General features: G+C 36.2%; 1 protein-coding gene across 1 annotated transcript; it reads left to right on the top strand.

Moving 5' to 3' along the window:
- Positions 1–18,045: 18,045 nt before the first annotated feature.
- On the top strand, positions 18,046–61,725 carry LOC308640081 (zinc finger protein 836-like; the record flags this gene model as incomplete). The annotated part of the gene is made up of 5 exons (XM_081312123.1): positions 18,046–18,212; positions 44,228–44,354; positions 50,369–50,447; positions 53,449–53,818; positions 61,645–61,725. Exons 1-5 carry the CDS (start codon positions 18,153–18,155, stop codon positions 61,723–61,725), a joined length of 717 nt encoding a protein of 238 aa, XP_081168249.1. The 5' UTR covers positions 18,046–18,152.
- Positions 61,726–72,089: the final 10,364 nt, after the last annotated feature.

The raw sequence follows: 72,089 nt of genomic DNA, 5'->3' as shown, positions 1-72,089 counted from the left end.
CATATTCTATTATCCCATGCTGCAATATGGAAGGAGCGAGGCCTACTTACCACCAAAGGTAATGCAATCACTAATTCGGCTCTTAACCAATCTGATAGAGGCCTCCCACTTACCCACCCAGTTGGGAGTTGTCCATTGTAGGTCCCATCAGAAGGACGGCTCTCTTATCACTGAGGGCAACGCCAAAGCTGACCAGGCTGCACGAGTGGCTGCTACCACTTCCAATTATGGCCCCCCTGGGGGACATATAATGGCCACTTTAGACAGCTCATCTGAAGCCCCTACTTCTCCCAGTAAGAACAAGGATCTTTCGAGTTCCTTCATACTCTATTCCATTCCAACTCTCAGTCTTTGACCCTCTTTTTACAGAGCTTCTTTTCCCTCACCCCCTCTGACAAAGCTATGCTACAGAATATAGCCTCTAATTGTCAGATCCGTCAGCGGACCAACCCTCATACTCCTTTAAGGCCTAAACCTTTCCCCTCCCACCAAGCTCGGGGACACACTCCTGCTGCTGACTGGCAGGTAGACTTCACCAACATGCCCACAGTACAGCACACTAAATACCTCCTTGTCTTTGTGGACACCTTCTCTGGTTGGGTTGAGGCATTTCCCACTTCCAATAAAAAGGCTTCCACTGTAGCTTCAATCTTACTGACAGACATCATCCCTAGGTTTGGTATGCCCACTTCATTACAATCTGACAATGGTCCTGAGTTTATTTCTAAGATCACACAAAAGGTCTCTCAAGCCCTCTCCTTCAAGTGGCATTTCCACTGTCCATATCGCCCCCAGGCTTCAGGAAAAGTGGAAAGGGTAAATCGGACTCTAAAGGAAGTCCTTACCAAATTGACAATGGAATTAAACTTAGACTGGGTCAAACTCCTTCCCTTGGCTTTGCTTCGAATCAGAGCTCTCCCTAAGAAACCATCTTTACTGTCTCCCTTTGAGATAATCTATGGAAGGCCTCTTATACCCCCTGGGTTGGTCATTTCACAAGGACCTCTCACCTGAGATTTGTCTTTTTCCTCTCTTGTTTCATCTCCGCTTGGAACTGTGGAAATATCAAGACTGGCTTCTTCCGGACCCAGTCTCCTCTCCAAACACTCCCCCCTTAACACCTGGAAGTCTAGTCTATTATAATACCCCAGAGGAGAAAGGGCCTCTTACCCCAAAATGGGAAGGCCCCTATCCTGTCATTCTCTGTACCCCCACCGCTGCCAAACTCTCCTTACCAGACAACCCTCTCACTCCCTGGATTCACATTTCTAGGTTGAAGCCATATCACCAAGAGGCCCCACCTGCTGACGACAGGACCACCCCAGAGGAACTCCAAGAATCACCTCCTGAACCTCCCCTTTACTCCTGCTCTCCACACCCATCTCACCCCTTTAAGTTGCGGCTCACACGGTGTTCCCCACAGCCCAATTCCTCTTAAAGAAGGCACAATGAGCTTTCCCAACACCTCAGTCTTCTCTCTCTGCTTGTTTTTTTTTGTGCTCTGCTTCTTTTCTGTGCTCTGTTGGGACCGGTCTTTACCCTCCTCTCCTACCATGTATCTATTCACTCTTCGGGAACGTTACTCAGAACATGGCATGCTGAAGGTCCGCGAAGTGGATGCAACTACTTGCTTCATCTACAACTGCACCTCTATTTCCCTAAAATTGTCACCTTCCAGGACCTTCATCCCTGGTAGCTGGAACTGGCCTTTCATTTGCTTCCTTTTTGATCAAACCAAAGGCTATTGCCATTGGTGGCCTGAGATATATAATGGGTGCCCCTATTGGTCATGCAGGTTCCATGATGAACGTGGTAGCTATTCTTACCACTCACTTGGTTACCCTGTAGGATGGACTTCTAGTTACCTAAAATGGCATAAAGGCTTTTCATCTGATAACCATGGATGGTATACTTTAGATATACCTGACCCCAAGGCCAAACGTTGGGACTATGTTGAGTTTGCTGTCTATGCTCGGACAACCTCAGCCAGACCCACAGGGTGGATGACTGTTGGCCGCACCCTGATTACCTGAATGGTTGCCTTAGGTGGCGTAGTCGAGCACATCAAGGAGTCAGAATCAAAACTTCAAGATCTTATCCATAGCCCATCCAAAGAGGATTCAGAGCCTTCAACTCCCTCAGGCCTCTCTCCCACATGGCTCAATTTGCTACACCAAACTCTTTGATTATTAAACTCCACCCCTCTTTCTGTGCCTACTTCTCAGTGCTTTCTCTGTGCTTCACTTAGCTGTCCACTTCTAGCAGCGGTCCCATTAGCAGCAGGAAATATTTCAGCAAAAACCTACAATTTCTCTATTAAAGGACAACCCCTACATGTGACACATATCCCACTATGGGAAAGTTATTCCACCAATACTTCATTTCCTTTCATCTGTTTCCACCTGCCAACAATGAATCCTTTACCCATTTGTTCCTTGAGCTATAGCACCCCATCGAGCCCTGTGTTTATGCAACCTGGACATTTCCTCTGGTGTAACGGGTCTTTAAGTACCTCAACAATCAATGTCTCTGGCACCTGTTTCTTGGTTACTGTAGTTCCTCAACTGTCTTTATATACTCCCACCGAATTCCAACAGTTGGCCCTGCCTTCCCGCACCCATAGGGCAGTCTTTCTGCCGGTTCTGGTAGGCCTCACTTTAACAACCTCAGTGGCGAGTCTCGGACTCTCTGGTGGAGCTCTAGGTCATGCTCTATGGGCATCCAATGACCTGCAACAAAAACTGCAGGAAGCACTCGATACCACTGCTGAGTCTCTGGGCTCCTTGCAGCGGCAGGCTACTTCATTGGCACAAGTGGCTTTACAGAACCGAAGAGCGATTGATCTTCTCACTGCAGAAAAAGGGGGTACATGCCTGTTCCTCAGAGAGGAATGTTGCTACTATGTTAATGAGTCTGGGCTAATAGAAAAAAATGTTGTTAAATTGCAGGAATTATCAACCCAATTGCTCAAACCCACCTCCTCTAATCCCATAACGGGGTTCTTCCAATCCTCTCTTGCCACATACTTACTACCTATCTTGGGCCCCTTATTGGGATGCACCTTTTCTGTGCTCTCTTGCCCTGCATAATGAAGTTCCTTCAAACTCAATTGCAGAAAATTTCTAATCAAACTTTCAACCAGCTTCTGCTTAGGCACTACCAGCCTCTGATGACCGATGAACCCCCAACATCTCCAAGAGAACAGTTCACTCAGTGCTGAGGCTCCCTACCAGGCACGATGGAATGCAACGGACATCAGACAGCGGGAGACAATGAGCCCAAAGAACCTCTTAATCTGCCATCCTGGATTCATGAGTCTTTATGTCCTTTTAAGCCTCCTCATGGCCCTTGGCCTCTTCTCTGTCAGTCCCCCAACATGAAACTTCTGCCAAAAATTGATCTTTGCTTTAATCTTCATCTTCATTTTGTTTTTATTCGCTCTGATCTTCTTCAGGTGCTGGTGACGCCATGTCCAGGCAACGCTTCCAGTATTTCCTAGAGTCTCTGTTACAGGACCAGTGGCTGATACCAACAATCTCCTCCATCCAGGACTGGTTCGATGCCATCAACGACTTGTAGCTTCAGGGAACTTTCATAGACTTCACCCCTACAGAAGTAGCTGTCTATAGCCACTGGGTTTTATTTCTGGCTGCCATGATATCCCCAGACCTGCCCCCCAAACATTCCTCCACTTCCCTTTGTAGGCCCTACGGAGCCCCCACCCAGCAGGAAGCAGCCGGATCTGACTAACGACGCCCCAATTCCTAAGAAAACAAAAAGGGAGGAATGTTGGGAAAAGTATAAATGGCAGCCATACCCCAGAGAAAAAACCCCAACATGGCGCCTAAGGACTTCTTCTTCCTACCTTCTTCTCTGCAGTGGCGTGAAAAGTTCCCGCCCTTGTGAATTCTCCCGCCGGCGCCAATTTCAAATCTCGCTGGCGGGGAACCTTAGCCCCAATGAGAGCTAATTCCTGGGCATGGGAGCTGATATCTGGAAGAACTTGCCAATAAACGGGCGGCCTGCCATTTATCTAAGCCCTACCATCTCCCCTGTAGTTCTATATAAGCACACAGCTTTTGCAATAAAATTGGAATTCTCCCAGCGAAGTGTCTTTGCGTGGGGAATTCTTTCAATACCCTTATAATCCCAGCTACTCTGAGGCAGGAGGGTCACATATTCAAGGCTAGGCTAGGTAACTCAGTGAGATCCTGTATCAAAATAAAAAGGACTGAGGGTGTGGCATTAGCCTAGCCACATTAAAGCATTAGCTTAGCATGTGTGAAGCCCTGGGTTCTATCGCTTTTCACAACCACCCACCCCCCTCACATTTTTGTATAGGATTTTGCACCTGTGTTCATGAGGTGTACCCCAACCTCTTGTAATGTCATTGTCTGGCTTTGATAGCAGGTTAATGCTGGCCTCAGAATAAGTTAGGAAGTATTTCCTCCTATTCAGTTTTCTTATAGAATTTGTATAATTTTTTTTCCCTACATGTTTGTTGGAATTTTCCAGTGAAGCTATCTGGATCTGAAAAAAAAAAAAAATTAAGAGAAGATTTTCAAGCTACAAATTTTCTTAAATATAAACCTGTGACTATTCAATTCAGGTTTTTATTGTAGGTGAGTTTTGTGGTATCTTTCTAGAAAATTTGTTCTCTTCATTTAGGTTGATGGATTTATTGACATATATCCGTTTCATCTCTACAAACTATGGTGATATCATCTTTTCTTTCCTGATTTTAGTAATATGTATATTATCTCTTTTTTTCTCTCATTAGCCCAACTGGAGGTTTCCACTTTTTTTCTGTCTTCTCAAAGAAACAGTGGTTGTTTTTTGTTTTTTGGGTTTTTTTTTTTTTTGGTTTTTTTTTTGGGGGGGGGCTTGGGATCAAGACAGGGCCTTACACATGGTAAGCACACACTGTACTATTGAGTTATACCCCAACCCAAGAACCAGCATTTAATTAGTTTATTTTTCTCTATTTTCTGTTGTTTATTTATTGATCTTTCTGCTCTTTCTTCATTACTTTTCTTCCTCATTTGCTCTCTACATGTGATTCAAATATTTCTTTTGCCATATTTTAAATTTTTATACATAAAATATGGTTCTTTGAAGATTGTGATTTAAATTGTTTCCTCCGTGAGACATAACGATATTGAGGCACAGAGAAGTGTGCTGTAGCTCAGTGGTAGAGTGCTTTCCTCACACATATGAGGCACTAGGTTTGATCCTTAGCACCACATAAAAATGAATAAATAAAGCTTAAAAATAAATAAATAAAGATTAAAAAAAGAGGAACTAGGAGAAACTAATGTCTGAGATACCTTACTTTGTTGAAATCTGTGGAAAAATTTCTGAGAGCAAATCCTGTTACTTTTTTTGTTGCTTTCTTTTGCTTTTTTGCAGTGGCAGGGATTAAACTCAGGGATGCTCTGCCACTGAACTACATCCCCAGCCCTTTTTATTTTGGGGCAGGGTCTCAGTTGCTGAAGTTGGCCTTGAACTTATGATTCTACTGCCTCTGTCTCCCGAGCAGCTGGGATTATAGGCTTGCACCTTTGTGCCCAGTTTTCTGGTGTTAGTTTTTTTTTTTTTTTTTTTTTTTTTTGATGGACATAATACCTTTAATTTATTTATTTTTATGTGGTGCTGCGGATCTACACGAGAAGAACATGACTCTCTGAGGACTGGAAGGTAAATAAAATTTGTGATTTCAAAGTGGTTTCCTGGAATTAGTGAAGATAGTAATTAAACCAGTAATGAAAAGGTGGCATAGCACATTTGAAAGGAACCCTCTTTTATGATTTTTAGCTCCAGAATATGATGTCAATTAGATACTGCCTTTGTCTTATTGAGAGATTTGCATCTCTATGCAACTTTATTTCTGGCAAGGGTGACACTGATGTAGCTCAGTTGTAGACTAGCTTTGTTTTCAACATGTAGTAATATAAATAAATAGGCCCAACATGTTGACCTCATGCTTTGTTTTCCAAGAAAATTCTCACTTCACTGGATAGGATATGTTGCATTCCTTAACAAACTGTAATCTGCTGAAGAAATGCAGTTTCAAAATAATGTTTATAAGAGCAACTTAAGTTACCCTGAAGTGAAGAGTTTTGTGACCCTGTTATAGACCAGATTCTGGAACTTAGAGAAATAAAGATAATTCTTACTAACCATAAAATCTGTGAGAGTTTATGCTTAAGAATTCAATTAGAAATGGTGAACATGAACCTAATTAACCTAAAGTTGTCATGGCAGAGGATACTTGAGAGTTTGATGTTATCCTGCTGTCCGTCCATAGTCAAGAAATGTACCTGGTCAGGACTCTTTGGGATCTTGTTTTAGATCTTCAAAAAAAACTGAAGTTCATGAGAGCCATGCTATTATCTTTTCAGAGAGAACACACTTTCTTCTGTCAGAGTGTCACCCTGTTCTTCCTTCACATCAATTCTAATAAAGTCATAGCCTGCCACTCTGATTGATAAGTTTGGAAAGTTATGTCTTGATTGAAAAAAAAAAGTTTGCATTTGAAGGGAGTCGTCTTCATTCTACCTCAATTTTTCAGAGTGTCCCAGCCCTGTATCACTAAAAGATCCTTGCCATCTGAAGGGCTATCAGAGACTCCCTGGAGTGTCTTCACTTCATAGTTTATACTGCTCTCTAGAGGGAGAGACCCAGGGAATGATATTCACTAGAAACTCCAAAAGAATTTAGACATGGTTGCACTTCAAACCTTTTGTTAAGCAGTTATGAAACCCACAAGTTGGACAATATAAGAGGTTAGAATGAGGACATATCACACAAAAAAAAATCTTAAAGGAGAAATTTCAAATCAGATATTGTGATAAGGTGTCTGTACCTGGGAAGACAGAGAGCAGAGAAAAATTGTTCTTATTTTTCAAACAGTCAAGTTACACTTGCCTGCTTTTCTCTCATGTGAACTGCTCACAATGAGAAACCAAAATCTTTAATCTGACATCCAGTTCTTGGAGAAAAATTAGAAATACTGCATTCATTTGAAATGTAAAATAGAAAAAAAAAAAACACTTGACAAGACAAAGAGGAAATGCTGGCATTAAATATATGTACAGAGCCACGTGCAATGGTGCACTTCTGTAATCCCAGAATCTTGGAAGGCTGAAGCAGGAGGATCATGAGTTCAATTTTAGCTTCAGCAAAGATGAGGTGTTAAGTAACTCAGTGAGAATCTTTCTCTAAATAAAATACAAAACCGGGCTGGGGATTTGGCTCAGGGGTCCAGTGAGTGAATACATTTTAGAATGACTTGTTATCCAATGACAGATAACTAATCCACTCACTATTGACTGGATGCCATGATTCAATCACAAGATACCAACTAGTTTCTATGTGGAAAATAGCTGGTATCTTATAGACAGTGTGGTGAAGATGTTCCTACACCTCCTGTCTGACAGGGTCACAGTGTGGGGGATTCTGTGGCATGGCTGCACCACCTGGAACCCAGAACCATGGGGAATGTTTTGTTTATGATACTCATGAGATAGATAATAGGGCATACAACTATCAATAATAAAAGTACATGTTGCCTGAGATTGCAGAAAAATTTCCAGAATGAGATTAAGGATACAAATAAGATATGTCCTGAGATGTATTTTAGTATCTTTGACAATACAAACAATAGTGTTTTTTCTTAAGAAATTCACAGAGAAAAGATTGCAAATCAAGGTTCCTGAGAAAAGCTTAACAATTTACACTAAGCCCCTCATTCTAAAGCCACAACCTGTGCAACATACATTCCCTTTACTAACAGAGCCTTCTTTCCCTACACAGGAATTCATGATGAAAATAGGAAACACATAGTCAATACTAATAGCAAATGAGTTGAAGTGCAGAGCCTGCTCTTTAATTAAAAATTATAAAGATAGAAGAATTCATAATTTGATGAAGGATCAAAGAAACTCTTTTATAAAGCAGTTAAATAGGTCATGTGAAAAAAGAAAATTACTTTGGAAAAACAAAATAATGTAAAATTTTATATAGATATATTTTAGAGTCAGTTCAGAGGAGTAGGCTTTTAAGTAATAGGCTTTCACTGTTTTAAGTGTGTATTATTAGGACTTTAGTTTAGAAGCAAAAAAAGCTTACCAATAATCATACGTGTGCTTTAAAGTTAAAACTTAATAGGTCATGATACAGGTAGTCAAGTTGCATAGTCTAGTACTTAGTGATTGAAGTGAAAATGTAAAAGCTTAATCATGATTGGCAAAGGTAACAGGAACATATTTTAAACAATGTGTTCAATATCTTATGAAGTTAATATGTGTCAGAAAAGATTGCAACTCTTGAAAATTATGTAAATGAAAAAAGTTTTGGGCTTTGATGCTATTTTAACTACATGAATAAATACCTTTAAAAAAGGTATAAAGGGGGCTAGGGATGTGGCTCAAGCGGTAGTGCGCTCGCCTGGTGTGCGTGCGGCCCGGGTTCGGTCCTCAGCAAGACATACCAACAAAGATGTTGTGTCCGCTGAGAACTAAAAAATAAATATTAAAAAAAATAAAAAAGGTGTAAAAATAAAGGCCCCTCTATGGGCATCATATCCTTCTGAAGGCTGCTTGTAATTTGCTACCTGTCATCCTGTCTCCTCTTTTGCTGAGGCCAAATATCCTTCAGTACCCAATGCCATTCATACTTCAGGACCCCTGGATTCCTGCTGGGGCTGGATCCTGGCAATAATAATTAAATTTTTCTTCATTTAAATTTGAAGTTGACTCTGTTGATGGGCTGTATTGAATTATAGAAAAAAAATGTATATATAGACATAATGCCTGTGATTTGTGCTAATATTCTCATAGTACCCCATACCAAAGAAAAAACAGACATCATAATTCTATTTTTATGCTCAAGGCAAAAATTCAAATAATTTATTTTTTAATTCCTTATACTCTAGGTTCTGAAATACTGAGAGATCTAGAGACCTGGCACCATTCACCTCTTGTTTATTTTATTAAACTAGAAACTTTAAAATTTTATTTTTGCCCCATTTTTTTGTAGGGGGAGTAGGGACAATGCTGCCTCAGGGAATTACTTATGAGTTGAAGTCTCAAGCTCTTTTCTCATAAGGCCGGAGAACATAATTATTAAATAAAATTTTAAAGTAATTGTGATATTTAATTTTTATATAAATGCACTTCGGTCTGGGCTAGATCTAAATATTGGGAGGAAACTCTGCCATGAGATAATTTTATCCTGAGGCACTTAATGCAATTCACAGCAAAAAAATAAATAAATAAAAATAAAAAATAAAAAAAATAAAAATATTCGAAGGCTGTGGAGCAGTCCTGTAATATTGTAATATCAGTTACTTTAAAAGCCATCAGAGGAGAATTTGTGACCCTTCCCCAGGACTCTATCTATGTTTCTATCAATTCATCAATCCATTCATCTGTGGTCCTGGGACTCTGTAGTGAATAATACCCATGGGTCTGATCTCCAGTATTTTTTTTTTCTACTGGCAATTGAACTCAGGGGCACATGACCACTGAGACCACATTCACAGCCCTATTTCTATTTTATTTAAACACATCATCTGAGTGAGGTTCTCAGTGCCTTGCCATTGCTGAAGCTGGCTTTGAACTCACTGTCCTCCTGCCTCAGCCTCTCCAGTTGCTTGGATTATAGGCATGCACCCCCTCATGTGGTAGATCCCCAGTGTTTGAGAAACAAAAACAGAGCAGACAAAAACCTGTCTTTGTGTCCTTATGTGATTCTGATCTGGATGAAATTTACTATTACTCAAACAGTAGGCCTACTGAATTAGACAGGCAGTAAGTGTAGATAGGTAAATCGAGGCAGGTTGAATCTACAAAGCCAATTTTGAGGAATCTGGGAAGTTGGAGACTGTCCCCTGAGGGATATTATCAAGAACCTGCCCCTGCTCCAACCTGTTGCCAAGGTAACCTGTCCCAGGAATTTCCCCTCTCTACAGAGAGCTATAAGATTGTTAATGTGTCCTTGTACTCCTTCCTGCCCTTCCCACTTAAACCCACCTATTTTGCAAATTTAGGCTATTCCACCAAGCATTTTTGGGCCTAGACATGTCCTCAGGAAGGAAAAAGATGGAGGGAAAGGCAGGAGAACAAAAGAAGCCTAGGACATACAAAAAGGGCAGAACACCTTGCTTCTTGTGATACCCTGATACCAGCTATGTCCCCCTTCTCCCTTGTGGGAGAAGTCTATGTTACCATTTTCTAAATAAACCCTGCTTTGTATGCTTGCCTCGACATTCTTCTCTAATATTCAAACTTCAACATGTGGAAAAATAAGACTTGTCACCAGTAACCAATGGTGTCACTACCAGGATCAATTTTGGAGGAAGTTCCTGAAGCCCTTTCCAATCTGTCTCTTGGGTGAGAACTGTCCAATCAAGACACAGCCAGTGATGAGGGGAGGGACTTCCACAGTCTTCTATTCCTTTTGTTTTTGGAGCCTGCCATTCATTGAATCCATTTCTCTGCTTCCAGGTTTCTGTGCTACACTGGAACTGAAAAAAATATAAGGGTAACACTAAGCATCCTGAAATCCAGAAAATGGTAAGTGTGTGTTCTTATTTTGAGACTCAGTAGGGAGGCTCTTTGATGCCAGTGGGATTGGCAATGGTGGCTGGAAACTCCTCATAATTGTCTCCAGAGTCTGGTGGCTAGAGGGTCTCTCTTTGGCAGCTTAGCCTTTAGTTTTCTCTGACTAGTATAGGGGAGCTTAGATCAATATTTTAGACCTCAAGTCTTTTGTTCCATAATTCTATGGTGTTTTCAGGGCCTTCCTGAATTCCTATGTGGGCATCTGTGTGCATTAGCTCAGCATGTCCCCAGAATGTGTGGTGAAGACTGGGATAATCATCAGAAGAGGACCCCAACTTCATTAGTTGTGTTCTTGTGTGAGAGAAGCTGTGGCTTTTTTAGGGACTCCTATTCTTGTTCTTCCTATGTTTTTATTTTTGTTGTTTATATGTTTGTTTATTTTAGATCATGAGTTATTCCCATGGGTATTTATCTACTGACCCACATTCTCAACCTTTTTCTATATATTTATGTAGAGACAAAGTCTCACTGAGTTTCTTAGAACCTCACTAAGTTGCTCAAACTGATTTTGAACTCAACATCCTCATTCTTCCTGAGCTTTCTAAATGTAGACTAAGAAGTATCTCAACTCCAGAATGGTTATCTGATAGTTTAGCTATTTATAGGTCTGAGATTAAATCCCAAATTTCCAGCTGGCTTCACATTCTCAAAGGCAGGGTTCTTGCTCAACTTGATTGAGAAAAATAAAATAAAATAGATAGTAAAATTACAAGGCAGCTGTATAATGGGCAACTTATTTATCCACACCTAAAGGTTAATGGATAGATATGTTAATGAGCACCATTAAAGCCTATTCAAATTAAAAAAAAAAAAAAAACACTTGAGACTCACTAATGGGAATACCTTCAAGCAAATTATTTTTCCTTGGGGTGAACCCAGTTGGAAGTCACTGGAAGGAGGTTAGGATACATTAAGGACAAACTTGAGGTAGTTGGTAATAAAAATACCTTTTTCAATACTCATTTTAAATAGATATTAACCAATGCTCTGCCAAAAACCATATTTAAACTTTGAAACTGACACACACAAAAAAAATGGGTTCTTCTGCTATCATGCCTTCTCCCACATTTTGAGAGTTGTATTTTTTCTTGCTTAAATAAATCCTATTCTTTTTACTATTACCTTCCCTGAGTGTGCATAGATTTTATTCTTCAAAACTTGTGAGACAAGATGCCAGAGAAATTTGGTTAAATGGGAAATTTAGTTTCATCTCAAAACTTCAGTTTTAACATAATTATGTTTTCCCATGTTTTATTTTAAAGGCATGCTTTATTTGTATTTTTTTTTCTCCAAGAACTGGATGGCAGTTTTAAAAAAATTTGCTTTATCCTTTTGAGATTTTCACATAAGAAAAAAGCAGGAAAAAATTAGATGACATTAAAAATAATGAATTTTTTCTTAATAAAAAAATATAGTCAATGTGTCCCAGTCACCTGGGGCAAAATTGTGACATATGCAGTCAAGGAGAAAAATGAAAAATGTCCAATTGCTTCTCCCCATTTTAATGCTTTATTCACTCAAATTGCTCAATGCAATTATACTCTATAGGTTCTTACTCAAGAAAATAACAATCCTGAATGCTAGGCACTGTAATAGAGATAATCCATTCATAACAAAAAAAAATAAAAGTTGATTAATTTACCGCTAAGAAGTCTACATTAATTTTAGACACTTCAAAAGTAACTTAAATATGACAGGCTAGTGACAGACATTCCCTCTGTGTACTAAGTTTAAATGTCAAAACAAAATTCTTAAGCCTTAGGCTTTTAGTCCAGCAGATACACACTCACTCAGACCATGGTGACCAGGTCCAGAACCAAGGGAGGCTTCTCCTGGCTTCGAGTGGACAACAAGTTGAGGAGAGAACCTATGGAGAAGTTGTGGCTTTCACCAAAGTTCAGATGAAGTGGTACAGTTTGAGGGATGAGAAAATCATGCAGAGGATCAGAAGAAAAATGACAAGTGATGGGATGTCAGGTCCTCATCAGGCTCTTCAGCTTGAGTGCATGCTGGTTTCTGCTGGCTAAATCCCTGCTCATTAGCTCTATTATTTATACTAAATTTGGGGGCTTTTAACCTCTCTTTCAATTCTTCTTAGCTATCATGGGATTTCTCCATGGCATCATTTACCCTGGGGTCAGAAACTTCTGGTCTTGTGGTCTCCTCTGATTTTCTTGTCTTTCTCTCTTATCAGGCAAGTATAGCCTGCCAGATATTTCACTCTGTTTATCACTTTAAGGGGAAGTAACTTTTTTTAGGCCATACTGGATGATTCTGTGGGTGTGCCTGGTACCACTGCATGTTTCAAACCGGAGTTTTAAAAATGGAGTTGTTTAAGCTCAGGGCTAAGGTCATCTTCACAGTCCCAATTAAAGACTTTTTAAAAATGTAATGGGACCTTAATTGAGGTTTTTCCCTCCATATATGTAAGACCACTATATTAAAATGACCTGTAGAAGCATTCCAAACATTTCCAGGAAACATCTTTGTCCTAGTGTGGAGGAAAATAAAGATGGGACTGGACTTGATTTAAACTATAAGGAAGTTTAATCACAAAGGCTAGAGTACATAGTGAATCTGAAAATCAAAAGCCATGTGAGAAACCTGGTACATTTAAAAAATTAGTTATCAATGGACTTTTATTTTACTTATTGATATGTGGATCTGAGGATCCAACCCAGTGCCTCACCCATGCTAGGCAAGCATTCTGTTACTCCAGCCCTAATCTGATACATTTTTAATAACCTGTTTTACATAGACATTAACCAGTAGCCTTAATCCTTTTTTCAATATCTGTTTGGATTGAATTAGTAACCCAGAAATCAGTGAAGCAAAGAATCTAATTTTATGTCCAACTGTGGTTTCAGATATCACAGTGTCTGAGTTAAGATTCCCCTTTGAAGAACTTAACTGTGTTGTGTTCTGATTCCAATCTCCCATATTTGCCCAGTCCTTAGTTTTAGCACAGTCTGACATAAGGTGTCCACAGATATCAATGTCTCTTAGCCTATTTAGAAAATATCATTATCTGAGTCTTGTCTTCAACTCTAAGTGTGTAGCATCTAAGGGGAGTAGTTTGATGCTGTGAAGCTGGACAAAATCTTTTGATATTTCTTTCATCTAAAAGGATGTTTTTTAGGGGGTGCATACCAGGAATTAAACTCAGAGGCACTCCACGACTTAGGCTCATCCCCAGCCCTATTTTACATTTTCTTTGGAAAGAGTTGCTTAGTGCCTTACCATTGGTGAGGCTGCTTTGAACTCTCCATCCTCTGCCTCAAACTCCCAAGCCCCTGGGACTAGAGGCATTTCCCACCATGCCTGACTGGCATTACATTTTTTTATTAGATACAGTGAATAAAGCTACAATAAAAATGGAATTGCAGTTATTTCTTTGAGAAAAGTTTTCCAATTCATTTAGATGTATGCCCAGAAATATTATTACTGGATTGTATGGCACTTTTTAGCCAGATTTATTATTACTATTTTTAGTTATTGAGTCACTATAGAATAACCCATGGGCACTTTTTCACTGTGCTATACACCAACCTGTACCCCTTTTTTGAGACAGCATCTCACTCATTTGGTTACAACCTTGCCAAATTGCTGAGACTGGTCTTGAACTTGAGATTCTCCCTTCTTATACTCCTGAGTCACTGGAGCATAGGCATGTGCAGCCTTGCTTTGTTACCCAAAATTATTATTAGTGGATCATATGTCATTTTTATCTTGAGCTTTGGAAGAACCTTAACACTTTTTTCAAGAAATATATTTATTAATTTTTAAATTTTCACTTATATTTTTACATGTATATGTACACTGGCATAATTTTAATCTTTCAGAAATTGTTCACCTTACTTGGTTTGGCACTCGGAGATAAACCCAGGAGTGCTAACCACAGACCCACATCCCCAGTCTTTTTTATGTTTTATTTTGGGACAATATATAGAAAACAGGAGCCACTTCAGTGAAACAAAAATGTGTCTGATCCCAAGAAAGCAATTTTTTTCAAACTATAGCATTTATTTCATTTTGAATGTTCCTCCTCTTTTCACCTATTTTTCTTGTTTCAACAGCATGGATGAACATATCTGTAGCCTTATGCTATCATATAACTACATATTATCAGGATCAGAAACACAGTATTTTATATAGGCTTTGCTACTGTTTGAGGAGTATCATATATATTAAATAAACACTTTATATAAAAAATAATAGCAATTTATATTCTTTCTCTAATTCAAGAGAAATTGTTTCTTGTCCTCATCAATACTGTGTAATTTTATTTTTGGCATCAGATGTTAGCTTGCATTTTTATAATTTGTTTAGATGTTAAGAAGTTTTAATTTTTGAACATTTCTCTTACCATAAGTGTCATTTTTTTATTAAATATTCTTAACTTTTATGTGAGCTCATGAGTTCTCCCACTTCTCTTTATACCTTTTCTTAAAATTATGTTATTATTATTTGTGGCTGGACATAATACCCTTATGTTATTTATTTATTGTTATGTGGTGTTGAGGATGGAACCAAGGACCTCCATGTGCCAGGTGAGTGATCTGCTACTGATCCAGAACTCCAGCCCATCTTTGTACTACTTAATGAAAAAAGTTTATTTCTTAATGTTGCCCAATTTATAATTTTTTTAACATATTTATGTAACTTTTTGAAAATAAATAACTGCTCTGTTTTGTAGTTCTTGAGATTTAAACCAAAGTTGCCATTACACTCATCAACATCCCCAGGCATTTTTAAAAAAATCTTATATAGAGACAGGTTGTTTGCAAGTGGCCCAGCTAACCTTGAAATTTTAACCTTTCTGCCTTAGTCTTCCAAATAGATGGCATTAGAGGCAAGTAGTATGACATTTTCCATATAAATCCCTTTTATTTATGCTGGGGATTGAATGCAGGGGTAACTGACAAATGAATCACATTCCCAGGATTATTTTATATATTATGTAGTGACAGGGTCTCACTGAGCTTTTTAGTGACTCTTTCTATTGTGGCTGGCATTGAACTCACAATCCTCCTGCCTCAGTCTTCAGAGTTTTGGGATTGCAGGCATGTGCCACCACACCTAGCATAAATTCCTTGTTATAGTAACTTTTGACAGATATATATGTGTTATTGAATCTAGGGGTGGTATACCCTTAAGCCACAGCCATATACCCAGGCCATTCAATATTTTATTTTGAGACAGAATCTTCCTCATGGTGGTCATGGCCTTCCTGTGTTGACAAGCCTTTCTTTGAACTTTTGGTTCTTAAGCCTCTACCTCCCAAGTCATTGAGATTATTTCTGTAATACCATCCACAGCTCTATTTTATTTTTATATTGAAGTATAAAATACTCCTGAAAATGAGTTTCTTCTGGTATTAAGAAAGTATATAATATTGTTTTCCCAAAAAATAATTTCTTGTCCCAATGATTTTTTTGGAAAGAATGTCATATTTCTATTTCTGCAAAGCACTGCAAAGTTTCTCTAAATTTCAAGTTTCTTGTTGTTTGTTTTGTTTTGTTTCATTTTCTTTTTCTTAATAAAGGTTCTGTGTTACTTACACACATCTATTTATTTATATTATTATGAGGTATCTAATTATTTCTATAAGTTCATATTGTACAACAATGTGGGGTAAAATCCATCTGTTGTTCAGTGATGTACTTCAAGTAAATATAATATGTAACCTGAACATTTGGCAATACAAAATTCTAGATGTCAGTATTCACTATAACATATAAAAAATAAATAATATAAATTTAAAAAAAAAGTTAAAAATGTTTAGAGTTCATTTCTTGCAATGTATACCTATTATTAAATGAGGCATATTTGGTACAGGTACATATATATTACTATTATATACAATTAATATTTTATTGCTACATCTCAAATTAATCATATCTATTTCAATTTAATTTGTCTTCTGGAAGCACCCATACATGACACTCTATGCAGATGTACATTTTATTCATTTTCCTGAATTTTAGTTCTTTTATTTTAACTAGTGAAGTCTGTAGATTTTCTTTTTATCCTCAGCTTTAGGTGCATCCCACTATATAAAGTTTTAATGTTGTGTAATTGACCTCTAATATTCTGTAAAATTTACTCCCAACTCTGAGCACTCTGGACTATAGATGTCTGAATGAAAAAAAATCTCAAAATTATTCATGCAAAAAGCAGGAAATGGATGTAATATTTTGAACAACCAACAATAAAAAAAAGAATCTAGCAAATAAAAATAAGTAAATAAATAAATAAATAAATAAAAATAAATTAAAATAAGCAGGAAATGGATGGATCAGAATGTAAGACTGGTGGATGCTAAGTATGTAGATGACATTATTTTTTTTTTAGAGTATTGGTGGAGAAGCTGGGCTCAGCTCCAGATTTCTGACCTAGCACTTAAGAGGCCCTGTGTTTGATCATCAGCACCACATAAAAATAAATAAATAAAGTAAAGATATTTTGTTCAACTAAAACTGAAAATAAACACATTAAAAATTGTAGAATATATGGGGGTAGGGAGAAAAAGATCAATGAAAAAAGAACTTGAGCAGCAGAAGGGTTCAGATGCAACAAGTCTACAATGGCATCATGAGGTTAGAGGGGTAGTGTTTTTGGAAGCAGAAATAAAATTTGGGAAGAAAGAAAAAGGTAACTGTTGCACTATTCTCAAGTGAGAGAGCCAGTTGAGTGGGTTCTGTTTTTAACTCTTCCCATCTATAGGTGGAATTGACAGTTCATGAGGTATGCCTCAGTAAGTAGTAGAACACCATATTGAAGTACCTTTACACTTTTTCAAGGCTACAAGCTCTCTTTTGCAATTGCAGTCACATTACATCTTTGTAGTTTTTAGTTATTCATTCATTCATTCAATTATTTATTTGTTTCTTCATTTACTCACTTTTTCTTGTCATTACTAGTGATTATATAATGGCATAAATATCTCAAATGGTAACTTCTCTAATATTTGTTTGTGTGTTTATGTATATACTTATTATTTGAACAATTTCCCCCTTGCCAAGCCTGATTTATATTACATCTTAATCTTGTTTTATAAATACTTGATAAAAACATTATTTTAAACAGCTTAAGGATCTATCTCCTGAGCATAATTCCAATCACAAACTAAAGTGGGCATCTGGGTCAATTAAAAGATGTGTCAAATCTTTTCTTTGTTCCTATTTATAACTTAAAATAGGACTCCTCTCTCACTTGTATATGTTTGAGAACATACTAATTTCTGAATGCAGCATTTAATATAGATGAGTTTTCATCAACAAACCCACTATTGTTTTTAAATTGTTTAAATCCTCGACCCTGAACGTTTCACTGATTGCCCCCCACCTCTCTCTCTCTCTCTCTCTCTCTCTCTCTCTCTCTCTCTCTCTCTCTCTCTCTCTTTCATATTACAGATTGAACCCAGGAATGCTTTTCTGCTAAGAAACATCCTCAGCCCTTTATAAAATATTTTATATAGAAAAAGGGTTTTGTAGAGTTTCTTAGAGCCTCACTAAGTTGCTGAGGATGGCTGGCTTTGAACTTGTGATCTTTCACCCACAACCTCAGAAGACTCCAGAATTACAGGCATGCACCACTGCATATAGCTTTTGATACTCTCTTTAAAATAATCAGTCACAACTCTAATAATTGAAATTGCATTTACATCACTCTTTTCTAATGCAGTAATATATTACCATCTAAAATATTTTTTGAAACAAATTTATTAGATGACTACTATTTTATTCCCAGAGTTTATTCTGTTACCTCTTTAGGATTGATAAATGGTCTTCTTTCTCTTCTTTCTTCTTCTTAGATATGTGTGGTATCTTGTTTTCAAATTCATCTATGATAAGTGTGTTGAAAATTATGATTCTAAACCTATCATGAATCCCAACATTTCCAAGAGTATTGAGAGCAGAAATAGAACAATATTCATAACTAATGAATCACTTTCAGTGGAAGCATAGTACCAGTGTCCAACATGGAATGTAATCAAGATGCTTCAGTGGTAAGGTGGTGTCAGAACACTACCCTAGGGATTTGGGGACCTCTAAAGCACCATGTCCATATCAGAATCTTTTAGTCACCTTTTAAATACAGTTATTGCTGCTTGCATAAAAAATAAAACACTATATATAAGAAAGGTGAATGAGAATTAAATCCTCTGAAGGCACCAAGGTTGAACTTTAATTCTAGTGGATAATTAGTAAAATAAGAAAGACCTTGCAATAGCCCCATCTTTCCCAACTACATGGAATAGAACATTTAGGTGTACTGAACTGAAGTGACAAAAATGCATTTCATGGAGATGGTATCAAAGAAATTTTAATGGCAGAATCCTGGAAATGTTAGATAAAAATATACACATACATATACAGTTACACAGAGAAAAAAGATAAATGATAAGCTCATAAATGCAAGGGTAAGTTCAGTGTACATGAGTTGTATGTACAAGGTAATTATAACAGCATGAGTTGTATGTACAAGGTAATGATAACACCTAAAAGATGAAGAAAGTAGTAATTGAGGTGATACAGAACTCTATAATTGTAAGGAATAATAATAAAAATTTAATAAAAATAGATACTGTTATATCACTTTGGTTATGCCTCTTTCCTCTGCTGTTCATCTGAATTTGATTCTCTCAAATAAGCTTAGGTGGGTAATGTGCTTTCTGAATTTGTTGTTGTTGTTGTTGTTGTTGTTGTTTTCAGGATTTTGTCAGATAAGTCTTGTAATTCCCAGTCGTGAACTCACTTTTGTTGCTTTTTTACAACTTATTCTGATCTGCAGAGGCACAAACCCACTTCACTCATTTTGTTCAATGAACTGACTTTTCTTCTATCTTTGCAAACAATGTTTGGAATAGTCAGTCTATAGGAGGGTCTTCCATATCATATAATATGGTTCTCAGACCCTGTGGGAATTGAGGGTAGTTTTCTGCTGTTTTACTATCATCTTCCCTGTGAGAAGGCTTATCTATCTTCTGTATTCCACAAACTCAGAAAGAAGTATTTTTGGTCACAAGCTAAAGAACACTAGAAGCTATAAGATTTGAGAAAATGCAAGAAATAATTTTCTCTGAGACTTTTATAGGAAGTATGGCTATTTCATCTATTTGATAAAAATTTATATAATCACAATCATTCACACTGTGAAAGTCTTGTATTTAAATAATCCATAATTGTAAAAAATAATTTCTGGTTATTTCATTCCAATAAGTGACTTAATTTTTTAGCCATATTAAAAATCAGAAATTACTGAAAATTAAATCTATGTATTCAAATTTCCACCATAATAATGTGATCAGAATTAAGTAGGAATTAAGAGAACATTGAATAAAGTTGCTATAAAACATGATTGAAACTTCCCTGCCTTTTCTGAGTGTAAGAAACAGGATGATAAAGCAACATTAAATTTCTGAATAGTATGTAAGTTTATTTGTGATTCATTTTTCAGTACTAGTTTCCAGTGCTGAGGATATAGCTCAGTTGGTAGAGTGCTTGCCTTGCATGCCTAAGGACCTGGGTTCAATCCCTAGCAAACATGAGAGAGAGAGAGAGAGAGAGAGAAAGAAATACCTGTTTCTTTGTGATGTAACTTATTGGTGTTCTTTGCTAAACCATTCTCTTCATGTTAGATACTCACATGTTCTCTTTGCTTTTAGTTACTTCTGATAACTTCTGCTTTAACTATTATTTTCTTATGAACCTAATAGTGATTCATTTTATTATTTGGAACTAAAAAAAGCTGATTTTCACAAAAGAAGGTTTTCTACTGTTATATATAGATATATTCTGATCATTCTAGTTTTATATTTTGGAGATTGGCTGTTTTATTTTCAGCTGTTTAACCTACTCAATTTAAACTTGGTCAATTTGTTGACTAGTTCCCTATCATTTGTTTCATCAAGTGAATGTAGTTTGATCAATTTTATGATCCCATTCTCTACTTTTCTACCTCATTGATATTGGTTTCTTCAAAGTTTCCCATCAAAGTCTCTGATTGGTGGTGGGGATAACTAGAAACTGAACTCAGGGCTACTGGAGTACTGAGCCTCATACCCAGACCTATTTTGTATTTGATTCAGTGGCAGGGCCTCACAAATTTGCTTAGTGCCTTGTTGCTGAGGATAGCTTTGAAGTTGAAATCCTCCATCCTCAGTCTCCAGAGCTACTGGGATTCTAGGCTTAAGCCACCTTACCCAGCTAGATCTTGCATGTTTTAATTTGATGTCATTTAAAACTTGCAAATACAACTATGTTGCACTTACAGAAATATATTTCCATTCATTATTCAACTATTATTGTGGTAGCAAATTTTTTTTGGTGGGTAATGTTTCTCTATAATTTTTCTGTTGCACTTACAAAATTAAATATATATCATGTTAATGTCATGTTATTGACAGTGTTTTACAACATTTAATATTTTTTTAGCTATGTAGTAACCAAAAATAAATAAGCTCGTATTTCTCCAATCTTATATGACCCCAATGTAGCTAGTTTCAGACACACTTTTTATTGTTTGTACTCAAATTTGTCATTGTATGATGAGTAGGCCAATGAAAAAATTTAGTTTCATTCAAAAATAAATATTTAATTGTATTTATTCAGGTTATCATCACATCTGATAAGCCTATAAAGAAAATAGTAGTGTGACTACTTCATAGGTGATTGTGAGTTGTTTTAGTAATTAATATGTTACCACAATGTGTCCATTAGAAACAGCTCATAATTTACTCAGTGTACATTCATTAAAATATAATATTTTGAGATACCTTTAGCATAACAGCATGAAGATATTCATGAAAACTTAGCCCAGCAGAACTAGTGAACAGGAGAAAATTTTCAACTATTTATAATTACTGGTCCAGAAAAGTAGCTCAAGAAAATAGACAATTAGAGGTACAAAAAAAAGTATAAAAGGCAATAGAAATACACATTTTCTACTTTCTTAATGGATATTGAAAGCAATGTATAAAACTGCATATTTAGAATATATGTCCCTAGTTCCTCAAAAACCCTAACCTGAAAAATAAAAACAAAAACAAAAAAAAACCTCTCACTATGTAGTAAGCATTATTAGTATTCTTCTTTATATTGTTTGACACATATTTTGAGGTTTCTAAAGAAAAACATGTAAAAATAGAGAGTGTCTTCAGATTGAAGTGTTTAACATTTTTTTTTCATCACCCACACACATACATTTGGCTTGGTACAAAAATCCTTGTTTAATTCTACTAATTTGCATGTTTTTTTTTTTTCAGAGTGCAACCAAAAGTTTCAGGATGTGTATCTTCTAGTCTAGCATGTACTTAGTGCCACATTAGTTATTCACCAATGGAAATCAGTCCTCAAAAGGCACTGATTAATTAATTAATTAATTTTTAATTTTACTGTGGAATTGACTTAAGTAAATGTATGGCTCTTTATTTTATTCTTTTTATTTTTGTCCTTATTTGTACTGGGGATAAAATCTAGCAGTTCTCTATAATTGAGCAAAATCATCTCTGCCTTAGTTGCCCAATTAGTTTTGTACTTTCATTAGTATCAGGAATTAAACCCAGAGGAACTTAACCACTGTGTTACTTGAAATTTTTTTTTTTTTTTGCTTAAATTTCTGAGGTTGCCTTTAGCCTTGAGAATTACCTGATTTTCCTTCTGAGCTACTGGTATTACAGAAGTTCACCATCATAAGAAGGAGTCTTGTACTTATTTGGTTGGCCTCACCATCACAACTTACTAAAATTATAGATGTACACCATCATGCCTGGTGCTTGCTGAGCAAGTTTGAGGTACTAGGTTCAATTCTAAGCATCACATATACATAAGTAAATAAAAATTAAAAGTCCATCCACAACAAGATACATACTTCACATTTGTTTTTTATTGTATTACTAAATTAATATTTGGTTATTAAACCCATACTATTATAATTAGGCTTTATGAAACTGGATAATGAACTAAAAATAATGTATATGTCCTGGTCTCAGGAGATTACAGTTCATCAGTTATTTACAATATATATCATGTTCCTTTGATTGGCAACTGTTAGTTATCTCCTTCAAGTAGAAATTAAAGTAGAGACTATAAAACTTGTAGGCCAGATTTGTTTCACCGAAGTGCTAATTTTGTAATTTAAAGAAGTATTAGATAATTAATTAATTTTTAGTAAATTTCAGGTATTAGTTATTTTAGGGGTTTTGGTGATTGACCCCATGGACACTTTACCAATGAGTTACAGCCTGAGTATTTTCAATTTTAAGATAGGGTCTCTCTATGTTGCATAGGACCTCAGTAAGTTGTTGAAGTTGGACTCCAAGTTGCAATCCTCCTGACTCAACCTTCATCATTTCTGTGATTACAGTAGTGTTCCACTGCCCCCTACAGTTATTAGATTTTAAGAGAGCACAATTGGAAATAGAATGACCTTGCTTAGTTGGCTTTGTATTTGTAATCCTCTGGCCTCAGCCTCCAAAATTGCCAGTTTTACCAATGTATGATAAATTGTGTAATTTGCATCTTTGTGAATTATTCATATAACTCATGTGTAAATAACATGTCAGGAAACTTTATGCTCAGGATCTTATTTCTCAGGTTTCATTTTGTCTTTTAGTAAATGCCTTGTGACTCCTTTTTCATAAATCTGACTGTCCCTATGCATAGATTCTTCTGTCTGAAAACATGGCTATGAGTTAGAGATAATTTTTGTTTGTTTTAATGCAGACTTGTACCTTGCTATGATAGAGTAAGACCCATGACATATGCAAGAACATAGGTAAGAGAGATTGCTGACACTGAACTAGAGCAAAAGCAGGAATGAGGAGCCTGAGGAGCTCAGAGAACTGAGGATTCTGTGAGACTGAGCACACTGCTCAGCAGGGAGATCAAGTTTATATTCTACATAAAATAACTGGGCAATACAAGAAAGCATATATGTGAAGTATTAGAAGATACTAGTTAATCATGTAAAATTTTTATTCACTCATAAAATAGCAACAACAATCAATAGAGTATTAGCAGAATGTTAATTAGAACATAATAAATGTTCATTTTTGCAATAAGAAATATATATAATACAGTTGAAAATTGGCATTAGCTATCTTTTCAAAAAGAGATAAATAGACAGATATAGCAAGACATGCCTGTAATGCCAGGACTGAGGGCTGAGGCAGGAGAATTATAAATTAGAAGCCAGCCCAATACACTTAGAGAAACTTTCTGCCAAAAAAATCAAAAGTACTAGGGGTGTACTTCAGTGGTAAATGACGCCCAGGGTGCCATCTGTGTCCAAAAATACAAAACAGAGAGAATGAGAGAAAGATAGAGAGTGAGGGGCCAAGAGAGAGACAAAGAGATACAGAAAGAAAGGGAGGGAGGGAGAGAGAGAGAGAGAGAGAGAGAGAGAGAGAGAGAGAGAGAGAGAGAGAAGAGAGAGAGAGAGGCAACCAAGAATAAAAATATACATTTTACATAGCTTGTGGCAAAACAGTCAAACACCTGCCATGCTTGTGCAAGATCTTGGGTTTGATCTCCTTTGGTGCATGCACACACACACTCACAAAAAAATGAATTTTAATTCATATAAGAATATTAAAAACTTGACAACTTTACAATAGTGGTTGATGTATAGACATAGTTTTCTTATATACTTATTACAAATTATAAAATAAAATGAAAATTTAAAAAGTCACAGCATATTCACATAAATGTAAGTGGATCTCATAATAAAAACTCAGTGTTTTTTTTTAACAGTAATAAGTTACATTTTTCTTTCCCTATTTTACAGGCTTTAATTTTGGCTGCTTTATGAATTCCATAAATGATTTATCTTTTCATTCCAGAAAGCACATGTGAACTTAAAATTAACTTTATAAATATTTTCAGGTGTAATTCTTTATCATTTAGTATATTCACATGTTTACCTTTCCCAGCATTTAGTTTCAGAAACTATTTTAGATGAAATAAAAAATTAGTGCCCACTAGCAATTTTTCCTTTTTTATTTTTCACAGAGCTCTAGGCAATGACTTATATGTGTTTTGGATTTATGAATTTACTTGTGCAAAAAATGAAATATAATATTAATTGTAAATCACATTACAGTTTCTCTGCTTACTTTCAATTAGCTTAAGGTTTCCATGTACACATTCATTGTAACATTTAGTGCTCTCATGAATCCTACTTGCTCAATATGGCTGGGATAATAACTCAGAGGTAGAATGCTTTCCTAGGCTGTGTGAGGCCCAGAGTTCAATTTCTAGCAACACAAATATAATATTCCTGAGTAACAGTCTACTGTGAGGATTTACATGTTTCCATTTATCTATTTACCTTGCATTGATTTTACATATGGGTTCTTTTTTTTTATTTTTGAGAGAGAGAGAGAGAATTTTTTTTAATATTTATTTTTTAGTTATCGGTGGACACAACATCTTTGTTGGTATGTGGTGCTGAGGATCGAACCCAGGCCGCACGCATGCCAGGCGAGTGCGCTACCTCTTGAGCCACATCCCCAGCCCTACATATTGGTTCTTATGAATAGTTCAGTAATCAATATTTCTATATGAATGACAGTCTCAATACATTTCCAGTTACTTTTGGTATATTTCAGAAATAAATGCTTCTTCCTCTAGTAATTCTTTATTTTATCAATAAACCATCAATGTAATTTTACTTTTGTATCATATCAGAGTGGCATGGAATTTTCAATATTCTTCATATTTACATTTTTTTTCTTTTCCATATTGTTTTATTTTAGTGTATTTTTGCAAATATTTATAATTTTTGTTTAAATAATATAAAACAGTTGCTTTGGATAGGCAAAAGGAAGAAAAAAATAATGTCAAAAATAAAACATAGTTGTTCATTGAATGGTATAACAAAGACATATTAGAACTGTGGTAGCAGTTCTATGTACTCTGTACTATATACGATGTACTATGAAGTCATCTAGATTTTAGGAATTTTCATTGACTTAACAGCTTAAAAATTTTGGAGTCTCTGGGATGTATAACATTTTTTTTCAATGGTTTAGTCCCTTATTGTTGGGTAATTATGAAGGGTGCATTTTGTCACTGGAGTATGAGAGCCTAAAAAGGTAATTATTTGGGCTCTGGGCTCAATCAGCCTCTCAATAAGGAGGAATGACTGCCCTCTAGCCAAGGCTAAAAACTTGGAAAAGATAGTTCTTTGAAAACAAAAAGTAAAACTTGATAATTATGTCTTCACTTTCATGGTGAGGTTATTTTTTGTACAGAAATTTTTTCAATTCCAATTTCTTATTTCTTATTCTTACTTTGGAAGCTTAATGAAGACTCCACAGCTGAATCTGATTTTAAATATGTAATTGTTTTCTTCTTAATTTTTTTATACTTTTTATTCTTATATTCTAGTGTAAAACACATTTTATGTTAAATATTGTACATAATCTCATGTAAAATCCAATAACATTACTTAAAACATAAACATGCATTTATATCAATCTACATTAAAGAAGAGACTACTTATTCTTCATTTAATTTTTCTGACACAATTGTCAAAATTAAATTGACCAGAGGTATGGAGTTTACTTATAGACTTCTAGTTTTCTTCCATTGTTTTGTTGTTCAATCTTATATATATATATATATATATATATATATATATATATATATATATATATATATATATACTACCTGAATATTCAAATAATTATAATGATTAAGGTAATAGGATATGTCAATGTCAGTAAGATAACATATGTAAAGACAGACCATTTTTACGTAATTTCATGAGACATTAACAAGAACAACTAGTGAAAAAAATTGTAGCACAACATTTTTAGAAAAAAAAACACTTTTTTTTTTTTTTTACCTTGGATTGAACCAGAAGCATTTCACCATTAATCCACATCTCCATACTTTTTCATATTTATTTAGACACAGAACCCCTCAAAGTTGCTTAGAGCCTCACTAAGTTGCTGATGCTATCTTTGAATTTATTATTTTTCTACCTCTACCTCTTGAGCCACTGGGATTTTAGGTATGTGCCACCATGTTTTGTTAGTTTTTGTATTTTATAAAGGTAAAATATTTTTAACTTGCATTATTGAAAATCATTCTCACTTATTAACAGAAGTGTTAATAATCAGAAAACTTTAGGATAAATGTGGCCTCTTTAGTTAATAGCTGGAACTGAATTTTTATCTGTATACCAGGGATTACTCTTGTGACAGAGGAGGGGGGTTTATGTACTTCAGGTTTCTCTTAGAATTGATTTTTATTTAAATTATTATTTGTTTTCTCTTTATTTCTATTTATTTTTTTACTCTTAACTCATATATGGATTTCTCTTATTATATTTAAAGTAATTCTTGCAATTAAATTTAAAATAGTGCTCTATCAATGCATATATATCATAATGATGGAATGCATTTCCAAATTGTGTCTATTTGAAATCCTTTTGTATTGACACAAGTTCCATGTAGCTTTATGTTCTCATATAGAAAGTCACAGATAATAATCTCATCAGGGAATTCTAGTGTATTCTGTGGTATCTTGTTTAAAAGTGCTGTGTTCTTCTACACTCTTTCATGGGTTTTTAAATTTTCATTTTTAGCACTTTTGGGACACAGATTATGTATTCTTTTTCTAAAATTTCCATAGAATATTTTAATGCCATGACTGTGGGATGCATTGTATCATTTTCATGTTTCTCACATGGTAAGAAATTAAGAATATATTGTTGATTACTGATTTTTTTTTAAATTGAGACATCAGCCATTACTCAAAATTATTCCAAGTTCTCTTTAGAAGGCTCAGAAGAACACTCTTGAGTATATTTTCCCCACTGGTGATGTACATAATATGGATACAGATCCTGCTCTTTTTGGTATGTCTCTGTCTACATTAGTGGAGGAATTATCAAAGCAGAAAATCAAGGTGCTGCTTGTGAGGATGATAGGTAACCCTCTGAAGTTCACCAGCAAAACCCCAGAGAGTAAGCAAATTTGCATGTAGTATGTGGTTTAGTGGAAATCTTCGGGATTTGGAGTCATGCATACTTGAATCTGAATTCTACCTGGTCTGCTTAATAGCTGTGGATATACAAACACAGTTTTTTTCCTTCAAACCATTATATAAGCTTCATGTATAAAATAGGGTTGAAGATATAGAGTGCTTGATATCAGCAATTCTTCCTTATTTCCTGCCTTTATAAACTACGTATTGTGTTTTTCATCTTTACCTGTTAAAATGCAGAGTCTATTCCTAAGTCTATCTAATATTTATTTATTTTTTCTTTCTTTTTTTTTATTGGAGTGGGGGTGGAGTACCTGGAATTGATGTCAGTGGCACTTGGCTACTGAGTCACATCACCAGCCCTATTTTGTATTTTATTATAGACAGGGTCTCATTGAGTTTCTTACTTCCTCAACATTGCTGAGGCTCAGTTTAAATGTTTTTAAGAATTCTCCTGCCACATTCTCCTGAGACACTTGTATTATGTTCAGGCACCACTGTTTTTTGCATTTTGTTATTTATTGTAGCTCATAGGAACCATTAAAGATGAATGTGAATAGTATAGTACCTACACTCAGAAGATCTTGATTTCTTTTGATTTTACATTTCAAATCCTGTTGTGTCCAAAATAACAAGCCTACATTAGTGGAGGAATTATCAAAGCAGAAAATCAAGGTGCTGCTTGTGAGGATGATAGGTAACCCTCTGAAGTTCACCAGCCATCAGCTAACTTTTTCTACCAGAAAAACCCAGATAAGCCCAGCTTGAATTAATAAAGCAGCACAATCATAATCTAATAAGCTCTAGAGTGACTCATTCACCATTTATAATTGGAAACCAAGATTCTGTCACATACTTGGAGAAAATTCTGTGGAAAACAGCAGTTGCCTTATTGGTACTGTTTTCCTTTTTTCCCTAAGTTAAGCCTGGACCATTATTGAGGTGCTATTAGCTTATGCAAACATGTATACATCAGATTGATGCAAAAACTGTCACAGTACCTTATACAAACTGAGGAAACAATATCACAGCCTAGGTAGGAATTAGGTCAAAGGCTAAGTTACAAAATAAGATGTTTGTCTTTAATATATTTAAATTTTAGAGTTAAGGCTGTGAAAAGATATACCAAAATGAGACATCCAACTCTTGGAACTCTCTGTTATACTATCTGACATCTGAAATGGGAATGAGTCTGTTCCCAGTGTCAAATAGAAAAAAAAAATCATTATCTTTTAGACCTTGTCTTTTGGTCTTCCTTCTCTTTCTTAGGGCAGTGCCACTACTGCTGTTTGGTTGTGTGGAAAAGTATTTATTAGAAAGTGTATTCTCATATCTCTTGTATGGAATGCTGGGGTCCAGGCCCTTTGATTCCCCAAGGACAGAGAAGCCATATTCTCAAAATGGAATGTGATCATTATGATTTAAGTTGTACTAGAGCATTAAAATTGAAGGAGTTGTGAGGATGGAGTTCTAAATACATATATATTCTTTTTTAGTAATTTTATATTTGTCTCATAATAATAATACTCTTGACATATTAAGTTTTCTGATTAAAATAAATTTCAACTATGTCTTCTTTATTTTATATACTAAAATAGTTAAATCTACACCTGTGCCTAACATATTATTTGTAGTTGGAGATTAGGGGAGTGCTTCCTAGTTGAGAGCTCTAACTGCCCTTTTTAGAAAATAGCTCAAGAGAATTAAATTAAAAAAATTATTGCCCATTATATAGTTTTCAGTAATTAACAATATGTATGCATTTAATTCATACATTGATATTATCCTATATAAAAGGCTTAATGTAAATATCCTATTGCCAGGCTAGACTCCATCACATTTGGATAAACTTGCCTTTTAAAAAAGCTGCTGTCTGTACTCAATTATAATCACCTTTAAAAAATGAAGTAAATGCACACAAGAGCATGCCTATCTTGACTAATTCTGGCCTCATTAATTCCTGAAGTTGATGCATCTACTGTTATTAGATAGTAGGCTCAATGGATTCAGACTAGGAGAGCAGCAGTTTCCAATCAGGTGCTCTTGGGTGATAATTGTTTAATCCAACATATGATAAGTACAAAAAGTATGACTTACACTATCTGATTGAGTTTTAATTTCTGGAGCTTGTCATTCTTTCAGATTCATTTCTAGGCTTTCTTCACAGTGCTCAGGAGACTGAGGTTCTGCTTCCACCTAGATAATAAAAAATCTATTGGGAGAATGCAAGTCACCCTGAAAGCCAGGCAATAGTTACTGTGCAGGGTATTGCGACTGTATCTATACACTGGAAAGGGAGAAGCACTCTAAAATATTGTGTGGAGATTATCTGGAGAGTAGTTGGATGTCCTGCACCTGAAATAAATCTCCTGAGACACCCTTCACTTAAGTCTTTTTTTTTTCTTTGACTATTGGCAATATTGCTACATGATAATGGGCATGCAGTCATTTCTTTTACTTACTCATTTTAACTCCTTGAATTTAATTAATTTAACCATGTTATATGTTATTTATGTTTTAAATTGTTCAAGGAGTTTACATTATTTTCACAAATGACTTTATAAAATTTACATTTTCACCAACAGAGTGTTAAGTGTTTTCTTTTTTTTCATATTCATAGTTTCTTGACTCTTTGTTTTGTATTAGATTATTAACAAAACTATTCTCTTTTTTGGGGGGTAGGCACTTGGGATTTAACTCAGAGGCACATCCCCAGCCCTATTTTGTGTTTTATTTAGAGACAGCATCTAACTGAGTTGCTTAGTGCCTCACTTTTTCTGAGTCTGGGCATTGAACTGGAGTCCCTCCTGCCTCAACTTTCCAAGCTGCCGAGATTACAGACATGTGCAACTGTGACTGGTGATGAAAGTTACTCTAACACCTGTGTTCAGTATACAAGTGTCCACTATTTGACTTGTTTATCAAATATGTCAGGGAAGATTGTGGAGTCCAGTTTGTCAAGTATCCACAGAGAGAGTGTGTGGAAACCTTTTCTGGGAATTAACAAATATATGTGCTTTATAACCTCTTATCTGAACTACTGGTTGGGATTTTAGAAGCCCATTTAGATGCTTGCAAATCAATAGTAAACAAATATTTTGTGATCTAGAGGAGATTTGCATATGATCAGTAAGCTTCATTCCCAGAACTTGAGCATATGGAATGGCTTTTTATTTGGGGTCCTCTGCCTAAGCCTCCTACTTTTCTTTCTATAGAGTATTTTCTTATATGTGAGGTAACTAGTTTCTTCCATTTAATGGAAGATGTTGAGATATTACATCAGTCAGTAAAAAAAAAAAAAAAAAAAAAATTCCTGCTGGGAAAAATTGGCTGTCATGGAATTTTTAGAAGGGCAAGCTGAAGACTGGAGCTCTTTGTGTGCTGAACACCCATAAATGCATAAACCAAGTTATTTGTGATTTAACTTCTCTGTCCCAATCCCAGGGTCTTAAGCCCATGGATACCCTTGCAAGAACATAGATAACTATCATTTTTTTCTGTATTCTTAGTAGTATTAATGTGAGGATCCTTCTTCAGCACAAGCAAAATTAAGATCTAAAGCACAAAAAAAAAACAGTTTAGAGGTAGGGTGTTATATACATATGGTCCCAATCTTCCTCTTCTTGGGGTTTCACTAGCTGTTGGTAATTCTGGTCCAATTACATAGCACATTGCGTAAGGCTGGGCTGAGATCCAAGCCTACCATAGCTTTTTAAAATCATCAAAGTGTAGACATTTTCCAAGTTGTACAGTTTATACAAATCTTTCAACTCATTTTTTTTTTACTTTGTCTAAGAGGAACTTGAAATATAATATTTCCACTTAGTGTATTCATTAATGGAAAATGAGTCAGGAGCTACTACTTATTTATATTCCCAACATTGCCCTGACTTAATGTATGCCTTTTATCATTGGGCTATTATTGTAATCCTGTGTTTTGCAGATTGTACACAAACTATGCCAGTGAATTGTGCCCCCAAGTTGATCTTTCTTCAGGTTGGCCATGTCAACCATTCACATGTGATGTTGTTCTTCAGGTGTTTAGATTTATGTTGACCTTTCAATTCCTATTGAGTATACATAAAGTTATACATACATATACATTCATCTATGGATTTTGTTTTTTATTATTGTAAAATAAGCTCTTCTTTAAATTCAGAATTTGGGGGTTGCTGATTTCATATATAACATATAACATTCCAGATGAATTTTAGAATTTTTTCTCTGGTCACTTCTCTCATTAAAAGTAAAATATGCTAATATTTTAATGAAATGATATTGTAGATTTAGGGGAAATTTTACTTCTTGGTAATGATGAGTTTTATCATGTACACAATGATGTGTATGATAAAGTCTTTTATGTTCTTTTGTATATTTTTATTTTCTCAAACTCTAAATATTTTTATACATGCATAAATGCAAAATATCACATGTATGTAACACCTACATAAAATTATGTAATGACTCCCATATTTGTCAAACTGGATATATTATGATAAAATGGGTTTTGAAAATCATTTTTCTCACTGTATTCCCTTTGCCTTTCTAACCCTATTCTTTTTCTATCTTTCTCAATGTACATTGCCTTTTCTCAATGTCCTGAATTTCAGCTGTTTGGACCAATACGGCCATATCCTTATATGTTATCTTGGTTCAGATATGCAGTAATTTTAATAAGCATATGCTTCTGCTGGGGAATAGACATGTATTTTCAATAGCCATTTCTTAAAAGAAATAACAATTTTTACTCTCTCTTTAGTTCCTGAGAATTTACTTGCTCCATTTTTTTACTTATACTATTTAATTTTTGTTGCACAGATATGATTTTAATTGCCATTTTCAAATTTCTAAAGCTATTGAGCTATTTTATATTTATTGGACACTGTGTTTCCTTTTAAAAGGTGGCTTATTGAAGTCTCTTCCCTTCCTTTTATTGGCACCCAGGATTGAATTCAGAGGCACTTAACCCCTGAACAACATCCTAGACTTTTAAAAATATTTTCTTTTGATACATGGTCTCATTTGATTGCTTAGGCCCTTACTAAACTTCTTTTTTTTTATTAAAGAGAGAGAGAATTTTAATATTTATTTATTTATTTTTTAATTATCGGTGGACACAACATCTTTGTTTATACGTGGTGCTGAGGATCGAACCCTGGCCGCATGCATGCCAGGCGAGTGTGCTACCACTTGAGCCACATCCCCAGCCCCCCTTACTAAACTTCTGAGACTCGGTTTGGACTCACAATTCTCTTTCCTGAGTATCCTGAGCTGCTGGGAGTATAAAAATCTGCCACCAATCATAGCTCTTACTTTCTTTATTTTGGAGTCTCTGTCTTTGATATTCTTTCAATTTTTGTTTACTATTTTGGTGCCCTAATATTTTTATTTTATTTTTTAAGTTTTAGACAGGGTCTCTAATTTGCTTATGGGCTTGGATGTGTTGCTAAGGCTTGGGATCCTCTTGTCCTAGCTTCTGTTACTCCTTTTTCTTATGTGAGGCATACATTTTGTCAAATGTGAGTCAATTAGTGTTTTTACCCAATTTGTTACTTCAGTTTGTACCCTTTAATGGTATCATATTATAAATATGATTTGCATTTAAGTATTTTCCTGTTTTGTTATAAAGGTATCATTTAGGGGCTGGGGATGTGGCTCAAGCCATAGCGCACTCACCTGGCATCTGCAGGGTGCTTGGTTTGATCCCCAGCACCACATAAAAAAAAATAAAATAAAGATGTTTTGTCCTCTGAAAACTGAAAAATAAATATTTAAAAAATTCTCTCTCTCTCTCAAAATAAATAAATAAATAAAGGTATCACTTAACTTTGAAAATAAACAACCATATTTCTGTCTCTTAATGTTATTATTATTTTATTATTCTTCATGATTAAAAAAAGGTGTGTCATACTACTCAGACATATTCACAGCCATTTCTAAAGTTTATTTTGTGTAAGCATCTCACTAAGATGCTTAAGCTGATCTTAATTTGCAATATTTTTTTCTCTTTCTTCCAAGTAGCTGGTATTACAATCACCAACCATTATGTACACTGTATAAATTTCTTTCTTGTAAAAACTTTGGCATATCTTATATTTTTCTTTTATGTTAAGGTATATTTTACCAGTTAATGATTTATTAAGTAATACCAGGAAATGATACAATGGCATTTCTTTGCTATGCAGATACTCCATTGTTTAAGCAGATTTTCTTGGAAAGTTTCTTTCTTTTTTATTTTTCTTTTTTATGGTCGTTCTGCTTCTGTGTTATATCATTGTCTAAATGGCCAGAGTCTTCTGAAGTATTCTGTCTTTAGTTCCACAGGGCTAATAACTCATCTCATCATGATATCTATATTGATTGGTATAATGTTAAATTCAATAGTCATATACAGCACAATGTTTTCATTAATGATGGACTTTATGTACTCTAATGGCTAAATTATAACCTAGGTGTGTAGTGGTATATACCATGTAGAATTATGTAAGTACCATGCATCATTAGTAAAATAACAGAATCACCTTATCGTGCATTTTCTATACTGTATCCACATAATTAAATGAGGCATCATTATACATACCATACATTTTACAAGTATATAATATATAAATAATATAAAAATTTTTCTTATAAAAATTACCAGAGCTTTTAAAATTTTAGTTGTGTTCTCAATGCAACATTTGGAATTACTGATACTTTCTATGCTATTTTCACTGTTAATATGTTCAAGTATTACTCCTTTGTTAGTATTTTCCCTATACTCTCTACCTATAAAAATTGCCTTTCTCAAAGTATTGAGACTGATATTTAGTGAATGAATTCTTACTTTTATTTTGAATTAATCATTTAATAGTGTAATTTCTAGTACCCTATTTTTTTTAGTCTCCCTTATTCTCTTCCCCACCAACTTATATGAAATTAATTTGATTATATTTAACAAAGCAAATATTTGATCACCATCACACTCTACCGATCAATGAATTATTACAAGTGGAACATACTATGTGACTACTATTTCTATTAAGAAATAGAACATTAATGATGCTACATAGAACAGCTTCGTGTCCTCTTGCTTTCACTATACACTTCAGTCACCCTAGTGGTAACTTCAAATTTTGTTTCAACTAGTTATTTTAAAGTATTTTGCTTTAAACAAACAAAAAACAAGTGGGACCATTTATTTATTTTATTAATTGTACAAGAAATGAGTAAATATGTATCTCTTTGTGTAGAAAACAAAATCTTACACCAATTATGCCTGAAGCTTTTTTGGTGGAGCAAACAGGAGGGTGATCCAGGAGTCCTATAAAAGAGCTCAGACAGAACAGGTTCAGAAGTAGAGGACCAGCAGATTTAAGTTGGATGATCAGTGTCTGGAGAGGGATAAATTCGAAGTCTTGAAAGAAAATGAGAATGGCATTTCTGTTAAATCTCGAAGAGCAGGAAGTCAGGTGTGTTACATACTTGTTTTATTACAGCATTCTGGTTTTTAGGAATGTCCAAATATGATGCCACTGGGGTAAGTATCCTACTGCCACAATATTTTCTGTCTTTTTCCCCGTGGGATCAACCTCTTTTCTCATCTAATACACAGTTAGCAGTTTCTTCATCCTCCTTAGATCTATTCTTTTAGTCCTTCACCATTTTTTCTTCTACTTGTTCCAATTTGCTTTTTCTTTCATTGTGTCCACATTCAGATCCTTGATTCTCAAGGATGTCACATTCCTAATGCTTTACTCTGACATTATTGTGGGACTGGGCATGGGCTCATGGGAATCTTGGTAACAAGGGCCCTGACGTAGAGAACCTGGACAGTGGAAGATGGTGGCAGAGCAGTCTGTTTTCATGATGAAAACAGCAGTGGCAGTAACCTTTTGGAAAATTTAGAATAGTTTGGTGTCCAAGAGTATAACTGATGACTCATTGAGGTATACCTATGTAGGCAGTACCAAATCAATTTTCCACAAGGCTTGTAATTTCAGTCATTTTTTTTTGTCTTTCTATTTCATGTTCTCCTTCCTGATTGATATGCAATAGTGAATTTTCTTTTTTGTAAACTTGTCTCAATAGTCATGAATTATACTCCTTTTTGTAAATTTACATAATGGTTTAATATTTCCTCTTTAATTAAGTGAATTTAGAAATATTTTGACTGAAACGTACTCTTTTGGTATGCCTTCTTTTCCTCACAAATATAAACCACTTTCATTCTGTCATATCAACTTTTTGCTACATATATACTTTGTAAGTATTTTCTCTAACTTTATATTTTATCTTGGATACATGAGTGTTTCTCATCTACAGTATTAAAAATTGGCCATCACATACATAAATCTATGAAAGTAAACAGGAAAGGGTCTTAAAAAATGAGTAATATAGGTCACTGATATAGTTTCTCTTTTCACAGTATTCAAATAAGTACCATGCACATTCATTGTAAGAGGATGACCAAGGACAGGCAGAAAGTATAAATAGAGTATTAGTTGGACTAATCCAAAGCTCCATGTAATTGAGAGGGTTTACAGGGTTTCAAGAAAAAATTAAATAAGATTTCCACTCTGTACACAGCTCTGTCCTCTGCTCTGCATCTGGAGACAGTGTATGATGTCACATTTTAATCTGTCATAGTCAGTTTTGTGCATAATTAACCTGTCTTGCTACATTCTCCTGGATCAGTGTCCCCTCTCTTCTTTCAACCACTGTGCATGCAATTTTATTTTTTGTGATTCTGTCAAATACTCTGTGCAAGAATAAAAATAAGCTCAATGGAGGATCTAACATCTACATTGCTATAGTTCTCAGATTCTATGAGGCTTGAATGTTGTAACTTGTTATGACAGCACCATTTTCTCTTGCTCTGTGTGTGTGTGTGTGTGTTTGTGTGTGTGTGTGTGTGTGTGTGTGTGTGTGTGTGTATAGTCTCTCTTTATTCTTTTGAAGGCTGTATCACTACTAGGAGAAGGGAAACATTTGTAACCACAGAAAAAATACAATAGCCATTAAAAGCTGGAATGATTTTCTTCCAGAGTTTCTGAAGGAGTGTGTCTTTGCTAAAATTTGTTATTAATCCTCTATCCTGATAATAAAAACATCCATAACTACAAAACAATGAGTTTTTATTATTTTAAGCTGTTATATTTGTGATTATTCTATTTAGTAGCAATAGGAATCCAGGGATTTTTTTGCAAGTTTAATTGACAATGTAACAAAACTGAATCCTCCTAAAGTGGTAGGTATCAAATATAAATACTGGTTGTCCAGGTTGTTTATATATATTTGCAAGTTTAATTGAAAGCTGCCTAGCATATTTTCAGAAACAGAATGAGCTTGGTAAGGCAAAATCTTCAGTATTTCATTTATTTATTTATTTAATATCTTACCTGCTGCTTACTGCAGATGTGTCTCTATCTTTTATGTAACTTCTCATTACTTACTCTTTATAAAATATTTTGTTCTAAAGTACTTTTTAATATATTTTATTTTTGCAGTTTTCAAAAGTGTAGGGCTGATTCTCATAAACTTCCAGAAAATGTTTTTATTTTTAAAAATTGGAGGAATTCTTTATTGCTTCTGTCATCTACTTAATTGAGAACAGAAAATTTACTGGTTCATGTTCCTTTCACTTCTTTCACTGAGTGGATGTATTTGTGTCTCTTTGGTGGTCTTTTATTTTGTTTGTTTTGTTTCTGAATTGTAGATTTTTGAGATTCAAACCAATGTTTTTAATATGGTAAAAGTAAGGTATATACCAAGTAGCTTACTTTTGTCTCTTGGTATTTAATCTTATTTTTTTCCCTAAATGAGTTATAACAGAGCTAAAAAAGTAGATATTTTCAAGGTCACCATAAATGAAGTGTGTAAAAATAGAAAAAAAAATAGACAAAATGGAAAAGTCAGGAAAACATATGCACTTGGGCTTCTGACTAATGTGGTGAATTTCTGGCTGAATGAATCTAAAGTGTGCTGTCATTGTGTACATAAAAATTTGAGAGTGAATACTTAAATTTAGAAAGGTCACATAGAACTGTTCTTCATCTCTAATGTGTCTTAGAGGTTTTACCAGGGGTATTAAAGAATCTCTATACTCCTTATTGTGTAGTGTTCAGTGACTTTGAAACCGTTTATGAATTCACTTTCCTGAAAACTTTAAAAAGCTGAGAAAAAGTGTCTTGTAAAACATAAAACAATCAGTATATAAGAATACTATATTCTGTTGTTTAAATGGTATCTCAACCTATAAATAGTGATATTAAAAATCTCTACTTAGAAATATGTGCACATAGCAAAGAAAATTTACCAAAAACTACATACCTATTAATATTGCAGCCAAAATGTCACTAATAACATTTTATAATTTCTCAGTATTATCTATTAAATTCTGTATGTGCTGTATTATTGTCAAAGTTTTACCACACTGCCTAAATTTTGTAATATATTAGAAATCTTCTCTTTTTTTGGTACCATTGATTGAACCTAGGTACACTTAAGCACTGAGACAAATCCTGTGCTCCCATGCCCTTTTTATATTTTTATTAGAGACAGTGTTTTACTGAGTGACTTAGAGCCTTGCAAAGTAGCAGAGGCACCCTTTGTCCTTGTGATCATCCTGCATCATCCACCCAAGTCACTGGAATTATAGGTGTATACCACCATGGCTAACATATATTAACAACCTTAAGATTGACACTTGTTTCTCTTTGTTTTATAATAACCTGTGGTTATTTTGTACAAAAACTATGTAATGTATTTTGGGATGTATAATGTGTACATAAACATTTATAGTACTTGCACAAAGGGTACAAGAAAATAAACAGTCTGTGGTAAGGTTTTTATTTTGAATTTAGTAAACTCATATAATATTGGCTCTAATTAAATTGAAATTATAAGATGGAAATTCTAATTTTCTTAGCAACCAGTAAAAATAAAATATAGTGACATTGAAATACTAGGAAACAATAAGCTGAGTGGAATAATTATTTGTTTAAAATTATTGATGGACAAACTCATCCTAGTGGTCCAAAATAAGAAATAACTCAAATGTTCTTGAATGTTGAAATGAACAATTTGTAGTGCATCCATAAAATACAAAAGCAGTCATCAATATAAAGGAACACTTTACTGATGCACACATGCTTACTGAGTCTTACAGCAGCTGTATTTAAATTATATTGCATTATGCCAGACAAAATAAAATTATAGTTTTTATAATACATTACAGTAACATCATTCTGGGGAAAACAAAGTTGCATGTAAAAGAAAATTTTTTTTTTTTGCGGGGGGGGCAATGATGTAAATACTCTGTGCTTAAAAGCAGTGAAGGTTTTTAGCATTCTAATTTGTTAAAACTGTATAATGTATTTCTATGACATTCAAGATTTTTACATATGACCTCACCAAAAAACAAATATACAAGGAGGATGGCTGGCCTATGTTGTGAAATGGGTAGAAGCATAGAAAAAATAAAAATGGCATATAATACGCAGGTATTAAATCTGGGTAACTGGTAAAATATTTACTTTTCTAAGATACATTTTACATTTATGTAATAAAACATTCCCATGCTAATTATTAAGAACCTTTTTGCTCTTTGGGATAGTAGATGAAAAAACTGATTTAGACTGTCCTGAGCAAGGCTGATACAAAATGTGTTTACTTTTGAATAACTTCTGAATCTTTACATAAATGCTTTATGTGGTTTTATATGTGCATCATACTTTAATGAAAATTTTAAAAGTTATGTTTCTGAAATAATTATGTTTCCCCGAATACTAGTAACAATTTATGATTTGGTATGAATCTCAAATTGGTTTTCTTTCTATTTTAATATTTTATCATTCTCAAGCATTTATCCATGTTCTAACAGTTGGATGTAACTTTATTTATTTATTTAATTCAGCAACCATTTGGTAAACATTATATTTTATTTACTTTTTCCCACAGTACAGAGGATGGAAGTAAGTATCACCAAACACACACACACACACACACACACACCAGTAGAGATATATATATTCACTGGTAAAATATTCACTTTGTGAATATATTTTTTCTTTGAAATGACACCATACTACACGAATTCTCTCATTGAACTTGCAATCCAAAAGCATAAGGCACATTTATTGCTAGGATTATTGGCATGCAGCACAACACATGGCTTAACACATTTTTCAAATAATTTTCTCTAATTAAATTATTTGATAAAATGATGTGGTTCATAATCAAGGCACTTAAAACTGTGCCTGGTGTATTCCCAGTAATTTTTAACTGAGTTGAATTGGCAAAATGAATATCAATGATCAGTGTATGCAAAGGATATCAATAATATAATATAGGCACTCTGGTTTGAATAATTGCCCAATAATAGTCCATATATTTAAGGTTTATTTTCAAGGGTGTTTTATTTAGTGGAAACTTTGCAAATATAAATCATATTTGGAATTGTTTAGTTCATTGTACAGCATGTACTTGAAAGGGATTGTTGACACCTGGTGCTTCTGTTTGCCATGGGCTTCTGCCATAATGTGCTCACTCACATCAAACCTAAAGGAATAACACCAAATATTTATTAACAATAATCTCCAGAACTTTGATTTAAAAATAATATTTTTTTATTTGTTAGTTGATTATCACAAGTATATTTCATAGCTAAAAAAAACCACACAAACAAAAAATACTGAGAAACTGGGTGGCCAAAGTCATGAGCACATATCTTATATATCTTTGCAACTCATTTATCAAAAGATGTTAATTAGGGGCTGGGGATGTGGCTCAAGCGGTAGCGCGCTCGCCTGGCATGCGTGCGGCCCGGGTTCGATCCTCAGCACCACATACCAACAAAGATGTTGTGTCCACCGAGAACTAAAAAATAAATATTAAAAATTCTCTCTCTCTCTCTCTCTCCTCTCTCACTCTTTCTTTAAAAAAAAGATGTTAATTTAAAGTAGTAGTTTTTTGTTTTTACTACACATGGTAATTTATTTCATATCTTTCAAAGACACACATACCTGGGTTTCTCTCCAGGGATACGGATTACATTGTTTTAATGCAATATTTATTTATTTTTATTTTTAGAAATTAAGGAGCCCTTTAGGTGATTGTACACTTTAGCCAGAACTAGGAATGCTTACCACATAGTAAGAGGTTTTTTTTGTTGTTGTTGTTTTTGTTTTTATTTTTCAGCTTAGGGTTTTTGAGGAACTACGGACATATATTCTAAATATGCAGTTTTATATGTTGCTTTCAATATCCATTAAGAAAGTAGAAAATGTGTATTTCTATTGCCTTTTATACTTTTGTTTGTACCTTTACTTGTCTATTTTCTTGAGCTACTATTCTGGACCAGCAGCTTGTGGTCAGGGAATGGAACACCTTGTTGGACCAGCTGGATACTCTAGATACTCTAGAGATTACAGGAATATCCTTTATATGTTTCATCTAAATAGTTCAGATATTGGAATATTAATATTATTTTCCCCAAATGTTAGGTTCAGCTCCCCAGAAACACATTACTGCTCAGATCTATTGATTCTGTAACTGAAAAGAAAGGGAAATATGATTTTTGTCCTCCTTTTTCTTTTTCATGTAGGGAAGATTGAGTATAAGAGGCCAGAATTTGAAATGAGAATAATCTGTAGCAAGGATTTAGAAAAAAAAAAAAAAAAAAAAAAAAAAAAAAAAAAAAAAAAAAACATCCTAGTGTGTTTGTGCACACGTCTTAAAGGAAAAACTCAGTATACGCTAATTGGAAGACATAATGTAATGCCTCAAGTTTGGGGTGGTAACTAAATATTTAAATAAATAGGATGGTGGATTTAGCATGTCTCACTTAGTCTAATATTTTTATTACCTATAAAATGCAATTTATGACTAATATTTGAAAGATTAAGAAAATTTGCCAAAGAGAAAATATAGAGGCAAATTTCAAATAAAATTGTATTCAAACTAAGGTAATTTTTTGAGCCTGAAAAAGAACATCATTGAAGGTTAAGTAAGATCTTAGTTGTATCTGTGGCTATAATTTTCATTGCTGTGAAGCTATTTCTAGAATGTCAGATTGGAAAAAAATTCAGAGATAGGTAATAAGCAGCTTTTGTTTTTCTAAATCTACTTTGCAATACTTCAAATTCATCAAATATAAGATATGGATGCATCCAAAATCTTAGACTGTCAAGGGTTTCTTTTTAGAAGAAATAGCAAATAAATAAGGTGAAATGAAAATAGACCAAACGAAGTTAGAGCATTCATATTTTTCTGGGCATATTGTGACATGCCAGTAATCATAACAACCTGGAGGTTGAGGAAGAAAGATCAAAGCTGAAACTTGGTGTACCAACTTAGTGAGAGACTGTCTCAAAAAAAAAAGGCCTAGAATATATCTTAGTTGTAGAATACCCCTGTACCAAAAAAAAAAAAATCTAAATTCCAAATGAAGTATCCTTTTTCCTGAAGCCAATGAATACTTAGGAGTTTTAAGAAAATTGTGTGTATGTTGGTTTGGGCTGCCATGAGATGGCTCAGTATTCTAAGGGTTTCATATAAAGAAAATTATCTAAAGAATACTAACCTGTTTTTTTTAAACAAATATTTTGTTCTTACCCCTGAATGTAAAAATGTTCAATTAAATATTATTTTATGTAAAAAAATGGGAATATTCAGAATGAGTATCTGAATCATCATATTTAAAATAGTTAGGATCTTCTAAATCATATTGGGAAAGGGGCTCTTGTATAGCAGATCATAAAAATTGGAGGAAATATCTTCAACCACTTATTTCCTAAAATGGCCTATATAGTGTCCCATTTTCCTCTCACATTTTTTTATATTCTATGCAAGGTTTCATTTGTCAACTTCCAGATTTATATAATTTATAACAATCTGGTATACATAAGTGTGTTTTTTTTCAGAATAAGTAACTTGAGTGAGTAAATGTAGAGACCCCTAATTTATAGGAAATTGATTATAAATATGAATATCATTCTATTCTGGGGCTTGAAACTGGCACTTCAGTTATATTTGATAGTAGGAACACCAAACTTGTGGGATCTGTACTAGATGGTATCAGAACTGAATTATTGGATTACTAGTTGTTGAAATATTGGTTCTTGTGCAAGTTTGCACATTTGGTATCAAAAGTGGTTGCAGAGTCAGGAAAGGTGGCACAAACCTGTAATCATAGTGATGTGGAAAGATGAGGTAGGAAGAAATTAAATATGATTCAAGACTCAGTAATTCAGAGAACCTAAGCAACATTGTAAGCCCATTTATCACAATAAAAAAGTCAAAACGTCTTGAAATGCATTTCAAGGGTAGAGTGCCCCTGGATTAAATCTCTAAATTAAAAAAATAATAATAATAATGCTGTTTCAAAAGAAAGACATCACAGATCAGAATGTTAAACTAACTTCATGTATGTGTTTGTTCACTAGTGATAATTGAGACCCTGGTAAAAGGAGTATTTCCAAGCTGTCAGAGAGGCATTTAGGGTGCAAGAACCTTTCAGAATTTTTTTCTTAACTGCTTAGTATTCTCTCACTTTCTACCTTGAAATGAGCCAAGTGAGGATACAGTTTCACAGTGAGGGTGGTTTTTTACAAATTTGGGAATGTTAAACCTAATATGTCAGTTTCCTTATGAACAGAGAGATTAACAGTCTATTCACTTAATTTGCTTTTTTATTATTTTTTTGTTATAACTTTGTGCCATGTGATTCAAGTTGACCCAAGTACCTACGTGTTTTGTAATAGTTTGATAGTTAAAATTTTTATTCTTTTTAGAAGTGAGTTGTTGTAAAAGTAATTTTTTTTAAATACAGTATAGATTTATGGTATATTTAAATAATGAGAAGCTAGACAACTTTGGAGATAAACATTCAAATAATTATGTGGATTGTTGAAAGTTTTGGTGTGTCTTTAGTGATCTTTTATGTGTTCTACACACTAAGGTGACCACTGTCATATGAGTATATTTATTACTTACAATTTTGCTATGCATATCTCAAGTATCATTGATTTGTTTGGTTGTGCTTCTTTTGAATATTCAATAACTATTTGCAACTATTATTTATCCTTTGGAATTTTGTTGGATTTTTTCTCACTTTTTTTGCTTTATTATTTTGCTTTACATGTGCTGCTCCCTGGGTTTTATTATAACAAAATTATCCACCAATTTTACTGCTTTTTTTTTAAAGAGAGAGACGAGAGAGAGAGAGAGAGAGAGAGAATGAATTTTAATATTTATTTTTTAGTTATTGGTGGACACAACGTCTTTGTATGTGGTGCTGAAGATCGATATCGATCCCGGGCCGCACACGTGCCAGGTGAGCGTGCTACTGCTTGAGCCACATCCCCAGCCCCCAATTTTACTGCTGAAAATGAATTATTGGGCCTGCGGCTATAGCTCAGTTGGTAGACTGCTTGCCTTTCATGCAAAAGGCCTTGGGCTCAATCCCAGGCACCACAAAAAACGTATCTTATTGAATGGTTGACATCACTACCATTTGTGAAAGCCACCTCTTTTAACTCTCATTAAAATTTGTATGAAATTAAATACTATGTCATTAATCATATGATTTGTGTGTTATGTATTTCTTCATTTTTATTTCAGGAACCATTGACATTAAGGGATGTGGTCATTGAATTTTCTGAAGAGGAATGGAAATTCCTGGACCCTTCTCAGCAGACTTTATATGGTGATGTGATGTTAGAGATCTGTAAAAACCTAGTCTTTATTGGTGAGCCTAAATTTCTTTCAGAACTTTTAATTCAAAACCAATATTTATTTTTGTAACTTTATAGAGTATCTTATGGTAGCTTTTATTCTGCATTAGAAAGTTTGTTTCTTGTTTTTAGTACAAAGATTGGGCATTTGTTTATGTAGAAAAGAAAATGTTAAAGATTTTTTTTTTCTTTTTATGTTTAACTTATCTTTTCTAAGTAGTGCTCACAATGTAGAGAATGAAAATGGTTTCAAAGTATTTTAGTGTTTTTTTCTAGAAAAAAAATGTTTAAGAAAATAATTTTGTAGACTCTTATATGATATTTTCTCTTTCTTTTTTTTTCCTAATGAGGGTAACAATAAAAAAGACTTCTTTAGTTTCCAAGAAAATAACAAAATTTAACAAATTCCATCAAGAATATTGATGTCTCTATGTAATCTTTGGTCACCATTTGATCTTCAATGAAATAACCTTGGTATTTGAAGAGAAAAGTGACAGTAGACATATCAAATTGGGTAGAAATCAATGAAGCAAAGAATACAGATAAGAGGTCCAAAATTAAAGAGGAATTCACATTTTAAATGTTAATTGATAAGCTAAAATCCAACAGAAAATATTTTTTCAAGCCTACGTTTGTTTCAGTTGCAATCATTAAAGAGCATTTCATGTTCTCTATTTACCATGCATATCAATTATTTAAGCTCCTTCTTGTTCTTCAGTGATCTCCCTACATTTACGTTTAAATTAACAAAATATTGTGAAAAAATCAAAACAAGAGGGGCTGGGGATGTGGCTCAAGCGGTAGCATTGTTTCCTGGCATGCATGCAGCCTGGGTTCAATCCTTAGCAGCACATACAACAAAGATGTTGTGTCTGCCGAAAAAAATAAATATTAAAATTCTTTCTCTCTCTCTCTGTCTCTCTCTGTCTCTTTCTTTCCCTCTCTCTCCCTCTCTCTCCCTCTCTCTCTCTCCCTTTCTCTCCCTCTCTCTCCCTCTCTGTCCCTCTCTCCCTCCCTCTCCCTCTCTCCCTCCCTCTCCCTCTCTCCCTCCTTCTCTCTCTCTCTCTCTCTCTCTCTCTCTCTCTCTCTCTCTCTCTCTTTCCCTCTCTCTCCCTCTCTCTCCTTCTCTCTCCCTTTCTCTCCCTCTCTCTCCCTCTCTCTCCCTCTCTCCCTCCCTCTCTCCCTCCCTCTCCCTCTCTCCCTCCCTCTCCTTCTCTCTCTCTCTCTCTCTCTAAATAAAAAAAGAAAATCAAAAGAAGAGACAGACAAGAGACAGGAAATGTGACATTGTGACAGAGAGGCCAAACTGCCAAGCTTTATTTATATCAACAGGTTAATTTAGGTCATTGGCATCACTAGTACATACTGTTCATTTTATTACTAGGCAGGTTACAAACTTAGCAACATTATGCAGCTTATTTCTCAGTTATATACTAAGTTGCAATGTGCAGTGTTAGGAGTTTTGTGTAGCTCTCAAGAAAGTCCATTGTATAAACTTACTGTTATGTGGACAGGTTTAGGCTCAGTGAAACATTGTGCTTGTCTAAAAACAGAGTTTCTTTATTCCAAGGAGCTGTGTGCCAGAGATTATTTTTGAGGCTGATAACATTCTAGTGCAGAGCCTTTTCAAGCAGGACACTGCCATAGCAGCTTGACATTGCACATGTATTTAATTACTTGACTAGTTCTTAGGGAAAATTGCAGGGCATTCTAAGGTGGGGAAACAAAGTCCTGTTACCCTTGGGAGTTTTCTCACCAGAGTAATGCTTCTCTGCATATTTCCACAGTCAGAATCCCTACAAATTATTCCACAATGACTGTGAGGATATGCATAACCTGGTGTTTATTTGCATCTGGGGGGGGTCCCTAGAAAATCTGTTCATTTCCAAATATCTCTAGGTTAAACCATTGTAAGATATTAATATTACAGGAGAGTTTCTTTAATATAATTTAAATATTTATTCATTCAAATTTTTCTCATCAAAACTTTATATGAATGCTTATATTGAATATTCTGTGAAGTTTTTTTTTCCATGTAATGAATAGCAGTATTTCACAATACCTGCTCCTAGTGGTTATGTAAGTATAGCTGATCAATGTGGTTTAAAGAAGAATTTTCAGGGCTGGGGCTGTAGTTTAGTGGCAGAGGGCTTGCCTCACAAATGTGAGGCATTGTGTTTTATCTTTAGCACTACCTAAAAATAAATGAATAAAATAAATGCATTTTATCCATCTATAGCAACAAAAAAATTAAAAGAAAGATTTCTATTGTAACACAATTATTCATATTATTGTAGGTAACATTTCTCTAATTCTTGTGTCTTTCTTGAGTCTCACTCTTTAGAGAACTTCAGTGTTCATTATGTTTTCTCACATTAGTGATACTGTTTTTGTTTTTATATCTATATGTAATAATTGAATAGAAATTATTATGACTTGTCACTTTAGGACAACATTAGGTAAAATTAAATTGCACGTGACCCATATGCCAATTTTCAATCAAGTTTTGTATTCTTTTACTTACATGTATAAATATTACCCGTTTTATATATGATTGTGTATAGTACCTGGATTATTTACTCTGCTTTTGTGCTTAATCATGTAATGTATCTAAATTTTGTTATATATACATATGTACACACACACACACACACATACACACACACACACACACACACGCACACACACACACACACACGCACACACACACACACACACACACACATACAGCAGATTGAACTCAGAGGTTCTTATAATATTGAGCTACATCATCACCCCCTTTTGACTTCTAGTTTAAAATAGATTCTTGCTAAGTGGCTAAAGCTGGAATTGTATTTCCATGTCTCAGCCTTCCAAATAGCTAGAATTAATGGCATATTCATCATCTCTCCATATATGCATCTGTTCTTTTGTCCAGGAGTAAGACTTTAACTTTTGAAAGGTACCATAAAGATGTTTACAATTCTTTTATCTTTTATATATTTGTCAAATTTGTAATTGTGGTCAAAACTGTGTATCTTTGCTGAACTTATTGTCTTATATATTTTAAATTTACTGGTCAGTTCTGTTCATTCAAATTTTTTTGTAAAATTTTTTTCTACAAAATTTGTATCACATTTTTTTTCTTCAAACAAGTGCTCCTTTGTCTTACTTTTTCATCCCTAATGCCATTCGTTTTGGTCTGTATATTTGGCTACACTAGATATCTCTCCGAAGTAGAATTACCTGGTATTTGTTGTGTTTTGGGGGGGGTGAATTACTATTTTACTCAACATACTCTCCTGAATGTTGATCATTGTAGATATTATATAATTTATTATCTTTGAAAAGATTTCTAAATTTTTCATTCCAAAATGCCTTCATGTAGTCATTTGAAATGATATTTGATTGGCTTGCCACATTGGTCTCTTTTGAATGTTGTTTAATGAGAATAGGTCTGTAAATATATTTTGATTTGACCATCAAGTTGAGGGCTAATTGATATACTTTCAATTTTATTACCCATGGCTTTCTCATTTAATCTCATTCCAGTGAATATTGTAGCTTTTATTATTTTATATCAGGAAGTACTTTTATTTTTTTTTTTTTAGTATGTGTAGTCATTGATGTACCAAGAATATTCTAAAGAATTGTTCAAATAACTTATTTTGTTTACCCAAAAATAATATTCATTGTTTGGTATTACATTGTCTTCTTATATTTTGGGGAGTGCTACTGGCACTTTTTTTTAGAACAGGTGCTTAACCACATGAACAGCTCTTTTTGGGGAAGGGTACTGGGGATTGACCTCAGGGGCACTTGTCCACAGAGCTACATATCAAGCCCCATTTTTTTTTATTTTATATAGAATCATGGTCTCCTTGATTTGCTTAGCACCTTGCTGTTGATGAGGCTGGCTTTGAACTCACAATCCTGCTGTTTCAGTCTCCCAAGCTGCTTGAATTACAGGTGTATATTACTGTGCCTAGCTGGCAGCTGTTTTTATATTTTATTTTGTGACAGTGCCTAGGTAAGTTGCTTAGGGCCTTGCTTAATTGCTGAATTTGGCTTTAAACTCACTCATAAATTTTGAATATCACTTTCACTTTTGCTTTCCAACTTATTTTATGTTACAAAGCAACTTCAATATTTTAATATATTTAACATTTGTTTTGTATTTTTAACCTGATCTCTTTGGAACAATATTCCATACACTATAAAGAAGATTGCCTCTGTAAACCTAATTAGTTTTTAATGCTTTTTGAAGTTTTTTCATTTCCTGAGTACTAATGCAATGATATATATTTTTTTATTTGCATCAACTGGGGATTGATGTATCCTACTATTACTGTGTTGCTTTTTATGCTATTCAATTTTTTTCTGTGATTTCTTTCTATATATAAAAAATATGATTGGAGTTACAAATATTTCTACTATGATTGTATTCCAGTGATTAGTCATATTTATCTTTATATGATATTGTACTTTGTCTCTCATTTATATAATTATTATCACCTTTGCAATTTTGAATGTAATATTTGTTATATCTTTTTGTTTTTATTCTTTTGTGACCTTATATCTTAAGAAAACATTATGTAGATTTGCATCTGACATAGTTAATATATTTTTAGGTTTAATCTTGTTAATCACATTGTTTTTTGATTAGTTTTTTTTCATATTAGTTTATTTCTATTTAAATTACTGATGATAAAGAACTTACTTCTGTAGATTTCAAATTTTGTTGATTTTTTATAAATTTTTCTACTATGAAAAAAAACTGCCTTAATTTGTATTTCATAGATTTTATGGTGATTATTTTATTTTATTACCTTCAATGTTTATTTTATCATTACTTTGGTTTATATAAATGTACATAGTATCTCACTGAGGTGCTTAGTGCCTCACCATTGCTTAGTCTGTCTTTGAACTCATGGTGCTTCTGCATCAGTCTCTTCAGATACTGAGATTACAGTCATGTACCACATCTTCCAGCAGTACCTATGTATTTTAATTAATTCTAGCCTTTGATATATTTTCTTCCTCAAATTTCTAATTTATGAGACTCTCTCTCTGTGTGTGTGTGTGGTGCTGGGAACTAAGCCCATCCTTTTGCATGTGAAGCAAGAATTCACACATGTGAGCTGTGTCCCAAGCCTGAGACATTGTTTTTAAAAGAATATTTTTATTATATAATTTCTAACTTTTCTGTTGCTGTTTTTTTTCTATTTTTTTTAATTTTCTACATTGATATTTAGTTTATTAAATACATTTCAGGTGGTTTTCTGGCATTAGTTAGATAATTAACAACATGAATTTTTGAACTCTCAATTACTAGTATTACATTGTTTGCTTGAGATGATTATACTTTTTATTGTGTGAGCTATTATTTTCATTGAGATTTTTCTATTCAAAATCTGTTCAACTAGATCATTATAGTCATTTTGGAAAATATTTGGAAGTTACAAAGTAAACAAAAAAAGATGATGTGCAATGATATATAAATTTAATTCCATATAACTGGAAAGCTGAGACAGTGGAATGCCAGTTTAAAATAAATTTCAGCATCTTTTTGATAAACTGTCTTTAAAAAATGTATATAGATATAGATATAGAAATATAAAAATAGATATAGAAATATAGAAATGCCTGTGGTTCTAGTTTGGTGATAGAATAACACAGTGTTCTCTTATGAAATAATCCCCCCAAAGATAAAAAAATAAACAAATAAGAGATATTCATTTCCTGAAATATTTGAGTCACAGGTGGAGTCTGAATATTTTGAAGTGAAGGGCTATGATTTGACATTGTTGTAGTAATATTAGTCAGTTTGCATTTTGTCCTCATCTGTGGTGCTATAATTTCTTAAGATAATTTTCAAAGTTCTCAAAGCTTTTGTCATCATATTGTAGTAAATTCTATATATTTTTTTGAGTAATAATGGCCTTGAATCATACTGTTCTCTGGCTATTCCCCCCACTTTGATAAAGTTTTATATAAATGCAGAGTTATTCACCATATTAAGTGAAATAACTTTCTATTATTGTTTTAGGTATGTCTTCTAATCAAAACCAAGAATTTTCAGGAGAGCAAGAAATACAATATTTTTTGCAAAACTTGAAAAACCAAAGGTATGGAAAGCAGGACAGTTAATACTTGGTTTTAAACAAGAAATAGAAATTGAAAGAGAGGGAAGTTCAGAAAATTTATCTTAATGAATGAAAGAAAACATGAAAATTATTTACTCATAAAATTACAAGTTCATCAGTTTATATTATTACAAACATCTAAAAAGACTTACTGCTCAACTAGTGCCATTCAGTTTTTATTTGGTTAAAACTTTAAATTACATTATTGTAATTGTAAAATTTTTACTACTCAGTATTTTGTGTAAAACCACTTGCAATACACAAAATTTTAAATTGCAAAATCATGTATCAAATTACATTTACACAGTGTTTACAGGGCATTATGAAGCTGTATCTTAAAAATACCTTTAGAAAAACAAAGACTCAACCAGTTTGCTCAGCTTTTAAATAGGATTAGAATAGAAATAGGCATTATAATAAAAAAAAACTCAAAAAGGTATAAAATGCTTATAATCAGTTATGTTTTTAAAACTTTTAATAATCTCTACATAAGTGCAGGTTAGAGAAAAGTATACAGATCATTAATTTAAAGTTGCAGCATTCTAATCTGTATTTTTTATAAAGTAATAAGAAGAAGATTTTCTACACAGTATAGACAAATTGTCTTATAATTTAAACACATGCATAGTATTTCTACTTAAAGAAAAGAAAAACATGCAGATTAAGGAAATGCTACAACAAGCCTTACTAAAACATTTGTGTTGAAAAGAACAATTCAGTAATTTAATCTGTTTACTATGAAAGTTTGATAGGTATTGCTTTTTAAATGCAATAATAATTAAGCAAAAAAAAGGAGAAGAGAAGCAGTTGATCCTTTCTAAAACACATAAAATAAGCATACAGCTCATCTGTCATGTATGACAATCAAATCACAGGAAAGTCTCAGGAACTTTAGCACAGTCTCCCAGAAAACCCACAGCCCAAATGGCTTGCAGGAATGCATCACACCCCAAAAGCAGACATGAGGGTCTTGTGAGAATTGTGAAAGTCTTCTGACACTTTTCTGGGATCGAGCTAAGAGGTAGAAAACATTCCTGGGATAGAAGTAGTAGGGATGGTGTGGGGCAAATGAAGAACAATGAAGGGCATAAGCTAATAATTGTATAACCCTTTGAGAAAAGTAAAGAAGCCACAGAGGTGATTTAAGACAACCTTTGAATGAGGAATGGCTAACCATTAAACTTCTCCTCTGTAAGTAAAAAAAAAAAAGATGTATAATGTCTTTGTCATTTCATGATTCTGTCTACTATTTCAGAAGCACACTTTTGTAGAACCTTCTCCCTGAAACTTGATAGTTTGAGTCAAAGGTGCTTGTAAATATTTATTTATAATTTTAATTCAACTTGAAGTAGTCTTTGTGTAGTTACCAATGTATTTATGGCTCATACGTTAGCATAATTATTCCATATCATGGGACATCAAGCATCCCACCTGAGTAATTTCTTTTTTGGAAGGTGATGAGCCATCTGAAAAAAAAAATATCTGAAATAATTAGTAAAGGGATATAAGACCAGGCAAGAACTTATATTAAAAGAGGTAAAACATCTTATAGATTCTCTAGACCACATAAGTTCTGAAAAACAATTGCTAGATAATTTTTCCAGTTCTTCATTTAAGGGAGTGTGCATCAAAGTAGGAATAAGATTTCAACAGGAAGAGTCTTTCTTGAGACAAGTTGATTGGCATTCTGACATGTCTCACCCATCTCTGTGATGCTAATTGGTATATGGCTCCAATGGATGATACCATCTCCAGTGCCATACTGAATTTACACAAAACTAGGTAGTATATAACATGTACTGGATAGTCTCAAACCAGCTAGATTTCAACTGTGAGTTACCAGATACCAGACGTTTTCCCTAAAGACTTCCATGCTTTTTTTTTTTTTAATTTCATGCACAGTTTATAGATATCTTTCAGCAGCTCCATCTGACATGCACTATTTCATCTTTCATTTCAACAGGGATTTTAACCAGATTCCAAGTGAATATCCCAATAGATCTATGCATTTTTGTGGTTTGGGGTAGAATGGAAAAAAACTTTCCAAGTGTGAGAAACAGAGACTTCCTGGATCCTATACATGTCCCTAGTGAACTAAATCCTGTTGCCATTAGATTTTTCTGAGGCCCTAGGACTACTTATCTGTGCATCTCAAGGAATATGTTTTCAACAAATCAAAAGTATTCTCTAACTTATTTCAGTGAGCTAGTTGCATAGAAAGAATTTTAGAAACACCTTCAGTGATAGATTTTGTTGGAAAGTTGAGCAGCCCAGCTCAGATGAAGTTTATTCTTTGGCTTAATGAAGAATTGTCTGGCACATCAGGGCAATGATTATGTCCCAGTGCCTGCAGGATTCCCCACAAATTAAAACTAGACAATAGTGTGTTGGAGGCAAGGTGGAAGTGTAGGAATGTGGGGCATTGGCTAAGCTGGAGAGAGACAACAACACATATGGCAGTCACATTTGAGGACCTTTGTGTGCTTTTAAATATATTTGAACAGCATTTGTTATTATACCGTTCCTCTAAAAAATGAAAAATTTGCAATGGAGTCTATTTCATGCTTTAGTTAGTCACTGGAATAATTTAAAATTCACCATTGAGTAAATATCCACAAATATTTCTTTAGACAAGATAGAAGAAGAAGGAGGAGAAGGAGAAGAAGAAATTTCTGAGATTTAGTAATCTCTCTGATTGTTACTTTACAAAAATGATGAAATGAACAGTTTCTCCTTGTGGCAATGCATGGAATTATAATGAATGTGGGAGTATTTGTATTTAGCTAATATTGCTTAATTTAAAAGCAGACAGAATTTTAAAAAACACCCTCAGTAATACTCAGAGAGACCTATATTTATGATAAATCTTTTAGGACCTGTAGACAGTCTCTACCCTAGGTAATTCGCAGCCTAATAGATTTGGTGTAAAACAATGTAAATTCTGTGAACGTCATTAAAATTTTCTTCTTTTTTTAAATCCTAGAAATCACCCATGTGATTGTTTAAAAGAGCTTCACAATGAGAAAACTGAAAAAGTTTTTAATCAATACCCAAAACTTATTTATCCAAGCTTTTATAATCAAGAGACAAATTACAGCTATAAGGTATGTGAAATCATTTTTAATAAAACTACAAGAATTCCTGAACTCCAGAGAATTAATATTGGTGGGAAGCTCTACAAGTTAAAAAAATATGTAAAAGCATTTAAAAATTCCTCAATTCTTTATCAGAGCAGTGATAAATCCTCCATAAGAAAAGAATATGAAAAATATTTCACTCAAAATCTATTTGTTACTAAAAACAATAGGCTTTACAATGGAGATAAACCTTACAAATTGAAGAAATGTGAAAATGTCTTTAAGTGTTGCTCAAACCTCTTTAAACACTACAGTAATCATACTGGAGAGAAAATCTGGAAATGTAAAGAAAGTGTCAAAGCTTTTAATAAAAAATCACACCTTCCTGAGCAACAGAAAATTTATACTGGCCAAAAGCCATACCAGTGTAAAGAATGTAAAAAAGCTTTTAATAAAAAATCATGCCTTATTCGACACCAGAAAATTCATTCTGGAGAAAAACCATACAAATGTAAAGAATGTAAAACAGCTTTTAATTGAACATCATGCCTTATTCAACACCAGAAAATTCATACTGGAGAAAAGCCATACAAATGTAAAGAATGTGGCAAAGCTTTTAATCAAAAATCTTGCCTTACTCAACACCAGAGAATTCATACTGGAGAAAAGCCATACAAATGTAAAGAATGTGGCAAAGCTTTTAATCAAAAATCACACCTTACTCGACACCAGAGACTTCATACTGGAGAAATGCCATACAAATGTAAAGAATGTGGCAAAGCTTTTAATCAAAAATCTTGCCTTACTCAACACCAGAGAATTCATACCGGAGAAAAGCCATACAAATGTAAAGAATGTAAAAAAGCTTTTATTCGAACATCATGCCTTATTCGACACCAGAAAATTCATTCTGGAGAAAAACCATACAAATGTAAAGAATGTAAAACAGCTTTTAATCAAAAATCATGCCTTATTCGACACCAGAAAATTCATACTGGAGAAAAGCCATACAAATGTAAAGAATGTGGCAAAGCTTTTAATCAAAAATCTTGCCTTACTCAACACCAGAGAATTCATACAGGAGAAAAGCCATACAAATGTAAAGAATGTAAAAAAGCTTTCAATCAAAAATCACACCTTACTCGACACCAGAGACTTCATACTGGAGAAATGCCATACAAATGTAAAGAATGTGGCAAAGCTTTTAATCAAAAATCTTGCCTTACTCAACACCAGAGAATTCATACAGGAGAAAAGCCATACAAATGTAAAGAATGTAAAAAAGCTTTTAATAGAACATCATGCCTTATTCAACACCAGAAAATTCATTCTGGAGAAAAACCATACAAATGTAAAGAATGTAAAACAGCTTTTAATCGAAAATCATGCCTTATTCGACACCAGAAAATTCATACTGGAGAAAAGCCATACAAATGTAAAGAATGTGGCAAAGCTTTGAATCAAAAATCATGCCTTACTCAACACCAGAGAACTGATACTGGGGAGCAACCATACAAATATCTGTAATGTAGCAAATCTTCTAATTGACGGTCACTCCTTAGCCAACACCAGAGACTTCATATGGGAGAAAAGCCATAGAAATTTGGAGAATTTGGGAAAGCTTTTAATCAAATATCATAACTTATTTGACACCAGAGAATTAATACTAGGAAAAACCATACAAGTTTAAAGCATATGGCAAAACTCTTTATCAAAGATCACACATTTCTGAACACGAGAGAATTCATACTGGGGAGAAACCATACAAATGCAAAGAATGTGGCAAAGCTATTCTATTAGGAAAAGTATTGTTGTTCACCAAATATTCATACTGGATAATAGCCATGTAAATGTTAAGAATGTGGCAAATTTTAAGTATGCTTCAAGTGTTAACAAGAAACAGATTATTCATATTTGCAACAATTCTCACAAATCCACAGACTGAAAAAGTCATTTCCTGTAAGATCAAACCTCATTGGCCACCAGGAACTTCATACTGGAAAGAAAAATTACAATTGCCCAGAGATAGCTCTGCAGCACTGACTCCATAAAATCCCAACCCTTCCCCAACTGGCCATTACTCATTAGCCCATGGAAGTGGGCAGGAAGCATGATTGGATGCTCTGCCTTTTTTCCTTCTGTGGACCTCTCTAGGTTCAATTGTCATTTCCTCAGTTTCTCTGTATTGATTGAATTCAAATCATCTTTTTTTTTCAAAAGTATATTTGGACTTAAAGGCCTATTTGTACCAAACCAACACATTAATAAAATTATCTTATGCCTGAAGTCTATGATCCTATGTCAATGTCTTATTTATTTTATTTTATTTTATTTTATTTTGGGTGTATACTGAGGATTAAATTCAGGTGCACTTATCCACTAAGCCACATCCCAGCCCTATTTTGTATTTATTTAGAGACACAATTTCACTGAGTTGCTTAGGGTATCACTTTTACTACTACGACTGGATTTGAACTCGTGGTTCTCCTACCTCAGCCTCCTGTACTACTTGGATGCAAGGCATGCATCCCTGAACCCAGAAATCAATGTCTTTTGCTTCGTAGTTAATTAAAAAATTTTATTCAGAATTTAATGTCCATCAAAAGCATTTAAAAATGGTTTTGTCACACTTCAGGCATCATATTATGGCTTTTAAAATGTCCAGCATGATACATCTTAGCTTTCTACATCAATGCAGAGTTCAAAAGTTTGAAACCAGGTGGCTGAGAAACAAAGATATTGAACAGCAAAATGCAACACATGTTGTGTTTACATCCACACATGTAGTGGGTATAAATACTCACACTAAATAGACATCAAGAGGCCTGTCCATGACCCCTGAGGGTCCTGAGCCTCCAATCAGACTTTGAGCCCCTGAGCCTTCCGAGGGTATGCACAAATGAGAAAGAAGCATACTACCTTTTCCCACCCCTAAACATACTATAGCATTTACTAGACAGACCAGAGGAAGCACTGTGTGTCTTTGTACCAAAGTGTGGTTCTACTTGCATATATATGACATCTGTTTTGAGAACACTGGGACAGTACCTGATAAAACATAGTTGCCCTTTTTTTCTCTTAATAGAAAACCACAGCCCTGCACATTTTTAAAACAATTTTATTACAGTTGAAAAAAAATAAGAATGGTTAAAAAATGGTGTCAATGAAAAGCATTTGAACTGATGAGTCCATCCTTCCAGTAGCACTTACAAGGATACATTTTTGTCACCCAGAAAAAGGCAGGTCTGTCCCAAGCCACATTGTGAAAGCTCAGAAAGTTGCATCTTTCCCTGGACCCATCCTCAGCTATTCAAGTTGCTTCTACCAAGTGAATGATGTTTTTAACAGTTAATAAAGTATGAGGAAATCTCTTCTACTGCAGTACTTCAGGTTCTTTCAGGATTCTGGAAGACTCAAACTTCAGCTGGGCACACTGGTACACACCTTTCATCCAAGCAACAGAGGAGTTCAAGGAAGGAGAATCACAGTTTCAAAACGAGCCTCAGCAATTTCACATGAATCTAAGCAAATTAGGAAGATCCTAACTCTAAATAAAAAGACTTGGGGATGTAGCTTAGTGGTAGAGAGCACTTTGGTTTGATTCCTAGTATAAAAAAAAAAGAGGCTCAGGTTTTGTGGTCATCAGACTCAGTTTATGAGGTACATAAGTCTGAACAATTGCATTATTTAAAAACTTTTTTTTTTTAAAAAATATACTAGCCGTAGTTACTTAGTGATCACCATAGTGCACAGATACATCCACTAACTTTTGCTGTCACAGAAATACCTCCATAATAATCCCACAATATTAAGATGATGCCTCTGTTGATGGAGGGATTTACTTTGTAGCCTGTGTTCAATTACTCTCTCACAACAGGTGTGCACTTAACCCCTGAAAGTTTCAGTAATTCAGACTCAAAAATCATGCCTTACTCAACACCAGAGAATTCATACTGGAGAAAACCAATACAAATGTAAAGAAGGTGGCAAAGCTTTTAAGAAAAGATTATGCCTTATTCAACACCAGAGAACTCATACTGGCAGTGGTTACACCCAGTGGACATTGGGCATTCTAGAGGCATTTTTATTTTCAAGTAGGGAATAGGATTATTAAACATCATCATGATGGGCAAGCCTCTTACCAAAAACAAGCCTTTGATCTCTAAGTTGTACCATGCTGAGGCTCAGGGTAAATCATACATGCTGAAAAAAACTGGTATTTTTCTAATTTATTTTTTCTCCCAGTGCTTGAAGCACAATGATTGTCTCCCAGTAGTGAGGAAGTGAGGAAAGAAACAAGAGTAGGAGCAGAAGGAGACACACAGCATATTATCAGAAGAAACCTAAAGCCTGCAGACAGAGGAGAATTATTAATTCGGGCCTGATTGTGGTGCTACTAACTCTCTGTCAAAGAGTTCTACCATCCTTCCCAAACCTTACCAGTCTTGGGTCAGTTGTCCATATCAAACCAGATGCCCCTACTTGAACAAAAGGCAAGATTTTTTCTTGGCAGAAACCCCATTGTGTAAGCAGTCATTCCACGTCTTCTTTTCCAAAAATGAATAGTGAGTCATTGAGGACTTCACCTGCATTCTTGTGTGTGTGTGTGCATGCACACACACACACACACAAAAAAAAATTATTTTTCAGACCATCAGATTCTGCAACCCCATGCTGGAGCTGGTAACCTGGGACATTATCTTGCCATCTACAAGAAAAAACCTTTCACTTCTGATCCTGCACATTCCAGAATTTTCTGTGCAGTGTTTCACTTTTCCCTTCCAAGATGCATTCCGAGAGAAAAAAAGCTACAGTGAGATTCAAAGCCTTGTCACTGCCATCTTCTCTGTATCTGAGTAGTCTGTCCTTGTCCCATACATCCTGAGTTTGCACCAGGCAGGTATCACCTGGTGACAAATTGAGGATCAAAGGACAGAGGAAAGACTGTTGACAGGCATCAAAATGCTCTGCTGGACAAGATTTATGGCTCACTGCAAGACACTATTAAAACAAAGAGTCCTGCTGCTCCATAGTCACTCACAAGGCTGCATAGAGTCCATTTTTAAATTTTACAGTGAGCCAGGATCTTAGTAATTTGTTCAGGCTGACCTTGAAATTACAATCCACCACCTTTGGTCCCCTGAATCACTTGATTTATAGGCATGGACCTCACCCTGGCATGGACCACTTCACCCAATCATGACCTTCTGGAGAGAGCTAATTTTTAGATATAGTCAGCCATCTTCCCAAGTTGTTCATGTGAAAATTAACTAATATAATTTTCATACTACCAATATCCTTCCTATTATTCTCCCAGCATCCAAAGTCAGTTTTTGTCTGATCTAATCATGGCATCTCCAGTTACCAGAATAACAGAGATGGCTCATGCCCCCTAAAGCTCACTGAAATTATAATAACATAATAACCCTAAATCCACTTATGCTGTATCATCTTTTCTTCCTGAATGAATAGAAGAAAGTCTCTTTTACATGTTCTCCATCACCTCCCACACCCTCATCTCCTGACCAACCCTGGAGCTTCCCAAATGGCTCTTCTCTACTGCTTATAGAAAACTGTAGCTCTCTGTGACAGTGCATATGTTCATGTGCATCTCCTATATATGATTAAAACAAACCCTAAGCACTATTATGACAATGGCAAATCTATAAATCTCCTCAAAAGGGCCAGAACAACTGCATCTGTAACCTGTACCACTTGGACTTGGTCATGGGGAGGCACCGAAGCTCCTCCTTTCTGTTATGCCTTCCCCATCTTAGTGCTGGGGATCACAAAAGGCATCCAGAGGTGGGAGTAAAGGAAGGGGTCTGCACCTGGAAATTGGGAATTGTGCAGGCACTGTTCCTGTTGCATACAGTGTCTTCCACCATTGTTGTAAACGTGAGTTGCAGAAGTGGTGCATTAGCAGATAAAGTCCACAATAGTCTAGAGTAGAGGTAGGCTTGGATTCAAATTCGAGATATCTTCCAACCTTCTCAGTTACCTTCCTTATAAACACTTTGAAGCATCAAAAAATAAAAAAAAAAGGCAGGCCATATGTTCTGGGTGTTCATTAAAACCAGAGTATACTTTTCAGGAGAAGAAAATATTGTCTCTACTTTTCTCTTCAAGATTGGTATTATTAGGGCCTATGACCATATCTCTGCCACTACCAGGACTTCAGGCTGTGGGTAAATAGTTAGCCTGTCCTGTATGAGGAGGAGGACCTGCACCATTTTAAATAAATTTCGTGCTACAGTACTATAGTAGTACTGTAGTCAAAGACCCTGGCTTCATATCACTTCCTGGAGTCTGCAGTAAAACCTGCCTCAGCATAGGGTCACTTCAGGTACTCTAATGGGAGCAACCAAGAGGAGCCCCCACCCACCTGCAGAGCGCCTCCACTGGCAAAACCAAACAAAACAAAACAAAAATCATACTCGCCATCTAGTGGTCTTATCGGGCAACTGTGGGGATCTGCACATCATGATCCAGAATCTTTATTAAGAAAACCATGGTCCATCCAATCAGGGTTACAGTGCAGTAACTTGGCCTTTAGAGATTTTTAAATTTTTTTAATATTTTATTTTAGTTTGAAGTGGATGTAATTTTTTTAAAATTTTATTTTTATGTGGTGCTGAGGATCAAACCCAGTGCCTCACGCATGCTATGAGAACACTCTTCCACTCTTCCAGCCCCCTTTAGTGTTTTTAAACAAGAGATTAGGTATCACTTTAATGTCTGGAACAGAAGTAAAGGTTAAAATGTTTACAGGGATTCACTGTTAGCTGTGGATGTTGTGGTTGAAGGTCTTAATGAGGTCATTGCAGCATGATTCCCTGAACACCTCAGCAGTAGAGATCCATGCACCCAGCCCCTTGGATCTCAGGGTCTGTCCACTGGGGCTGAAACTAGACAATTTTGGATGCAGGTCATTAAGGTGTAAGTTAGTGAGGTTATAATAACTTTTTTTTGTAAAGTGGTGAAAAAAAATGTTCTTGGAGGAGAGACCAAATCAGGACACAGATTATAAGCCCCAACCATGGAACTGAATGGATCATACAAATTAAGATTTGTGAGCCACTCTGAGTCTCATATAATAAAGATGAGCTACAACCTGAGAATCCACATTTCTATCCAGTTCTCTGATAAAACTGATGTTTGTCTGGGGCACAGTCTTTGGGATATGGATCAACAACAGCATGATTTAGGCTAAACTACTTCTTGCTAAATGATAGGGGACAGATGTGAGTGGTGAGAGCATGAGGTTCAGGGAATAATTCTATAAATTTGGGGTCACTGTGCTCACCCCCACATGCTTTTCTCTTCATGAAGAAATTAACCTGTAACCCTGCCTGCCTTAAGTGGACAGGGTATATCACATTTCTCAGTAAACTGTCTGTTATCTGCAGGAGAAAATAAGGTATAAAATAAATGTCCATAAGAGGAAGCCATGTTACCCTTGAGAAAGGAACTTTTGTGACTCTTTCCACATAGCAGATTCTGAAACCCAGAGAGATAAAAATATTTTTCCTAGCTCTAAAATCTGCAAGAATTTATGGTTAAGAATCTAATTAGAATCAGTTGCAATGGCCAAGGTGACCTAAAGTTATCATAGCAGTGGGGACTTGACAGTTGGATGTCATCCAGCTGTCAGTTCAAAGTCAAGTAGTAGGCTTGTGTGGGATTCTTTGGAAACTTCTCTGGGATACCCAACAAAAGTGGATTGCATGAAAGCCACACTGTCTCTCTCCCCTCTCAGAAGACCCATTATCTACTATGAGAGTGTCCCCTTTCCTTGTTTATCTATTCAATAAACTCATGCCTGTTATTCTGACTGAAATGTCTGAAATCTTTCTGACTTAGTTAAAAGAATTAGAGTTTGAAAGAGGGCCTTCTTACTCCCTCAGTTTATTTGAAGTCACCAACCTTGTATCATTAAACCTTTACAAATTTCCCATGATATACATTAGGCTTGCTCCAGCTACATTTTCAAGATTTACAAAATTGTAGTCTCCAGCTCTTTCAGGCTAAGCCAAAAGATAGAGCTAACATCAGCTAGGATAAAGCTAAATGGTGTGACTGTCTTTTTCCTCACACTCTAGTGGTTAGGACCACCAGGAGATAAGGTTGAGCCCAGTTCCTGTGCAGCAAGACATTTGGTTCCCACTTCTGCATCCAAATAACCAATGAGGTTAGGATGGTCATCATCCACAGTATGTGAGTCCAGGTATGAAATCTTTTCACAAGATACATGTGCATTTTCATCACTTTCAAATAAACATTTGCATGGGAGGTGTTTTATGCTAGAAACTCACCAAAACAAATGGTAAGCCTGTGCACTGAACAACCAGAAGAATTTCATTAGAGGATCAGTTCCATCCTGTATCTCCAGCATAAGGGGCTCTGGTAAATGCTTGGTTTAATAAACCACTCTTAGTTTAGAAGTAAGCAATAATCTGATACCCGCCCACAAATTCTGTTCAGCCTATTCAAACCACGAGTACATGTAGCCAATCAGAAGTTATCCCTGCTCAAGGTACACTCAAGAAACTGGAATCTATAACCTGGCTCTACCTGTTCTACTCACTCAAGAAATGTATCTCAGTTGATATGGTTTTTAATATTCATTGAAGAACTAGTAAAAAAAAATAATGTGCCTGAAACTAGAATCAAATTATTGGTTATAAGAGTATGCCCACATATTATATATATATATATATATATATATATATATATATATATATATATATATATATATATATATCAGTAAAATAAACAAAAAAAAAACACTTTCAGAGTTAGTTTATCCACTGAGAAACATCTCTAGCCATATTTTGTATTTTATTTAGAGACAGAGTTGCTTAATACCATGTTATTCCTGAGGCTGGCCTTGAACTCATAATGCTCCTTCCTCAACCTCCAGAGCCACTCAAATTACAGGCATGTGCTACTGCATCTGGCCCCAAATTTGATTTCTTTTAAACATAAAATATCTGTGGGTAGTTCTGACTGAGACACAGGTGACTTCAGGAATCAGTATCTTTTCATCTCTCACTTCCCATTTTATTTTCTGGCCTCCCCTGTAGCCATAGTTGGCAATAAGCTTTCCTTGCTCACTTTCTAGTTATTTGTGGCCCTCTGAAAGAAGATATCCAGACCAGCTCAAACAAACTTTGCAGGTTAAGAGCCTCTTGTTCAGAGGGGTTCATGCTATTGTGGCGAGCCGCTTCTGCGGACTGTGGTCGCCATTACAAGATGGCGCTGGCCTTGTGGTGGTCTGTGATAAACAACTCCTTCTTTGGGAGAGTTGGCACATGGTTCTTTGACACCCTACGAGAAAGCTCCACGTGGCAGCTTCACATTGGGTGTTTGGATACTTTATTAAGGCTGGGAGGGGCTTCTGGGAGATTAGAAGAACTCTCGAGAGCTTGAATAAACAGCTGTAAGAAGATTCCCGGTGTTGCGTCTTCCTTGCGGGCAAGGGGGTCGCGACAAGTGGTGCCGAGACCCGGGAAAATCAAAACTTGCAAGTCGTCAGAGGTGGTGCACTGAACAGTCCCGGTAAGTGGGACCCCATAGTCCCGGTGAGTGGGACCCGACAGTCCCGTGGGTGGGACCCGACAGTCCCGGTGAGTGGGACCCGATAGTCCCGGTGGGCGGGACCTGATAGTCCCGGTTAGTGGGACCCGCAATCAAAGCGGAGTCAGCTCCTCTACAAAGACAGAGAGAGCCTCATATTTTATTGCAGCTGCACTGTGTACTTTTCTTTTGTTTCTGTGTACTTTCGTTTTGTCCTCTGTATCTGTTCTGTTGCTGTGTCATGGGTGTCACATCTTCAAGCCCGCTTCTTCTGGCACTAGACGGCCTGTTACGTTCCAAAGGCCTGAAAGTGAAACATAGTATCTTACAGAGATTTTTGCAGAAAGTAAATGTTGCTGCACCGTGGTTTGCATATTCGGGCAGCCTTACTATGCCTTGTTGGGATAAATTGGGCAAGGATCTTGACTTTGCTTGTGAGCAGGGCATATTGGAGGGTGGGGTGATTCCCCTTTGGAAGATAGTCCGTAGTTGCCTCACAGATGGCAGATGTCATGACGCACTTGCTAAAGGACAGGAGGTTTTAGAAAAGTTACATGAGGAGAAATCGGAGACAGCAGGCAGTGCGATATCTCAGGAGGATGGGAGTGTGCGGAGCGTGAAACAGGGGAGGAGACGATTATCTCTGACAAAAGGTGAGGTATCTCGGGAGGATGGGAGCGTGCGGAGCGAGAAGCAGGGGAGGAAACGCTTGTATCCAGATCTCAGTGCGCTGCGCACACCCCCATGTAGAAGCGGGTCAGAAGAAGAGGAGGATGAGGAGGAGGAGCTTGGGAGGCTGTCTCGCCAGCTAGGGAGTTTAGCTGCTGGAGAAGGGAACGAAGATAGACCGGGGCTCAAGAAATGTGATCCTCCGGACCCACCGCCGTATGGTGGGGGTGTTTCGGGGAGAGCTTTCCATGCTCAAACATGGAAGGCTGTTAACGCTGAGATGGGTCTTGCTTATCCAGTTTTTCAGGATGAGAATAGGGGAAGATTTTCGGAGCCTTTAGATTTCAAAATTGTGAAGACCCTGGCAGAGTCTGTACGCACTTATGGGGTGGATGCCGCCTTCACATTAACTCAGGTGGAGAGTCTGTCTAGATTCTGTATGACTCCCTCTGATTGGGCTAGCCTTGTTCGGGCTTGTGTTTCTCCGGGCAAGTATTTGGACTGGAGAGCATTTATGCTAGAGGGCGCAATAGAGCAGGCCGCCCAAAACCATGCAGCAGGACATCCTCATTGGGATAAGGACATGCTTTTGGGGCAAGGTAGATTTGCTAATCAACAGACAGGATTCCCTCCTGAGGTATATGATCAAATTAATAACATTTGCATTCGGGCATGGAAGTCACTTCCAAATAGAGGAGAAGTGTCTGGTAATTTGACCAAGATTTTACAAGGCCCTACAGAACCCTTTTCAGATTTCGTAGCAAGGATGGTGGATGCTGCTGGAAAGATTTTTGGGGATCCTGATAGAGCCATGCCCCTTGTTAAGCAATTGGTCTTTGAGCAATGCACCAAGGAATGTAAAGCAGCAATCGCTCCTTATAAGAACAAAGGCATAGAAGTATGGATGAAAGTGTGTAGAGAGATTGGAGGGCCTTTAACTAATGCAGGTCTTGCAGCTGCTGTCCTTCGGATTGCAAAAGGGGGCAATCCTGCCACCAGAACATGCTTCCATTGTGGTCAACCCGGTCATATCAGACGTGAGTGTCCCAAAAATGTCAATTTTACTGGACCTCCTCACGGTGGCCCTTCCACTGGCCTTCGATCACCGGGATTGTGTCCAAGGTGCAAAAGGGGGAAGCATTGGGCAAAAGAGTGTACATCAGTGAGGGACATCCATGGACAGCTTATTTCAGCTGGGCCAAAAAACGGCCAACGGGGCCCCCGACCCCAGGGCCCGCAAATATATGGGGCAGTGGAGAATGTCACACCCGAACCCGAGACATGGCCATCTCTACGCCATCCCATGAAACGCGGAGAGCCACTACAGGTGCCGCGGGATTGGACCTCTGTTCCACCTCCAGACTCGTGTTAACACCTAAGATGGGAGTCCAATTGGTGGAAACTGAGTTCAAAGGGCCTCTACCACCTGGCACTGTAGGTTTGCTAATTGGACGTGCATCTTCCATTTTGCAAGGTCTTCATGTTTTCCCTGGAGTCATAAGTCCTGATACTGTAGGGATAGTAAAGGTTATGGTGGAAGCTCCAAAAGGCATTGTGTCCATCTCCCCAGGAGATCGGATTGCTCAATTACTGGTTTTGCCTAGTTTACATGATCATTTCCCTGCAGACTCAAAGTCACGGACAGGGAATGAGATTGGTACCACCGGAGGGAATTGTGCTTATTTGTCACTAGATATGAGTAATCGCCCTACTTTGGAATTAAGCATAGAAGGTAAATCAATTGTGGGCTTACTTGATACAGGTGCAGATCGTAGCATCATTGCACTTAAGGACTGGTCTAAGGGATGGCCAGTGCAGACTTCTGATCAATCTCTGAGAGGACTTGGATATGCCCAGGCTCCTCAGGTTAGCTGTAGACATCTTTCCTGGAAGGACCCGGAAGGACATCATGGTACTTTTCAGCCTTATGTACTTAATTTACCTATCTCTTTATGGGGCCGTGACCTGATGAAAGACATGGGGTTCACTCTTAGTAATGACTATTCCCCAGTGTCCCAACAAATTATGCACAATATGGGGTATAGGCCAGGTTTAGGACTAGGAAAACATTTACAGGGACGTAAGCATCCTGTACAAGGTCATCAAAAGCTTGACAGATTTGGTCTGGGTTTTTCCTAGGGGCCGCTGAGGCTCAAATACCCATAACATGGCTCACCGAGGAGCCTGTTTGGGTGCCTCAGTGGCCTCTTCCCTCGGTTAAACTGGCAGCAGCCCATGCTCTAGTTAAAGAACAACTTGACTTGGGTCACATCCAACCCTCTACTTCTCCATGGAATACTCCCATATTTGTCATTAGGAAAAAATCAGGGAAGTGGCGCCTACTGCATGATCTACGAGCGGTTAATGCTCAAATGCAACCTATGGGGCCCATTCAGAGAGGGCTGCCTCTGCTCTCTTCTGTTCCTCAAGGCTGGCACATTATTGTTATTGACATTAAAGACTGTTTCTTTTCTATTCCTTTACATCCTAAAGACTCGCAGCGTTTTGCCTTTACCCTTCCCTCGTGTAACCACGAGGAACCAGATCAAAGGTTTGAGTGGATAGTGTTGCCGCAGGGAATGGCTAATAGTCCCACAATGTGTCAGATGTATGTAGGGAAGACACTTGTGCCCCTCAGACAAAAGTACTCCTCCATCAAGATCATTCATTATATGGATGATGTATTATTGGCTGCTAAATCAGAACAAACAGTTCATGAGGCCTATGACGACCTCGTGAAGTTGTTAGCACAATGTGGGCTGCATATAGCACCTGAAAAGGTTCAAACAGGAGATTCTATTAAGTATTTGGGAGCAACAATTGGGTATGACAAATTACAACCACAAAAAATCACCATACGAACTCAGGATCTTCAAACTCTAAATGATTTTCAGAAACTGCTGGGAGATATTAATTGGATACGAGGATATTTACATATTTCTAATGTTGTACTACAGCCTTTGTATGCTACTCTTAAAGGTGATCCAGATCTTACTTCCCCTCGTAGCCTCACCAAAGAGGCTAGAGCGGCCCTTATGACAGTAGAAGAAGCTATACAACATGCCACTTTATGCAGGCTCCAGAGTGATAAACCTTTTCAATTATGTGTGCTTGCCACTATGCGGCAGCCTACTGGAGTACTATGGCAAGATGGACCTTTGCTATGGATACACCCACATGTATCCCCAGGAAAATCCTTAGAATATTATCCTGATGCTGTTGCAGCATTAGCACTTAAAGGGATTCAACAAAGCATTCAATTTTTCGGACAATCACCTTCTTCTCTTATTATACCCTATACTAAAGCTCAACTTAATGTTTTGTGTGCTACTCTAGATAACTGGGCTATTCTATGTTGTTCGTTTCAAGGGGATATTGATAATCATTACCCTTCTCATCCGTTACTCCATTTTGTTAAGGAACATCCTATTATTTTCCCTAAAGTAACTTCATCCAGTCCAATTCCGGGGGCTGTTAATATTTTTACTGATGGTTCCAAGTCTGGAATGGGAGCTTATGTCATTAATGATTCTCCCCCTGTCCAGCATCAATTTGCTCCTGGAAATCCACAATGGGTAGAACTGCAAATTGTTATTGAGGTGTTTAAACAGTGTTCTTTTCCTTTTAATCTCATTTCGGACTCCATCTATGTGGTGCAAGCACTAAAAATCCTAGAGGCTGTGGGAGCTATTAGTGATGCCCGTAATGTATCTGCTTACTTTAATCAGCTTCGACAGCTTATCTGTAGCCGCACTGCTCCCTTTTATCCAATGCACATCCGGGCTCACACCTCTCTCCCTGGTCCATTATCACAGGGTAATGCCTGTGCGGACTCAGCCACTCGAGGTCAGTTGATCTGTTTGGCTTCCTCCTTAGAAGAGGCTAAATTGTTTCACCAAAATTTCCATGTTAATGCTTTAACACTGCGCAGGCGTTTTTCCATTTCTAGAGCAGATGCTCGGCAGATAGTATTGCACTGTCCCCATTGTGTCACATTTCTTCATCCCCCTACTTATGGAGTGAACCCACGGGGGTTGAAGCCACTGGTTGTCTGGCAAATGGATGTGACACATATACCTGACTTTGGTAACCTCAAGTATGTCCATGTTTCTGTTGATACGTACTCTGGAGTTATTCATGCTTCTGCGTTATCAGGAGAAAAGGCACGTAATGTCATCACTCATTGCCTGGAAGCCTGGGCGACGTGGGGTGCGCCCACGTCCCTTAAGACTGACAATGGACCTGCTTATACTGGCAGACAATTCACGTCCTTTTGTTCTACTATGGGAGTGCAACTTACTCATGGTCTGCCTTACAATCCTCAAGGACAAGGCATTGTTGAGCGTGCTCATCGCACCTTAAAGGAAACTTTACAAAAACAAAAAGGGGGAATAGGAGCTGGACATACTCCTAAAGAATGCTTGTCCTTAGCTCTCTTTACTATTAATTTTTTGAATTTGGATATTCATGGTCGCTCTGCGGCCGATAGACATGTGTTCCCTCAGCCCTCTGTGATTGGCTATGTTAAGTGGAAAGATGTTCTTACGGGCCAATGGAACGGCCCCGACCCCGTGCTGACATGGGCACGAGGATCCGTATGTGTTTTTCCCCAGGATCGCACGGAACCATTGTGGGTCCCTGAACGCCTGACAAGAAGAGTCCTGACGCCAGCTACTCAGCAACAAGAATTACCACAGCAATCCCGTGATGAGGATCTTCATTCTGCTGAGTGCTCTGGCTCTGGTGCTGATGCCGATGACACAGACGACACCAATGCAATGGTGGGCGGTGGCACGGGCTTGGCCAATGCCGATGCCGGTTCACGGTAATTCCAGTGTCCTTCCCACTCTTTTCTCTACCTCGTGTGAGATGTCTGCGCCCTGTGCCTCTCCTAGAGGGGACGTGGAACGCATTTACAATCAATCTCAAGTTAATCTCACAGGAGTGTTTTGTTTTAGCCTTGGGAACGCTCATTGTATCCGTCTTAAGACCAAGAATTTGACTAACTGGGACAATCCATTGCAGTCCAGTCAAGTCTCAGGGAGCATTCTCAGTACTGTATTGGGCCAAGTAGTCTCAGGGGAACAATCAGGCTCAGGAACCTCCGTAAATAGCTCTGCTTTAACCATAACTACCTTGGCTAGTATCTCCGAGGTACTAATTCCAATGCCCCCATATTCTAGTGGACTTCCTTATGCCACTCATTTTAAGGCTTCTCCTTACTGTACCCCTAATCTTGGTTTCCCCCCAACATTCACGCCTTGTCAGGATTATTCTTGGGAGAAACGTCAAGTTGCTAAAGGTTTCTCCCTTTCCCCCTCTCTTAAGAGGTATGTTTATGACTTTAGCAACAGTGCCAACTCCTCTACAGGAGTGGGTTGGTCCTGGTTTCAATGGCTGATTTCCAACACAAAGGGGGCTTCAGCTGATATTTCTGCACTGGCTCAATTGCTGGGAGCCAAAAGTTGGTTGGCTAATGTTTCTGGCACTGTTTACGAGAGTGAGCGAGGTAGTAGACTCACATCTGTTTCGTTCAACTCTCTGTTGGATAATGCCACATTGCCCCCTGCAGCGGTTTGTGTTCAATCTCCATTCTTACTCCTTTTGGCTAATGACACCTCGTCAGAAATGCTGGATTGTTTTAATGTTAATTGTTTCTTATCTGAATGTTGGGATGGTTCTTCGGCTGTAGCAGTGGTTATGAAAATTCCAACCTTTGTTCCAATCCCAGTTATTGCGGACCCTGATAAATTCCCCATTGTTGAGCTACTTAGAGTCCGCAGGGATTTTGGAATCACAGCTGCTATAGTGACAGCCATGGCGGTATCTGCTGCTGCAGCGGTCGCGGCCGGAGTGGCCATGGCCAATCAAGTGCAGACTGCTGCCTCCGTTAATCAAGTTGTTCAACAAACTTCTATGATACTTGAGTCCCAAAATGCAATTAATCAACATATTTTGTCAGGGATCTTAGCTGCCAACCAAAGAATAGATTTACTCCAAGCTCAGGTAGAAGAATTGGCTGATTTGGTGCTTTTGGGCTGTGTTGATCAACGTGCACATTTATGCATAACCTCTGTCAGATTTAATGATTCCAGGAATGCCTCCCGTATCATCGGAGAATACTTGGCCGGAAATTGGTCCATGGCAGCGGAAGACATGATCCAGTCTCAACTAACCCAGATAGCTGTCTTGAATAGTACCCACGTTGATCCCATAACGTTGGGTCAATTCACTGATTGGATATCTTCTGCCTTTTCCTTTTTTAAAGAGTGGGTGGGGGTAGGCATTTTTGGCGCAATGTGTTGCTTCGGTATGGTTCTCTGCTTGTGGTTTCTCTGCCGCCTTAAGGCCCGCAATGCTCGCGATAAAGCTATGATTATACAAGCACTTGCAGCTTTGGAAACTGGCAACTCACCTGAAGTTTGGCTTGCACAAATTAAACAGTAAACCTTTGACATGGTCGTTGCACCCCAAGTTTTACGGACATTGCACTGGGAACGACATGTCCTTCCTTGTTATTCTCCTAGTGTTGGAAAGCCCTTGCACTCTGCCGGCTTTACTGCCATTGCACACAGATGGGTTTCCACGCTAGTACTTTTCTATCGCTCTATGACCCGTGCCTTTCTTTTAGGGTGTTGCCAACTTGTTTGTCGTTGTATTTCTATACAGCCACAGTTCAGCCTCAGAGACCTAATCATGACTGGCTGAGTAGATACCATTAAACGCCTTGGCAACAACGAGCTGATCTTGTAGTACCCAGAGACGGGCAACTTTCACGCTTGCACTGCAACCTAAGACAGGGGAATGGGGCCTCCCCAAAGACGGGTAAGCAATGTAAGGGCAGTGAACGACCTAAGACAGGGGCTACTTGATTCCCTTTGACGTGCTATAAACAGAAGGAAAAAACTGCTGGCAGTGGATTCCCCCCGGCCCCCAGGGCTTGGATCCAGCCCTGATTTGTATGCACGTCAAGGAGGCCAGCTCACAGGGCCTTAACAGCTTTGTGGTGTCTGTTTTCATATTCAGCCAATAACGGTCATGTGGGAACGTCCTGACCTGCTTGGGTCTGATGAGGTTCCTGGTTGAAGGCTTCGTATGAGTAATGGCGATTCACCTCTACTCTTGCCTGTTTTGTTTTTAGTAAACGAAAGGGGGAACTGTGGCGAGCTGCTTCTGCGGACTGTGGTCGCCATTACAAGATGGCGCTGGCCTTGTGGTGGTCTGTGATAAACAACTCCTTCTTTGGGAGAGTTGGCACATGGTTCTTTGACACCCTACGAGAAAGCTCCACGTGGCAGCTTCGCATTGGGTGTTTGGATACTTTATTAAGGCTGGGAGGGGCTTCTGGGAGATTAGAAGAACTCTCGAGAGCTTGAATAAACAGCTGTAAGAAGATTCCCGGTGTTGCGTCTTCCTTGCGGGCAAGGGGGTCGCGACATGCTATGACTTCCTGGTCTGGGTAACCTTTCTGACTCACCCCACATGGAGTGGAAAGCAGAAGGGGATTCCTAGGAAAAAACACAAGCAACTTCTGGAAGAAGAGAAAACAGACACTGGAGACAAATAACACACCAGACTCCCTTCTGGTCTCCAGGGAATCCATTGTATATACTGTGGATCTGAGAATCTATGTTAGTTCATGACACTGTCCAAACACTCATGCCTCAGGACATCTACAGTTTATACATGAGGAAACTAGAGCTCACAGGGAGTTTAAACTTCCTGTCTAAGGCCACTGGCCTTGAAAGTGATAGACCTGAATATGAAGACAAATGTAGACTGTTTTGAATCAGTCTTGACCTCCCAGCCCAAAGCTAGTCTCCATCAAGAACAAGATTATCATTGACATAGAGGAGGAAGAGGGGAGGCAGGAAAGATAAAGATTCCCTGCTAGAACTTCACATAGACCCTGTACTGGTAAGTTGGTTATTGAGTTTGGGAGGTTTCCTGCCTACTAATGACTTCTAGTGTTTGATAAACATATATATTTCCATATCACCTTTCCAATTTTGGCATTCATATTGTTTTTTTGTTCACTTATTTTTCTTAATTCAACTTGCCTGGTATACTTACAGAAATGTCCTCAAAATCTTAAGTGTTTGTGGCAGTTTTAAATCAAAATGAGTAATGCTTGCCTCAAATAAATATTAGCTTTAAAATTTTATAAAATAATTAAATGAATGGCTAGCCATCTGTTCGCCATTTAATATCATCCCAAAACTGAGGTAGGGTCTTCAGAATCAATTTGAATAATTAGAGCTACCAGGTCACACCAGAACAGAAATGACCACTATGCTTC

Source organism: Spermophilus citellus (genome assembly GCF_964194105.1).
Source record: "Spermophilus citellus genome assembly, contig: SCAFFOLD_184, whole genome shotgun sequence".
NCBI lineage: Eukaryota > Metazoa > Chordata > Mammalia > Rodentia > Sciuridae > Spermophilus > Spermophilus citellus.
This window is presented reverse-complemented; position numbering and strand designations above follow the sequence as displayed.